Raw genomic sequence first — 71,716 nt, forward strand, 5'->3', positions numbered from 1 at the left:
TGTGCTGTTGATTGCAATGGCATCAATTCATAAGCTACTCCCAATTGAATTGTGTGGCGCTCGTGTTCTTGATTTCACAGACGACGAGATGGGTCAGTCAAACGATTGGGGTACAATCAATGTACTCTTTGTGTGCAATATTTCATGGGTTTTATTTGCTGTTCAATGTTTGTTTCTCAATAGAAAGATTCTCTTCGCTGATTTTTTTGTTGTTGCTCTTTCCAAAGAATAGAAAAATGTTGAAATTCTATCGAGCGAGACTTGAAACGAGTAGTGTAAAGCAAAAAAAAAGAACGTCGGTCGACGAAGCAAGCACACAACAAAAAGACAGAAAAAATCCATTACAGCGGCTTGACCTATTGTAACGAATTGCTTCACGAGATTTATCGCGGTGAAATTTCTCTTGGCAGATACACATATTTCAAGCATATTCTTCTTGAGCAATGAGGCTGTGATGCGTACAACGATTACTTCACATGCAAAGAAATGCCAAGACATTTCAGCGATTTTATGGTTTGGCATTTTGATTTAGTTTTCAGCAGCACAGCACAGACGATGTAACGGTGAAAATTAAATAGCACTTTATGCCAGAACAAAAACACACACACACACAAAATGAATATTTACGGCAGCATTATTAAGTGCTTATCATCAGTCTAGCTGCAAATCATCTTGTGCACGGACACACATCAACAATTGTTGTATCAACATAAATGCTGCGGCTCTTCTAAAAAAAGAATACCAATTAACCCATCAACTGGGTAGACGACGAGCAAGTCTAGCGGCGATTTCGTTATGGTGTCAAGCAGTCACTGGGTATGGAGAATGCATTGGACGATTGTAGAATGCGGCATAACTAAAAGCCAATCTCTCACAGAATACATCTTACCTACGCAAATGACCCAAGTACCGTATCCATCATAAATTCATACATTTCAACAATGAATAAAAAATTTACAATTTTAAATATTTTTTTTAGTTTTTCGCGATTTTTGCTGTTGAATGACTTGATTTGAAAGCTAAAAATATCTCGTTTCTTTGGTATTTTAATGAAAAAATTGTTCACAATATTGACAAAAAGACTGGCCATAAATTCCATTTTATTCGAAGATTTATTCTTTAAGGTGTAGGTCTTTTATAATTGCCATTTGTGTGATCTCGATTTTAAGTGGTGAAATTAAATTTTTCCAATTGACGTGAATTTACTAAATGATTCAATGATAGAGAATATCGAAACAAATCTATTGACAAAGAACAATGAAATCCATCGTTGAATTGAGAAAACAAGAAATCATTACGATCGACATTGTCCAGCACTTTGCTGAAGCCACTTTCCATTCAATTGACATTGAATATTTGTTTTCTCTCTTTTTTGTTCACGGCTAATGTTCAATGTCCAAAATCAATTCATAAAATAATGAATGCGTTACAATTGCGTTGTTCATTGCTTTAGTAAACATTCTGCTGTTGCTGTTGCTGTTGCTACTTCAATTAAGTTCAGAATTTCAATTGGCAATTTAATTACAATGTTATTTGGTTGCCTATTCAGCGCTAGCCACATTGCTTGACTATCTACTCCCATTTGGGTGGTGGTGATTTTTTAAGGTTCAGCTGCTGCTGTGTACTTTTCATTTTCATTGTGTATCTCAAACAATTGACTTTCTTTTGCACTGGCTGTTGATGGTTCGAAAGCAAGAAAAATGGATTAATTAAAAATCGTTCATCTGAAGAAAATCTTTTCATTTTTGAAAAGAAGAATTGACACGTTGAAACACGTTGAAGACGTTTTTGCGACGTACAAAATAGCAGAGTCTTTTTCCTTTTCATTTTATTATAATGAATCTTAAAATTGAAACAAAGTCGAAAGCCAGAAATTGCTTTAGAATGTGCGCTTGCCGAGAGAAAAAAACGCCTTCTGAGTTAATTGCCACTTTCAGCAACTGCCTTGATTAAGTTCAGCCGAGCTGATTGAATGCAATTCGTGCAAAACCGGCAAATCAAGCCAAATCACCGGTTGTTGTTTCTAGCGGCACGGTAGAAAATTGAGAATGATTGTTGCATATTTTGCGACTGTAACAATCATCAAAGCGCTTTGTATTTCATTAAATACAATTAGAAAATTAAAATCGTACGAATTCGTTGGAAGAAAATCGGCTCATTGTTCTTGCTCATTTGATTTTTCGCTGAAGGGAAATACAAGTATGCTTGTATATGCGTTGAAATTCCGACCTGCTATTATATTGAACGAGTGAGAGATCTATGGGGGAAATAGGGGAAACAAAACATTTGCTCTTGACTGACTGACTGCATAAATAGAACAAAATGGTGTCATCATACAGTTCACAATAGGAAATTCCGCTTCTATTTTTAAATGCTAATGCTAGAAATTGCATTTGCATTTTATGCATCGTCAAATGAGTGAAAAATAGAAAAACACGTAAATTATACAAACACACACAGAATGAGAGAGAGAGAAGAAAACACACTGGTGCAGAATACTACAAGGTGATTTTTATCTTTTGTTCTCACATTTCTTCGGATTGTTTGTTTATTTTTCGTTTCGCTAAATCTGCGATTGCAATCGCTTTATTTGCAAATCAAATACTTTCTTTAGAAAAAAAATGAACAAGCTGTTGTTCTGTGCATCATCGCCGCTGCATGCAACGGAGCTAAACATTTTCACCGTTAAGTTGCGGCTGCCTCATTTTTATGGCAGAATGGTCATTTTACGACTTTTGAACCGTCATTCCATTATCACGATGATGATAATGAATAAATAGAAATTTATAGAAAAAAACCAAGAGAATCATTGATGGAAAAAAACTTGATTAGAAAACGTATGCTTTATGCACATATGTGCATTCGTATCTCATTAAATCATGAGCCGGTTCAAGTGCATTAAAAGATGTATGTCAATGGATTATTATTATGTGCATTATTGATGTTATTCACACAAACGAGCATCAATTATTTCCGTTTTATTTCCGTTTGTCTCATTTTTTGTCGATTGCCACACTCAGCTTTCATTCGCATTGAATGTCGACGTCAAACAAACAAACTGGGAACAAACTCTGAGAATTAGGCCGAGGGCGCCCAAATTGCCTACTTCAGCCACTTTTTGGTCTGTTCAAGCCAAGAAAAACCTTCTTGACCAACAGAAGGGTTGTGGTAGCCAAACAACACAAATTTCAATTCAGATCTTGCAATTGAACAGAACTCAATTTCTCTTTGGAACTCGCTCTTCTCAAACACGTTTTTTTCCTCGATTCCATTTGAGCACTTTCAAGTTCTTTTCGGGAAAATGAGAGACATAATTCGAATTCCAAGCACCAAATACGCATGCTTTAACCACTCATGAGTCACAAGGTTGAAAAACTACAACTTCCAACCTTTTTTTTCGCATTCACTTGTTCCTGTTTAGCAAATAAGAATCATCGTCTCAAACGATAGTTGAAAAAAGAGGTGTTAGATAAGTTCATTGTAGCTGTGTGAATGAACGAATTTCACTTGCCCTTTCTACTGTAAGCTATTTAGCACCTTTTTATGACTTACATTTCGCATTAGCATTTAAATTGAAAAGAGAGCGCGCAAAGACACTTTCATTTGGTTGCACACGCACGATTTCCGGTAGAAAGAAACGAAACAATTCATTAAAAACCGGAATAAAAGAAAATGTGTTGAGATTTGGTTGAGTATAATAAATCTATATATGATGGATCGCTATTAATATTAATGCTGCTAAATCATCATTCAAACACAGCGCGGAACAACGAAAAAAGAATCATTTGTATTGAATGCCATAGCCGGCTGATAAAAAGTCAAACAACACAAAATGTGTTAATAAGACAGCCACACGTATTCACCGGCGGCGGCAGCGGTGATGGTAATATGGGAAAAGTTTGGAAGAAAGTAAAACTGAAACAAAAGCGCACCAAGCCATCGAAGACAATCGATTGCATTTGGAGATTATAACGTAGTTTCTCATTGGCAATTAAGAGCGCTGCGAAGAAAAGATGGAGCAAAATACGCGTAAAAGTCGTTTCGCCGGAAGGATTTCCCTTGTTGGATGAATTTTATTACCAACCGAATGTTCCTCATTTCGACGTCGATGGGATACTTAAAATTACTTACCAATCGTGAACGAAAATCAACCATCGAGATATGACCGCTGAGATAAAGTAAAAGTGAACAGCTATAAATTGGCATGGAATCAGCAACATTGTATCAAGAAATGTCGACAACTGATTTGACAGTCTTGAATTTCTTTCAATCGTGAACTCGAGTCTCTGTCTCGCTCATTTGAATTAATTGCAATTTGCGCAAATATTGCCCGCCGCATACACACGCGATCCCGATGAACTTTTGCAATTTTAATGCGATATACCTTGCGAAAACCAACCTGTGTGCAGAAAATTATTTATGGTTGCACCACCGTCGTCGCCCATTGTACCTACACACTGCTCTCGCATTGGGTTTTGCACCAAGGAAATGTGCTGCAGCAAATATTAGTAGAAAGTTAATGAAATTTGTGTCGTTGTTGAGCGTCAATCAAGCGTAATCAACTTCAATCATTTTTGCGGTTGAAAAACCGACAAAAAAATTTCATAAAATTCAAATGAATTATGACCACTTAAATATGTACGGACTGAAAGCGACGGCAAATGGTTAACGTAACGCATTTCGGTTGGCTTCAATTGACCTCTCGCGCAATAAAAGCAAACAGAAAAAAAACCGACATAAAATGCCTCTCACGCACGGAATCGACGAATGCTGAAAAGAGACAGAAGAGTGTATGTGTTTACGTCGGCGATTCAGCAAACAAGATTACGGACGAATGTGAACGACGATTCGAAGTAACAATTTTAGCTTTCGTACGATATTCTTCCGAAAATAACTTTTGAATGGAAAAACATATTTTTTGTCAGTGATTTCCATAAGAAATTGAAAACCAAACCGCAAAAGTGAAACAAAACGGGACCGCAAGCAAGTGCAACGTGAACATTTCTCGCTTGATCACGAAACATTCGTTTGAAATTCTTTCAAGCTGCGCAACACGATCAATCTCACATCAATCTCACATCTGTTTGTTGAAATCGACCAATTCCACAGTCCAGATTCCAGCACGCAATCATTTGGTTTGTGGCCGAGTTTTCAAGGGAAATTGACGTGTTAAAATAAGTTCATTGACGTAAACAAAAACAACATATTCGTCCATTTTTAGAATAAAAATGCGTCATTTTCCAATTTATTTCTTTTCTTCGTTTCAAAAGAATGTCGGTTGGCCGCATGCCTGATTTCAAGCTCTTGCCACTATGTACACTGTACAAAAATTTCCTCATTCTTCTCCGCAAATAGTGTTATTAATTATTTTTTTTAATAGAAAATCTGCATGAAATGAACCAAGCCATTTCTAACGGTAGATCAATGCTCAATAGATTTATTATCCAAAAGAGAAATCAGAAGAACCGTTTCAAACTGTCAGAGTTTGAGTATTCTTTTTATGATACGCTTTGCGTGTTAAAATTCTGCGTACACTATATACAAGCTCTATTAGTTTGAGGTCACACTTGACTTGAGCCAATTTATTCAAAATTGGTTTAAATAAATTGACGAAAAAAATGTGTCCCAAAAATCACCAGAATCCATTAACCGTTGTCGCAATTGTCGATTTCACATTCTGTTTTTTCGTTGAATTCGCGTTCGTTTTAGTTGATACCAGAAGAAAACGGTTTTGTCTCAAAAAAAAAAAATGGTTTCATTGAATTTTTCGTGGAAAAAAGCGAATGTAAATCACTTCAAACATCTGGTCAAAATGTTGGTTCAAAATCGCGAGAAAAACTAAAACTCGCACGAATTATTGCGTTTCAATGATATATTAAAGTGTTTTCGTGCTTATCGCCCCACGCCTCAAAGATGAACACAACGAATTTTATTTTTACACACAAAAATAGCTGATGAATAACCGAGATAAACCAAAACGTGTGGCCGAATGAGAAACGAACCAAAATGAAATCTTCACGCAATGAGAACGAAAAGAAAAAAACAACGTAAAATAAGCAGGTTAATGTTTCACAGCGACAATATTAAATAATGTCTCACTCGGGTCGTTGAAGAAAATTTAAAAAAAAGTGACCACGGTTCCACTTTGTCAGAATTGAGATTGCCCATATATTTTTCTTTCTTGAAAATGGTAAAAGTGACAGAAACCATACCGTAAATAATCGAATTGGTACTGCTGGCACACTTCTGTGTTGTTTTCTTGAGATTGACCGACAAAATGTACGATACGTTTTCGAATTGTGTACTTTATTTTATTGCACACGATCTTAAATTTGCGAGTAAAAAAAACGTCGCAATATTTTGATGTATATCAATATAAGTGTACAAAACACAAGCCAGACATGTGTTGGAATGATTGAAAAGAGAGAAAGAGACATGCAAAAAAAAATTAAAAGCTCAAAAAACACACACACATTGAAAATACAATATTTTGTGAGACAAAATACTCTCTGTGAGCTTGATTGTTGTGGTAATGCACTTGTGCATGCGCTCAAACTACTATTTACACAAGGTGTCTGTGTGCATTGATCGCATATGTTTGGATTGCATTCATTGCTTTGTCGATCTTCTAGAAACATTCCGCGAGACCAGTCTATGAGCAATGAGCGTAGTATCGTATCATACGATTCGTATGTCGTTCTATCATCGTCGATCCGATGCGATGCAATGGCAAATACGAAAAAAAATTAATTGTCACCTGAACATGTTCTCTCGATTTGATCTCTTTATTTCTCACTGCTCATGTCAATTAAACTATCTTCGTAGCTTTGAACCTGTCGCCAAGTGAAATATTGGGACAATGAATATCTCGAGTGTGCGATACAAGCTCATGTACAGTGGCTATAGATAAAATACATGCAAACGAAACGAAAATAGAGTTTGGAAACTTTTTGGTATCGAATTTCAATATCATACCACAATTCCAACACTGGATTGACCACACGGCACACACTCATGTCAATTTTGTCATTTATTTATCGAAAGTAAACAGTGTATGAAGCAGCACTTACAACACACCATTTACTTGCCTGAACATTTCTGCTACGCATGTGTTATTACGTTCATTCCGTCTCTTTCGCTGTGTCGTTTTACTTATTTATTTATTTTTTTTCTTCTTTTCTTATTTGAGTAGAGTTGTTGATTGTTAAGTCGTAAGTGGTGCGTGTGCGCAGTACTCAGTCTTGTTGGAAAATCGTTAACGAAATTGGCGTGCTCTGCAGTTATGTTTCATTCGTTGAATCGGTCTCTACCGCACAGTTTCAGTTGCTTACAATTTTATTATTATTATTATTATTGTTTTTTTTCCTCGGTTTTTCCATTTCATTTTTGATATCACTGGTTCATTATTCCAAGAGCTTAATCAATTTAATGCAGTGAAGAAAAAAAAGTACATCCAATTTTCTTCAGCTTAGTTTGTTGGTAAAAGTGTTGATTGTGAAATGAAGCCAACATTGGCCAAAGTGGTGGATGCTCTTCATTGTGCACCAGCACACACTGACAATTGATTGTACATATTTGATCGAAGGCGATTGTGTAGTAGGGGGAGGGAACGATCAACTCTATCTTTCTTTTCTTCATTTCATTTTTACCAATTTATTAAAATGAGAAAATTATCCCGAAAAACCAGTTGAAGTGAGTTATTACGGCGAATTATTTGAAAGTTGACACCATCTGAAGCACAACTCGTTTGTTTGCTGGTCAATTTGCTTTGTGCACAGAGAAAATTTGCGTTGCTCACCACTGTAATCAATCATACTTGGTTCGAAACGTTTTGATTGATTGTCACCAGCCCGCTTCAAATCAGCTCCAACAAGCAAGGTAAGCCTTTTAGCCTCGTAATAAACCATTTTCAGCATTGTATGCCTAAATTTGGATTCGGTTGCAATCGATTGGCATTATTCATAGAAACACTTGTTCAACAAAATATTCGGAAAAAAAGACAATGCTTTTGGCTGGAAGCTGAGTGTCACTATTCGTTGTTTGACTTCATTGTATTGCTAATGCAATACAAATCATCTTTCCATGTTGTTTTTTGCATATTTGCACAGAAAACGTTGTGAATGCGAAATAATTTGACGATGGGCGATATGACAGAATCGAAGTATTTTGAGAGTGTACAAGTGTACATAGCAATAGTATGCAAGCAACGCAACTCAAGTATGTGAAACGAATTGTTAAGCACAGCGTACACACCGTACAAAGAGTACAAACAACAGTCCACTTAGAAAGCACACGACAACAAAACCAGCTCACAATGCTTGTGCCAATATCGTCAATTGACAAACGCTCTAGCAACAAGCAAAACAACATCGGCGGCGGCGACAGCAGCAGCAGCAGCAGCACCAACGACGAATGCTCAAAACAAAGGCAATTGTGAATTGTGTTGCGTCGTCATTGTCGTTGCTTCGGGGCGGTTCGTCGCCTCTTTGAGTTTTTCATTGTCGAGTGCAAGTTATAATTGTCGCTTGCGTCGAATCGGAATTTGTTTTATGTTTATTTTTATGATAAATCGTTGAGCACCGCAAACCACAGCACAAAGTGCATCGGTGAATCGAGCTGTGCAGTGCAAGTATTACAAGGTAAAACATTGTCACACAATGTTCAAGTTGAATTTTTATCTGAAGATGATCACAACACCCGACATGCTAAAGATCAAAGCTTATATTGTGTGCATCCATGACTTTTCTGATCTGAAATATTGCATTCATTCTCAGTCTCATACATCATTCATTTCTCTTTGCGAGGCGTTTTTTTTCTGCTGCTGTTGCTGCTGTTGTTGTTGTTGTTACTGAATTCAGTGGCACGTGAATGTTAAACATTTTTCGATGGCAAAGATGATAATGTTTCAGCTGAATGTTGGATGGCTTTTTTTTTACTTTAAGCTTGACAATACACCGTCACAAAACCATGTGAAAATTAAGTCTTTATTTTTGGTGCATTTTAACCTTGTCAACGCATAAAAATACTGTCGCTGTCACCTTATCGAATTCATCAAGTGTGCAAATTCACATTGGACCCACGAATATAATGTGTCGCCGTAATCAATCACGAATATTTATACGTATTTTTATCGTATACCGTTTATTTTATATCATTTCAAAGCCCTTGAACAACGTATTCAACGAACGGCAGCAGCACGATTCAGAACTTATTCAACGAATTACAAATTAATTATGTTGTTATCTGTCGGTCGTTTCACCTTCTTAAGGTCTATGAATTTTGTCGTAGGTTTTATGTCGTCGTAGTCGTCATTTTGGGCTTATGATCGCTCATTCGAGAAATCGCTGACGAAAAGAAATCAAATGGCACTCGAATTAACATGGAAATTAATTTGGCAGCGCTTCGTCGCACAGGAGAAACTCGAACGCTTTTGTTTGCAATATATTCAAATGGTTTTTTTTACATATTTAATATTCTAACGCAAATTTATTAAGTGGCTTAACTAATGAATCGAAATGACTTGCATGATTTCGCTTAAGCTTAGCCATTCTATTGCTATATTTGTGTTGCTTCTTTTAATTGAAAATATCCGCTGAATTAAGGTCAAGAATTACTTTCGACGATTTGCATTGAAATTATGTGATGACACCACCATCAAAGCAGCATTTTTTGTGTTGGTCCCATTCTTGGTGTTGGTCCATTGAATATTCTTCGTTTTTGGATGTAATCTTCAATAACCGACTTTAAATGCTGATATTTTGCCACATTTATTTCGCTATCAGAGAATTCGTTTCAGCCTGAAATTCCCACTCAAATAGAAGCATTGTGTGAAAAGTGCCGAACAGAAAAAGCCCCGATGAATAGTATCTGGTGTATTTAGCAAATTCACACAAAACAATTTTAACCAAAAAGGCTAATTGTTGTCATTTCAACAATTTTGATCTGTTTTTCGTTGTTGCTGCTGTTATTGTTGTAGTCGCTGTTGTTGTTGCTGTTGGCATTCGCAAAATAATGAGACAATCATCGCAATCTATCATAAAGAAGAATAACAAGAAGAAGGTCAGATGAATTTAATAAGTTAATTGCTATGCGGAAATCTGAATAAATGTGTGCAATTGTATGCGTGTTGTGTGTTTAGCCAGGTGATCACTTATGTAATTTTGCACAAATATTTTGTGAGTTTCACCCGGAAAGTCATTAAAAAACAAATAATACACTCATATATCTTGATGTAGCTGCTGCTGCTCATTCGCATGCTAAATTCAATCGCATAAGCTCCAGTCGTTGAAGCAAAATGTCGTTGTTTTCGCAGCGGCAGAGGCAAACAGCCGTAATCACGTCCCAAAAAAGAACAATGAGACTAACGTAATCAGGCAACAATTTTTTTTAGAACAATAACACACTTAACATGGAATGAAGACAGCAACAGCAACAAACAACATCAACAACAGAGCCGAAGGAATTTCTTCTCTTTCGACTTGGGTTCGAGTGCAACAACGACGGATCGGCATGAAAAACGTTCAGCTTCACAGTTACCTAATTCTAATTGCACGTATCCAGCGAAGCAAATCACCATAATCGCTGGCTGCTTGCAAATGTGTGTGTAGCAAACATATTTTTTCTATGCACACACACACACATCGATCATTTGGCCACCATTCACAAAGTGCGAGCGAATGAGTGCGCATTCGCGAGCGTGCAACCACTGCTGACGAGATTCGCGCGCACACATATCGACTGATGAATGAAAAAGTGAACGCTTCTTGAGTAGCATGCGCACCTCGTTCCGTTGTATTATTACTATTATTATTGAGATTGATTTGTGTTTTCCATAGCGGCTGTTATAATTTTTGTTTTTGTTTTTTTTTTTGAATTTCCTTCTGCACCTTCTAGAAGAAGTCGATTTCATAACGTGCTCGCGCGTGAATGGCAGCGAAAAATTGGTGTAGCATTCTTTGATTAAACATTTTTTTTGCTAGAAGTTATAAAACCTACTCATAATGACCGAGTCAAGGTACTTGGTTGACGTCGTTGGTATGCTTAGTTGAATGTTGATGTGCATGATAAGACGATTTTTTTTATGTCAGAATGAGAGCGATTCAAAAAAAAACGTAATTAAAATAAATGCATCGCACATATGTTGAGTTTGTCATCGTATGCCAAAAGTTCCGTCATTCACCATCGTTTGGTGTGACGTCGTCGTCAGGCACGTCATCCAACCGTTATACTATACACTATACTATACTTGAATTGCTATTACCGCAATAATCAATTACGTGCGTTCGCTGTATGTCTGTGATTGGCTTGCAGCTGCATTTCAGCCACGAGAGAAACAAGATTTATTTGTGTTGGCTACTGTTATAAAGCACGTGTATAAGAAGGACAGCCGCTTCTCAACAACAACAACAACAACTTGTTAGACACTCTATGTGCTCCACATGCCAACATATGCTCATGCCCATACTAAAACATACACATATCAAATCGAACTTGAAAGAGAACTCTGTGTAGGCTTTATCATTCCATCAATTAAAAGATTACTCCATTGGAAAATATCACATGTTTCAAAGTGAAGAGAAAAAAAATGGTCAATGAAAGAAAATATTCGGCCGTATCATAATTGCTTGACCATTGAAATTCAAGGTCGATGAAAAACGACGATGATGATGACGAGCAAAAAAGTGAGCGCTTTGCATTCATTTATTGTACACAATTTTATTAGGATGTGAAATCGAATTTTCGGCAGATTATCACTTTTGAATTTGGAATCAATGAACATAAGCTGTTGAACAGCAGTGTAAACAATAAACAATAGTGAAAAAAATTCCACAAATGGCCATCACCACAGCACGAATTAGAAAACAAAACGAACATAAGTTAACCAAAACTTGTGCCAAAAGCAATTATTAGGTGAAAAAAATACCCTCGGTAGAAGGAGGAGGAGGAACAAAGGCAAATCGCATCGCTGTGTTTTTGATTCAAAATTTTGGCTCATGTTAACCCGAAAACTATTATATTTATAGATCATTGTTTGGATCGTCGTCGTCGTTATTGTTGTCGTCGTCGTTGTCGTTATTGTTGGTGGTAATGTTTTCGTCTTCGTTGCGGTTGGAGAATGTTGACATATTTTTTTCCATATTGTCACCTTAAACTTGAAATACATTCCCGAACGGTGGATTCAACTCCAATTTATTCCAATTAAAACTTAGCGTTGAATACATTTCACAATTCATCGATTACGGCTGGCGTCACCAATAAATTGGTGAAATGTTAACGAATTGAAAAAAAACGACAACGAATTGCTGTTATTAAGCATTCAAGCCGATCAAGCGCGGTTGATGCAATTCACTACGTCGCCGTTTACTGTTGGTTTTCGATTGGTAAGCGCTCGCCATTTATCATAGGTCAATTGGTACTGGTCGCTTGGCTGGGTCGAAAAATAAATGCCGTTATTTTTGGCAAAAAATATTTCCAACCAAATGTATTACAAAATATTTTTAATTTTGGCAGCAGCAGTTGCGGCGGCGACGACGATGACGATCACAATGACTTAATTATTGCCTGAAAATTTCAACCGAAAAAAACCTACACAATGAAGAGGCTCTTACCGTTTCAATAGAGAGAACAGTTCACGAGCTGCACGATTTCAGGGTAGAAATTATATCGCGCTTCCACATTGATCCGTTTCATCGTTGTGCCATCAGTTTTTCTTTCACTGAGTCCACAAGTTGTCGACGATCCCCACAAAGAAGATTCGATCAATCGATCTCTATAACAAAGATTCGATCGCACAATGCACCGTTCGAATGAGATTAAATTGACTTGACTGGTGTTGTTTTTGTTTGGCGCGCGAATACAAATCGCAAAAAAAAATCGTATCGATGAGAAAAAGTCAAGGTAATCGGGCTACTGATGAAAGTTTTTGTTTCGTTCCATTTGTGAACGTATCTAATATCAAAGTACGTCCAATGATCGACATAGTATGTGTGTGTATGTGTTCGTGTGTGCTATTTCTCTATTTCAATATTGTGATAAAAATAATTGATGTGTTTTTCATTAACAATCAACAGCATCCCAGTGGCCATTATTCTACACAATGTGCTATTTATATTCGTTTTGATTCGTTTTGATTCTTTTTTTCATGCTATTGTTGTTTTGCAAATGAAAAACGCACAAAGTATATTCAAAGCCACGAGAATCACACTCTTCCCTAGGTCGATTGTTGGATATCAATGGAATTTGATTGGTCACGTGTATGTTATGTGCGGCACAAGAACAACGGCTAAAAAATCGTTTATTTTGACCGAAACACCGCAGGTGATATGACTTTCATATATATTCGGCCACTGTGTGTGTGTGTGAACCATCAACTCTTGACAAGCCATTTGCATATATCATATTTTAGAAATTTGCCCATGTTTTTTCATGGCGAAAAGTGAACGCCGCCGTGTTTAGTAGATAGTATTCAACTTTCGTTTGTTCCGACAAAGTTATTGAGTTTCCGAATTCTGTATTCATATTAAACACAACAATTTTGTACACGTTTAAAATCGCATCGCGTGTGTTCGGCATATTACACATAGAACGAGGAAGTTTTGCGCCACCCTGAAACGGAACAAAGCATTTAGAGTCGCTTTGCAAAATATCCGAAAATAATTAACCAACGCTTTTATCGTGGACGATAAAACCATTAGCTGATTGAAATCTGGATATCGTGCTAAATGTATTTTTTAGCAATTCGAAATAGCAAAAATTGTGGAAACTGGAAATTTAAAAATTGTACAAATTTTTTACTAAACAACCGCAAAAATTGTTTGGTTTGTTTGCTTTGCGCTTGCAAGCAACGAGAAATTGCACATTGCATACAATTAAAGCATACTTTTCATTCATTGCAACGCAACAAACCGGCAACAATCAATTCCAAAATTCGGAAGTTAGCGTTTTGTTCGCATAAATTGACCGTTTGTGCAATTGAAACACCGAAAAGACGATTTCGAAACAGAAAAACCCAAAATAAAAGCCGAAAAAAAGAAGGAGAAAAATTGAATCATATTATGATTAAAGCTATAGCTTTGAAAACCGCAACGATTTCAATATATGTATAATCGAGTTTAATTCACCAATCGAAAGACTGTTTATGCGAGATCCGTTTGGTCGATGGCCCACATTGGATCACGTCCAAATTCGCAGAAGGCTCGCATTCTGTCATGTGTTTATAGAGTTTACGGTACATTGTGCGGCCGTATCAGCTCTCCATCCCAACCAACCGCCACAACACATAATTTTTCCACATTTGAAATTTCCATCCGCCAACAGCCGCACTGAGTAATATTCCAATGATAATCACAACGGAAGTTTTTGAATTGGCGTTGTAGTTGTTGTTGAGTTGTTTGTTTGTTTTTTTCTTCTTTCGGTTTTGGTTCATGTCGGCACATGATATCGAATGCGTGCATTTTTGCATAAAATTAACAAACGGAAAAAACTAACCAAGACCAGAGATCATTGCGGTTTTTTTTACTGTTTTTCGTTCATATTTGCTTTGAATCGCTTCATTGCATTTCGATTTTTCGCGAAATTTCATTTGCCGCTGTTCGCCGCGTTTCCATTTCGTTTCCACTGCAAATGCAATTTATGCGGTATTGTTGTTCGGTTCGATTGATTTGCGATTCGTGCGAGTCATTACGTTTGTTGTGAAAGATGCAAGAAGAGAATGAAAAAAGTGCATGCGGCAAGGTGAAAATCATTTATGCACAGCGGCAAATAATAATATATACGCATCTGTGCACCGAAATCAGGGGAGCAAAAATCGCATAATCTCTTTCTTTCGTTCGCAACGCTTCATTGAATCGAATCGAAACAAAATACGCAGCCCATTTGAATTTCCTCTGATTTTCGGTTGTTGCTTTTTTTTCACAGATCAATCAAACTTGCGATACATTGTATCAAATTCAATTGCTCTGTTTCAACGCTGTTTATTTAATCATCGACTTCATACTCAAACACACGCACAAAAATCGTGTATATCACATGGATTCCATTGAAACTGGCTTGAACTTTGCTGTGTGAGAATCGTTCAATTGAGAGAGAAAAAAAACAGTGCGAAAATTCGTAATGTATTAAATTGTCTTAAAATCGGTGTGCATCTCGTGTTACTCGGGTAATTGATCGTAAAAACATTGAATTTATCTGCGATTATGAAACAACACCTCGATTGCAATTTCACAGCTTCGATTTCGTGCGCGTTTGTGTTTTTCAATTCAATTTTCACGTTTTCCATGGTGCTAACAGAGAGACAAAGACTGTGTTGCCTATATCATTTCAACATGATGTCGACAGAAGACTGTCAAATGGTGATAATTCACACAGTCATCGACCAACCAGTTTGAAGCATATTTCGACCGTTTTTTCTCCCTTTTCTTTCGTTTTCTCCATATTTTTCGATTTTATTCGATCATAAAATCAATGCAGAATCATCAATTTTAATAGCTTAGTGACAAATCATCGCTAATTATTTTTATATCGAAGAAAACACTGAACCAATCATTCATTTCAACATCGATGCGAGGTTTTTTTTCTTTATTTGTTTCGTTAAGCATTCAAAACGTTTGAACGTGTGTAATATTTGCTTCACGCCAGTCCGTCGCTGTGTTTATTGTTCTCCGAGCGCAATAATCCCATATTAATATTGATTTATTGGTTGGGAAATGTTTGACGAATTCATTGGAAACTCGAAAGCCAAAGACTATTTAAAGTTTGCTTTATAAAGCAAACATTTCGAGCACCGGTGGTCGCACTAATCTAACTGCTAATGCTTCAGAATTCACCGACTGTTGGATTGCACAATCTCTAATGTGTTTGTCAATTGGTTGTGTCAATTTCGATTGGAAATCCACACTGAGCGTTATTAAAGAACGATTTTTATTACTATTTGGCCAATTGGATGGCCTTTCTAGACATTTTTCTACATTTGCGTGTGCAGCACACCGCATATCGTTCGCGATAGCTTTTTTTTGTTAACCAAATGATTGTGTGTGAATGAACGGTTATGATTGTTAAGTGTCGCACCAAGGACATTGCCGCTTATTTTATTTACATGAATGCAAATATGTTAATTTTTATTAAGTCGTCTTTTCATTAGACGATAGCTGAAACCTATCAAAACATGGCAAATTTGGTTTTGTGGTGATTATATGCGAACAATTGAAAGCCGAAAATGAATTCAAACTGACGAATCTGAATTGGAGTTAGTATTCACCGTGTACAAGTTCACACGTTCATGCGACAGCGTTGACGAACGTTTGATTTGAAGCGAGTAATAAAATGTTTGAATCAACGGAATGTTGTTGTCATTTCGCCGCCAGTATTGGCATTGAGATCTTTCGTCAATTCTAGAAGAAGAAAAAAAAAACCAATGTAAACAAACACAAAGACCGCGAACAAAGTTCGTGCTAATGCACACGCAAACCATCATCGACGGACGAAGATGAATTGCCGATATCAGGCAAATCAAAATCAATGAAAGTGGTTCTGTCTGGTTTGACACGAAGTGACATTTTGAAAGTTAATAAAAGCGAAAATAAATGTTCGCCAGTGTTTTATTACAACAACCATAACAAAAACAACCGAAAATATAACCTTTATGTGCAAGGAGACGTATTAAATGCATGCTGTGTGTGCACACGCCATTCAATGCCTTGACATTGAGTACCATCGATGACCAACAAATCCACATGATTTATTGCCATATAAAACGCATCTGATATGCGCGTGCCAATTTCGCGCGCGAGAGCAAAAAAATGCACCACATTCAATATACGTATGGAAAAAAAAGACATGGGTCCAAAATTCAAGAGCGAAAAAAAAAATCAAGTCTATTTCCATTGGATCACGTCCGAAATGAAGACCATGTAATTGTGTGCCACTTAAATGACCAAATTTCTCGCATTTTAAATTGGTTGGCGAACGGAAAACATGAGCTCGAATTAGATAAAAAAGAATGCTATACAATCACCTAGGAACAAACACAACGCATTACAATCATGCACCAGTTTTTCTTCATCTTATACTTGTGCTTGTTTATTTTTTGTGTGTGCAAACAACATACAAAACGAGTCTACTAGCTAATTGACTCACGGCTGTCGCATTATGTGCTGCTTTTGAGTATCTTGATTCGTCTATAATTTTCCTTTAATAAAAAAAAAATTATCCGTGTGGAATTCAATGCAGTAATATCATGTATGCAAGAGTATGACAATGCTACCGTCGCACCGTCGAACTGTAAAAGCAGAAAAAAATGGTTGAGACGACAGAGGCTGTAATAAGAAGAAAAAAAAGCGTCACTGTTGATAAATACGTCAATTTACATTTTTCAATTCATCTCGTTTTGCGCGCGCGCACATTTCATCGTCGCTTGATATGCGCCGCAATTACAATGTCAGATGTCTATTGCGCACAGTTTTTCCTTCTATCTCATACTCTTACTATCATTGTGAGCATTTTGTGCCATGGCATGTGTGTGTATGATTCGGTATGGCGAGGTGAGGCATCGAAATGTTTATGGATACGATCTTGATAACACCGATGTATCGATTTTATGTGTGCTGTAATTGGATTTTACCATTGCATAATTGCATTCTATGTATTACCTATATGTAGTTAACTCGTGAAAATATCTCATTTTTTACCACTTTTCTCTTCGTGTAAAATAACCCGGAAACTGGGCTTAGATGCATATCTCGCGAATTTTCCCGAAACATTTTCACACAAATCTTCCACTTCCGCTGCTGTGTCGTAATCACATTTTTTTTCTTCGCTGCACAAATGAAGAAATCAGCAAGCTATTAAATTACCCGATCACGGTAGCACTGCTTACTATTCGAGTGTGTGATGTTTTTTTCCTCTACGATCACGAGCGCACGCGCACAAAAAAGATAGTTATTGCGCAATTCGATGCAGCAGCAGCAGCTCTATTTTGCGTTGAATCAACGACGACAACCGACGAAGTGGAATGGGGAACTTGTGTGTGTGTGTGTGTCATATTTGGGCGAGTTTGGAATTAGGAAATCGATATATACGAAACGAGAGAAAGAAGGAAGAGCAACCATTCCCCAAACAACAATCGTACTTTAATCTTTTACCGGAATGAAAGTCTCTTTATTTAATTTATTTGTCACTTTAAGGCATTTTATCGCAAGAAAGCCGCCCGGTGTTCTCTTTGCGGTGATGCATTTCCTCATTTCAAACATCGACCGTTAACGACTCGTGCAATGCACCACACATTCTGCATGAATTCGATTTTAATTGCATCGCACGGAATAGTTGATGGAAAAGAACCGTTTAATGCAATCACATATACACACACACTCAAACAATTCGAGAAATGCATCGTTTTATTCTTTTTATCGTCGGTTATGCAATTAAGAGAATCGAGGGCTTCGGAGCATAGAAGCAAATTGAGGAAAAGTGATCCAACAAAGACCAAACTTAATTATACCGCTAACTTCCTAACATTTTGCAACTGGAAGAAAGGCCGAAAGATAAAAAGAAACGAGTTTTTTTTTTTGTTACCATTGTTTGATATATTTGGATGTTTTCGGCCATTAGTAAGCATAAAATCGTTCCGAAATTGGTAATTGAAGCATTTATCGTAAAATGAATCAAAATTGAACTGAATCTCCACTTAAAAAAAACTCTTACAGTTTATTAATGATGAAGAAAATTGGACCAAAAATGGGCTAGAATAAGTAGAAGCTTATAGAAATTGGCAAATTAACCGTAACAAAATGTTCTAACGGTAAATCGTGAAACCAAAAACCAATTAAAAAGCTTTTACTCCAAACAACTTCGAAAATGTACCACAACATGTACAACTTCAACCAATTGTTGCAAGTATTTCGTTTATTCCCTGTGGTGCTTTGTCATTTAAAACAGAAGAAAAAAAAATGGTTTCTACCTGATTTATATAACGTCAATTTTGAACATTTGCGAATTGCAATGTTGCGTTGGATGAATTGCGCGAAAACCCAGAGAAGCAGCAGCACAACATAAAGTAGCACACACACAATCCAAAATTTTCACCCGCTTTTTCGTGATTGAAATTGCAATTATTTCATGTTGCGACCACGTGTGCCATACGAATATAATGAAAATGGCACGGCCTGTAATTAAACAGAATCGAGTTAGCTAATCGGTGTTGTTGTGCACTGCGGCATGCAAATGGATAAATTCGATGAAAATCATCAGTTCGCATTGAATTTCACATTTCTTTGTTGACACACACCGAGAGCGAGCAATACGACGACATGGAACATGATAATGTGTGCCTATGTACGGTACAGCCGAATGGTAATCATTGTGTGATGGCGGCAAAACCAAAAACAGAAGTAATATTACTCATTGGAATTGAATAATGCGAGCGTAAGACACATAATATGATTTTGATTTTGATTGAAATCACAAAGAATACGAAATCGACGATACATATCGAAGTCATTCATTGCAAATTATAAATATTTGGTTGGTAATGTTTTTTCATAGTGCGTCTGCACTAATAGCATTATGTAACGTTCGGAGTGAGTGTATAATAAGAAAGTAAAGATTAAGTACGGTAGAGATATGTTTGGTGTTTGTGATGAAGAAACGACTTTCATCGGTGGGCGACAGCAGTAGCAAATGGAGGAACTCATTACATGGCATTAGTAGCAAAACACAAACGAAAACTCATTCAAGCAAACATGAAGTAAATATGCATCTTTCGATTGAATTTTCCGCTCTGGGAAAATTCAAAATGAATTATTGAAAAGATGTCGATTAACAGAATTTCTAACGAACAATCAATTTATTGCTTACGTCCAACCAAAACTGATATTAATCTGCGAAACGTTGTATTGTGTTGTGCCGCTCATTGCTTGCATATTCTTTTAAAATCTCAAACTATAATCGGTTCCATTTGCGTGTTGTTGAATTGAGATCCGTGCCGCTTGAGAATGCGACCAAAATCGATAGAATATTTCGATCGAAAATTAGGTGAAGCATCTTATCAATTTATTGTAATCGGTTGAATTTATAATTTTTTTTGTTTTCTGTTCGGTTTCAGGTCTTTCAAATCGATGGTGTGCCGTCGTGCGTTCACTGCTTGAATTGGAACGAAAATCGGACCGTTCGGATTGTTGTTTCGATTGTGTGCTGTGTATCGATCGAACATCGATAAGAGTTAAGTCATTATCATATTGAATGTGATGCGAATGGCTAAAACGCCTGATCAACGAAATCGACTCACTGACTGGGGGTACCTCGTTTCTCATTGTTGTTGTTATTGTAATCGAAACCATGTAGCATTCGTTTCAATGCTGTAACCGAAACGAGCCAGCTCCAAAAACGATTCATCGGTTGAATAGAGAAAGCGCATACGCCAACAAAAACCATTCGTAATCGGTCGGTTTTGTTATATTGCACCGAGCGAAGCAGCAGCAGCAGAGTGTTAAGGTAAACCGACTGCGAGTGAAGCGATTGTGCGCCAAGCTTAACGCACATATATATGCATACAGCGTCGATTTGAAGCATTCAAACGCAGGTAAACATTCACGCAGCGGGAACGAGATAGATGAAATAAATCATAAAGCAAAAAAAAAAACAACCAAACTCCACTGCGACAACGCGCGCGCGTTCGCTACACATAAAATTCAAAGCAACACACAGCCCAAGCGATCGTTTCGGCCGATCATAAGGTGTGTGAAAGTAGAAAACATCCAAACAGATTCGCGTTGAACGTCGTACGGTACAGAAGCACCAAATCGTTTTGTCTGCTGTGCTTTTTCCACAAACGAAAAGTCTTTAGAAGAAAACAAACACGGTCTGCAAAGATAAAACACACATACATCGAATTCAGATTCAGCAGCAATCTGTTAACAGCGGCAATAAGAAAAGAAACTCTTCAGATTGTTTCTCTTCAATGGCATTTTATTTGAATGATCAAAGTTGAAATAAAAATTTAACGATAATTTTGTGCAAAAATTTATTTTTGTATGTATAGTGACAGTTGAACCAAAAATAGACTGCATTTTCATTTTCGATTCGTTTAAGTGTATTTTAAATGGTTGTTGATCATCGCAATACGAGAAAGACTACACACAAACGAACATACACATACAAGCGCACGCATTCAGCTATATTCAGTGAGAGAAAATTGTAGACAGAAAAGAAATTGAGAAAAAAAACAAAACAAACAAATTGAAAAAAAGCACAGTAAAAAAAAGGTTGAAAATGAAATCAGACCAAACCAAGTAATTGTGGTTTGAAGAAGGTGTGTTCGATGCTGTGATTAAATACTCATAAGAACTGTTTTGAAGTAAAAAAAAGCAACAACAACTGACAACCGCTATTCATTCCGTTGACACCACAGAAACGTTGGTAAAGACAATAGCCATTGTAAAGTGTGACATACAACTTAGAGAGAATCAACTGACATCTTAATTTGAATTAAAGAAAAAAGAAGAAAAATAAGGCAAATTCAACAATTGACTTTGGAAAACGACGAAGACCACGAAAACGACGACGACGAAAGCGCCGACAACGATCCTTCCAAATAGAGTTAATGTGACCGAAAATGCGACGAATTGGCTGCAAAAAATCCATTTTCGATTCTACAAATGCCTCATATGTGATATTAGCGGTGATCGTTGCGTTGAATGCAATAGCAACAGGTAAGCATTGACAACAATAAATCGAAATGAAGGGAAAAAAAACAAAAAAACATAAATATAGTGTATAAGGTTGTTTTTCCTCGCCAAGCAATAGGAAGCATTCGAAGTTCATTTCACAACTTTTGAAGGAAATTAAAACATGATTTAGTGACTTAATGCCACAGTCGTCTGTCTCTCTGTGAACCTGTTTGATGAAAGAAATGAAAAAAAAAAACAAAAAAAAACCGAAGAAACAAAAGCGATATGTGTGTTTGTGTATGTGTGAACAATTGTACGTCAAAAACGACTTTTTGTCGTTTTGTTCAATGAGATTTTAATTTTAATTGTCGTATGTTAAGCGACGACAACAACAAATGACAACATATGTTCGGCAAAACTTGCGCACTTTCGAAAGGCTTTTTTTCTCCGCTCTTTGTGTACAAAGTGGGTTTTTAAGCAAATACGAAGTCTCGATTCATTTAACGTTCGGCATCTGACTTTCGCTTAATGCGAGTTTGATATTGAACATTTTACCACGTGCAATTAAAAATAATGATCTAAATAAAAAAAACAGCCACACAAAACAGGCACCGTTGCATCCATTTCAAGTAATCATTGATAAGAAGAAGAAGAAAAAATAACGAAAAATTCCGGCACGTTCAGCAGCAGCATCATCATCGTCATGTTCCGGTGAGATTGTCACATAAAGTGTGTTATGGCATATCCGATTGAATGAGCGAGTGAGATTCATGAATGGCCAATGCATGACATGATATTATTACACGAAAATAGATCGTGCATACATAATAATATTTGTGTGTGCTGTCGTTTGTTTCATCGCTTTGGCTGTTGTGTTAGTGCTGTTACTGCTGCTGCTGCTTTTTTTTTCTCTCGTTACTTGCCATTCGGAAATGAGTCGAAAAGTGAAAGACTATTCCACTTTCTGTGAAATGGTCGTTGCGATTGTGCAATCGTGACTGACGCATATCTTGCGGGTTTTTTTTTTCGAGAAGATTTACATCATGCAATAGATGGACACACACGCTTTTCGATATTTCAGATGTAAAATGTTTGTACGTTAAAATAATTTCGTCCGAAAAATCGGATCCATCAAGCTTGATGTTGAGGATGGCAGTACAGCCAAGATTTTAGTCGTAGCTCAGATTCACTCGACTGAAAAGCATCGAGTTGAAGTCAAAGTGAAATTGTTTGAAAGCACACACAGAGAGATATTTTAAAGCCAGATTCATGGAATGTCTGTAAGCATATGCGTCTAATTTTCACAATTGCATTTGCTTCTGGTTTCTTTTCCAAGGCTATGATGTGGTGCATTCCACTCGAAACCATTGCGACATTCGAAAAAAAAACACATAGAAAAACCATCGAATAGATGAAAAAGAGTAGACAAATCCGTAATTCAGCAACGAAGGGAAAAATCCCAATCTATAAACAACAGTAATCACGAGATATGGCTTATGATCCGTAAATAATCTGATCATAACAAAAATAGAAGTCTTAATTAGATCAAATTATTTGATGAAAAAAAATCGATGATGAGTATACTTCGTTCAAGTCTGATGACGTTGTGATGTATACAAAAAATTAGCGGAAATGAACGAATGCGGATGGGTTGTTGGTTCGTTGCTGTTTTTTTCGTAAGCAAAGTCCTCGGATAGTCATAAAATTTCAGATGATGCAAATGAGTTTAATGCCCATTCGAACAGTGGTTTAACGGAAGAACTTCATCACTTTTGCAAATTGGCAAAGAGAAAAGGAAAAAAACCCCATCTAAATGACGATATATGTTTATGTACAAACCGCATATAATTATTTTCGAAAAGATCATGAATAACCATGAACTCAATTCAACTCGATGCAATGCGATAAAACCTGGTGGCCAATTCGAACTTGAATCGTATGCAAAATAAACAATTTGTTTGAATTGATTCGCCCTATGCCTTGCAATCAAATCAGATTTTAATAGCGCAAATTGATTTCCCATCGCAGGCACACACAAACACACGGCCAACGTGATCGCAATTTCAGCAATACCATCGAACGATTACACCACACTCATTTGAACAAATCATACGATGTGTTGTGTGTGTGTGTGTGTGTGTGTGTATTCTTCTTCATTGTTTCTTCAATAAAATAATCGACACACATTTGTGCGATTTGTAAATCATCGACACGATTTTATAAGTTCGAAACGAAGAAGCGAATAGAGAAAAGAAAACAAATACTTTGAAATGACCACATAGTGTGCGCACATTCGAAGATGGATAAATCAGTCATGCAAATCTTGATGCTGAAATGCAATCACACATATATTAAAGCTCAATTGAAATGTGCTGTGTATTATTATACCATGTTGCAGCCGTTGTTTTCGGTCAAGCCGCAATTGTTTTTCTATGCATCTAATTGCATATATAGCCAATTTGACTATCGTTCACACGAGTGCAATCGTCTTGGGTTGTTGTAATCGTGCGCGCGCATATTACACCAATTCTGTCCATTTTTTTGTTTGTTTGTTTTGAGTTTATGCTTTTTCTTTTTAACACACACACACCCACACGAAGTATTCACACAGGGTGTTCAACTGTTCGCCATTCAGTTTCCGCACCATCAAAAAACCTACACTTCATGGTATTGCACATCTTTTTTCTTGAATTGAGATTTTATTGTTTTTTTTCACTCGTGCAATCGGCGAGAGGGAGATAGAGAAAGATTCACATCGAGATTTCAGTAGACTTCATTTACCCTATGAAGATGAACAATGCGCCTCACGCAAAAAGTAAGATGTAACTCAAGGGAAAAATTTGCCGATTTTGCACAATACACGCAATAAGCATGCAAAGCAAAAAAAACATGAACCAGCGATGAATAACAATGCCGTACGATCGTCCCAATAAGCGACGGTGGCACCTCTAATTACCATCATATATATTTGAACAGATCGGTGCTGCGCTTTGGACGCATTTGGCTTTATTCAAATGATGTTTCGATTTATGCAAATTGCAATTATGCGTTTAGCATAAGATGCCCCCTTTTTTCGGAGTTTATGCTTTTGTGGCTCAATAATTCATGTAGTAGTGAGTTTAGTGATTCCGAAAAACAAGACGGTAAAATCGTTTTTTTTTTATTGAAAAAGTGACACATTGAATGAATTTCGAATTGATTTTGAGTCACCATTTCTCACTGGCAGTGTAGTAAAGAGTGGAAATTTCACTTATTTCTCTTTCGCTCTCTCTCTCTCTCTCTCTCTCTCTCTCTATCTCACACAGGCCAAATGCGTAAAGAGAAGGTAAATATTTAATTAGTCTATTTTCATAACGTTTTTCAACGACGGTTTGAATGACATATGTCACCGCACATGAATAGACATCATGGAAAAGAAATGTGTTTTGTTAACGAACATAAAAACCATTTCAACAAACAGCGACAACCACATAAAAAACACAATATCAACCAATCAAGAGTGTATTCCACGAAAAATCTGGGGTGTTTTAAACGCCAATAACAACACAACTCTTTCCACATGAATCATAAATCCAAATTCGGCATAACAAGTGAATTTACATTCACCATAAAGTCAACTCATCGATTTGATGCATTTTAATTGCTCTCAATCTTATTTCCATCGGCAGTGGCACAATAAAGTGAACGCAATTTCAAGAATACCAACCACACCATTACAAAAATTCCTGATAAGAGTGTGTGCCGTTCACCAAAAGTATTTTTTTTAACCTCAAAAATGAAGGCAGGTTTAGCGTATTTCACAACTTTGAATTGGTGCTCATGTTCAAAAAATGAACAAACGAAAAGAAACAAAATAAAAAATGGAAGAAAATCTTGGGAATAAAATGTATGCTCGCATTGCATGTACATTTGACATAAGCCGGTGAAAAAAAATTCAGCATTTTATTCCCTTTAAAATGAATCTTCAACAAATCAGATTTACATGGTTTTCCACTCGGTCGGTTGGCTGCATCGGTGCATTGCACATGGAACTGAACAAGAAAAAAAACACAAGATGGAACAGAAAAAAGTCGAAAAAAGAGCGAACCCACTTTAACAGAGGAAAGAAAAGAGAAACAATTCGAAATTCGAATGCAAATAATGTCGCATTTTGTTGGATCATTTTATGAGATACGTTTTCGTAAAAATGAAACGAGTAAAAGTCTCAGACAAAGAACCAGATAAACAGAAGAAGAAGAAGAAAAAAACGCAAGAAATATTGTAGAAATTGATTGAATCAGGAGAGAGAAGAAAACGTCACTCAGACTCACCGTTTAATTTGCGCTTTTTTTTGCTTCGACAAATGTGTGTGATCAAAGCACGAGTGCATGCGGTTTGAGGTTCGAATACAGATCTCGTTTGTTCGATTGCCATCAACGTCATCATTATATGGATTTGATGTTGTGTTTCTGGTGCGACTTTAAAATCACTTATGTTTTTATGTTAAATTATTTGGATTCACCTACTTATTTACCGAATGAAAGTTTACCATTTTTTTCTTTCTTCCATTTCGCTTTGCGCTTCGTCATCATCGGCATTTGGTGTGTTGTTGGGCGTGCGCGGATGCGTGATCTTTTTTGGTCTTTTGACTTGCCACTCTCTTCGTAGTGGCATCATCATGTCGATACATACTCACACACAAACGCGCGTGCATACACAGCACGATGAGTTGATTCAATTGATAGTTGGCAGTATCATCATTGCAATGATTGAACATCAAATAAAAGCGTTTTAATGACATATCATTTTGTTTTTTTCTTTCAATCATCGTGCTCAATGGTTCAGTTGAGATCCCTTTTAGATTAAAACCGAATGACCAACCGAACGCGCGCATGATCAATTGCGATTCACTCAAATTAACTAAATGGTTCGATTAGTTTAATAACCACTAGGTGACTGCCCGACGAGAAATTTGCGGTAAAATAGGTGTACGTCGACTATCCGTCGCATATCCGTTTTTGAGTGCGGATACTCGCAATGCGAATAGGTATCCACAATAAAAGTTGCCGCAAAATGTTATCGCTGAATACCCTGCGACTATTCGCGCTGCGATAAATGTGAAGTTGTAACTGGATCGAGTGTGACATTTCGACTTGAAACTTCGTACAACCAACGTGAAGTTGGCTGCGTTCGACGGACTTTTTCGTATTGCGACTATACGTAGAATAGTCGCAATGCGATATTCCGCAAATTTCTCGTCGGGCTGGGTGTAATCAAAAGTGGCTAGCGCACATGTGTAAATCCAACTCAATTTAATCCAATGCTAATCTCATCAAGTGAAAATGTGTAGTTTGACCACTTTTGCTTTCTTCTTTGCATTAGAAAATGGCAAACACACCGAAACCATGAGTTGTTATTGAATTGACTCCATCTCAACTTCGGTTCATGCGCAATTATCAGCATCTGCAAAGGAATGTGGGTTAAAATGGTTTGCAAATTTTAATGTGATCATCATTTGGAACTTGAAGAGAGAGAACAAAACAATTGCACACCGCCGCCGCCGCCTGCATTTCCATATGGTTTGGTTTTGCTTTGGTTTATCTTATTTGTTTCTTGTTGTTGTTTCCAATGATAAGCCACTGATTGCTTAAAAAGCGTGATCAATTTCACGCACTGAAAATCCAATGATTTTTAGCTCAATGCAGAGGCGTTTGCGATGCATCTAAGCATCGGGCTCACTCTTTCAATCATTTTGTTTCGTTTCTTCATCGATGTGAAATGATGAAAAAGATCATTGCCATCCATTTTTGAATGCGATGAAAAAGAAGCAAATTGCCGCGCAATGTTTCACTTTTCCCAAATGAAAGCGACAGACAAATAGAGACGTGTACACATACGGCAAGAATCTCCGGAACGCTATATTTTAATTGATATTCGTGTTTTCTGCGACGACGACGTTTTCAATCGTTAATTTCACTTTTCACTGTCTGTGAGGCTGCAGCTCATGTGCTCGCAGTTCGCGGTCTGGCTCTTGTTTTGTGTGTCTGTTAAGCACATTTTTGTCGCTCTTTCCGTTCGATCAATAAAATGGTTTGTTACAACGAACGAACTAAAAAAAATGAATAAACGGGTTTTTTCTGCATGCATCGATAACTGTGGTAATATTCTATGTACGTTTCGAGATCTCGGAAACTATCTCAAATCACCGCCGAACGAACAAAATGTGGTTCGATGGATTTTAATTGCACCTGCTTACAGACGTACTCGACTCATACGCGCGCAATGTGGGTCAGGTTAAATAATTTTTTTCCTTTTCACACATTTGCCGTGGTCGACGATGACAACGACAACGACGTTATCGTTTGTTTATTTTATGTTTAGATGCGATTTTGCGCCGTTGTGTCTAGTCGAGCGGTGTTTCGGTTTGCTTTATTTACTTTTTTTCTTCTTATTATCATGCGTCTAACTAAAAATGACATAAAGAAAGGGAAAACTTTCTTTCGATTTCTTCTTTCACGCCGTGGCGAAATTGAGCGTCGTGTGGCCATTCGTTTTCATTTCATTAATGAGACGTTTAGTGCTTATGTTGGATTTTGATCTGCATTTTATGCGTGAAAAAAATGCTAATCAGGGACTTTGACCGCACGTCACACCGAAAAAGATTGATCTCAACAAATAACGAATAACGCCTAAATTGAAACGAAAAAAAGCTTATAATTGATCTATCTAGCTAGCTATCAGCCTTCAAAAGACTGGCGAAAATGATTCGCTTCAATAAATTCACATGTTTTTTTCCTTCCGGTGGATTCACGTCATGAATTTCGTATCGACTTTAACATAAAGGTGTCAATAGGACAGATTTTGTCCGTCCGTCCTTTTGTGATTTTTTTTCGGACGGACAATTTCATTTTGTCCGTCCGTTTAGCATCTTGGTCGTCCGAAAAACAACCGAAAATTGAATTTTTCAAACATCTGATAAGCTATTATCACTTATTTTTGGACGGAGAATTCATTTCTGATACTGTTTTATACAAAATATTATAAATGAATCAAACGGACATAGACGAAATGTCCGTCGGGACGGACAAAATGAAATTGTCCGTCCTTGAATTCTAAACGGACGGACAAAATGAAATTGTCCGTCCTGGAATTCTAAACGGACGGACAAAATGAAATTGTCCGTCCTTGAATATTAAACGGACGGACAAAACGAAATTGTCCGTCCTTGAATTCGAAACGGACGGACAAAATGAAATGTCCGTCCTTGAACCCCAAAACGGACGGACGGACACGAAATGTCCGTCCGCTGTTCGTCCTTCTGACACCTTTACTTTAACACACAAAAAATACATTCAATAAATTTCATTTGAAATGTTTTGTTTTTTTCCTCTACCAATCACTCACAGATGTAGCAGCGAGATGGCCGACACAACAGCAAGAGCTTCAAGATGAGCTGAACGACATGAAAATTTTGAATGCGGTGCAACAGTCAATGCACGATTATGAAAAATCACATCGTCATCATCGGCAAAAGCGGGCCGAAAAGCGGGTGTGCTACGGTGAATTGGGCTGTTTCGAAGACTCGGGCCCATTCGGTTATTTGGATATGTTACCACAATCGCCTGAAGAAATTGGCACCAAATTTAATTTCTATTCCACGGAAAATCGCAGCGACAAGCCTTTGTTTGAAATTCCATACCTCAACATGAGTCGCATGTTTTACGAGATCAGCCATGATAAAGACAATACCACTGATTCTCGATTCCCAAGCAATTCATCGGATTTAACGCCCGAATTAATGAAAAATATCATCATGTTGAAAGCATTCGATGGCTTCGATCGGATGTCGGTTCGAGTGATTGTGCATGGATTTGGTGCGGCTTGCCATCATGTGTGGATTTATGAAATGCGAACCGCTTTGATGGCAGTTGTAAGTATTCATCAATGTACTTGTGTATTAATACGAACAGTTAATTTAAACCGCATTATTTCCACTTATCGCATTACAGGAAGACTGTATCGTGATTTGCGTCGACTGGGAAGCTGGAGCCAGTTTACCGAATTACGTGCGAGCTGCTGCAAATACCCGTTTGATTGGCAAACAATTGTCATTTTTGATGAAAAACCTTCAAGAGCATAAAAAATTGGATTTGAACCGCGTGCATATTATTGGGTTCAGTTTGGGTGCCCATGTGAGTGGCTTTGCTGGTTCAGAGCTACCCGGTTTGAGAAGGATCACAGGTAAAATCGTCAATGAATTTGTATTTCCTTGTATTGAAACTCGATTGTAAATGTGAATGCACTTTTGATTGTAGGTTTGGATCCAGCTGGCCCATTATTCGAATCGCAGCACATCAAAGCCCGTTTGGATAGTAGCGACGCGAATTTCGTTGACGTCATTCACTCGAATGGCGAAAACTTGATTCTTGGTGGATTAGGTATGTTTTTATTTCCTGAGAGGACTTGTTTTCCATTTAAAATGCATTTTAATCATGAGTTTTTGTTCATTTCTTCCAAATAGGATCATGGCAACCAATGGGCGATGCTGGTGAGTTTACAACTTACAAATAATTCAAATGATCAACTTTATTCTTGAACGAATTCACTAAACTTTTGCATCTTTCAACAGACTTTTATCCGAATGGAGGCCGCGTACAGACTGGATGTTCGAACATTTTCGTGGGTGCTGTTACTGATTTTATTTGGTGTAAGTTTTCATACTTTATTCGCTATCTTATCTCTGCAGCAAAACTCACAATCACTTTTCTTTCGATTTGTAGCGCCGAGTGTTGTTGAAGGTCGATCGCTGTGCAATCATCGACGTGCATACAAATTCTTTATCGATTCAATTGCATCGAAATGCTTGTTTCCTGCCTTCCCATGCGACACTTACGATGATTTCCTGAAAGGAAATTGTTTCCCATGCGATGAATCCAATTACAATGACTCGCGCTGTGGAAACATGGGCTATTACGCGGATAAATCAACGGGACGCGGGCAATTGTATTTGATAACGAGAGAAGAGGAGCCATTCTGCGCGCATCAATTCCACATTGAAATTCATACGTCCGAAAGTGATTTGCCATTGCGAACGATTGGCAAAATCGAGGCAACACTTCACGGTGAACATTCGTTGAACGAAACGTTCAGTATCACGGACAAAGATGATGCTGAATTGTTTGCTGGTGATGTAATATCTCGAATTTTGGTGCCACATCCGGCGCTTGGTTTCCCAAAAAGTGTTTCGTTAACGTACAAAACGTACAGCGGTTGGTTGAGCAAAGGACTGCCCCATTGGAATATCAATAAAATTGTGTTGACCGACTATTACGGCAACAGCTATTCGATGTGTCAAAATTATATGCTTCTGGAATCGGGAAATCCAATAACGATCAAACTGCAGCCGGACATTTGTCAAATCACTGATGAGAACGACGTGACATTCACACCATTCGAAACGGGTAATCCAAAGAATGGCGATGGCGCAACCAATGCAGACGATGTGGACAAACTGAGAGAGAAAAAGAATGTTTTAAATCTAGGTACAAATTATAAAATTACCGATAACAACAAAACATACACCTATTCGAATAATAAGGGAAATTTGCCATGGCAACCGACTTTGGAGAATGGCAATTCGCTGGAACGCAATTCGGCCGAATCAAGCCGTAGTTTGCAATCGTATGCACCGGGTGAAATCTATGAACCGATCCTGAAGGATCGTCCACGCGCAAAAGCCCACACCGGTCGATCGTTTAACATTGACGGCGATAATAAGAAAACGAGTATATTTGCCGAGGAAGAGATTATGGAGCCCATTCTCAAGGCCACAACTGCTCGCAATCGAAAAATGAAACAAGTTCCATTTGAATCGAGCACAACACGTGACAATACCTATTTTAATGTTCAATTGCTGCCATTCCGATTGGGTGAAATATTTCAACGGGCCGAAAAATACGCACGTGAAACCCTGTTGCCACTCATTTCCGAGCAAGCGCCGCGTTTTTTTGGTTTTGGCGTCGATCGCGAGGAACCGAATCAGAGGCGACCGAAATATATACCGAAAATAGGTGATATTAGAAATGAAACAGTCATTCGTGAGCGTCGAATCAATTTACCACCTGTTCTAAACGATACTGTATTCATTGTAGATAGTTCCGATGATGAATTCGACACCGAGTTCAGTGATCCCAACGAAAAAGGGAATGCAACTACCACAACTATCACCACCACCACCATTGCTGCCGCCGCCGCCGCTGATATCAAGCGATCCGATTCAAATGAAGCGCAAAATGTGGTGATCGATTCGCGTGGTTCGAAAAATATTCTAAGCTTATTGCGAGTTAGAGAAAAGCGAACATCATCAGCACCGTTTCTAAACTTTCAGGATACAAACCAAGGTCGATCCATGCCATCACCACAATCACCGTCATCAAATTACTATACAAATGCTGAGGCAATCAAAAACGATGACAATCTGAAAGTAGTTCGTATTAGTTTGCCAACATACAAACCGCCCGCTAAATCCGTACCGTCAGTTGTCGCATCGTTTTCAAAGCCAAAATCACGTCGGTCTTCATTTCCATACCAATTCGAAATTCCCGCCGATCCGCTTTAAACAATATGACATCATCAGCAAACACACAAACAAATCCACGAATTTTCTAGTCGAAAAATGGCGTCGTGTTCAGAAAGCGTGTTTTCATCGAAAATATTACACAGATATATTTTTTTGGCTGCTTGAGCTCATCAGATAATTTCATTTTTTTTAGTTGGAAACTATTCTCTCTGCAAAGCGATACTTCGCACATTTCAATCGAACGATTTCAAGCAAAAAAAAAAAAAAAACAAAACAAAACGATAAGAACAAATACAATTTTTCTGTATTTAAACGATTTTAAACGAGACATTTATGGATAGAATTAATAATTTATTTGAGTTTAAAATGAATGGAACGACATTATTGGTCGCTCGAAACGAACACATATATTTTCTTTTCTCTGGAGAATAGACTTCTTTACATTTCTCATAAATATTAATGAATCTAAAGATTAAACATACTTTGACAAGAAAAGAAGGAGAAGAAGAAGAAGAAGCAGGAAGAAAGAATATTGAGTACAGTTCGTAAGATATTATAGCTCAAACGGTTGGCTCAAAACTATAGCCAGAAGCTACCAGTTTTGGGCTCTTTCTTGTTTTTAAATATGCTCAGATGCTTTACATGATATCGAATTACATTTAAGAAAATGTTGAAATTACCGCTATTTGTAAATTTATCGTTATTTACATTGTTTTTATAAATAAATATTGAAAAATTATTATTGGCTTTTACTTTTGTTCTGATTTCCCGTCTTACTCTTTTCTGAAAGGGTCAAACAAATGAATGAATTAGATATGATTCTGTTCTGTTAGTGAAAAAAAGCAATAAAAGTACAGGGCTTTTTTTACCAATTGCTGAAACAATATGAATTGAACTTGTATAATCTACGATTCATATATGAATGCGTACGACTATAATAAAAATGTACTTGTTGGCAGCAGGCGTTCACTTACAATTTTATTCATTTTTTTTAAAGCTTCAGTTGTATTTTATCAATTAACTCGAGTAATACACTTCTAAACGCTAGGGGTTTCACGCAAACTCGAAGGCCGAAGATTTTACTAAATAGCTGGAAATAAAACCATTTTATGTGTAAACTATAGATATTGCTTCTTTTTATTCATAAACTCGAATTTTTTAGAATTTTTTGAATCTAAAAATTCTAGAAGTGGGTTTTGGTGGATTGTTCAAAACCGCTCCTGGTTCTGGAAGTGGATCCGCAGGATGGACCAGGGCATTGTCAAACCCAGTCTGATCCATCCTGAGGATCCACCAAAACCCACTTCCAGAACATAATTTTCAAGGTGAATGTTGAAATATTTCGAAATAATACGGATTTTGGTGAATCCCAGAGAATTTTAGAGAAAAGAGAGAAATATTGAAATTTTAGATGAATTTTAAGTTGCGTGAAACCCCTAGTCTAAACGTACGTAGGAAATAACTTTGCAAATTATAACATTCACGGAACGTTTCACATGGATTTGTGAAAATCAATGTCAATATGGAATTTCTGTCACTCATCGAACAGGTGTTTCAAATTCAACAGGTGTACAGAAAACTGATAATATTTTCGCACCGATGAGATAAAGAACCAGACGATAGGGGAAAAACGATTAAATTGATTGCTTTTAATAGCACTTATCACTATCAATTTATGAAAAAATAGATAAAGGACTTTGACGCGTTTCAATTTCTAAGAATTCTGTTACTGCGGTTGACTCACTTGATAATTGGAATTGGTCACTTCAAATACGCAAACGTTCAATTCAGGAATATGTATGTAAATACAAATTGAACGTTTTAAATTTCAAAGATACCAAGAAAAAATGTTCAATTTCGAAAAATATTCAGCAGTGGCATTTCGTGTCCTGACGTCTGATTAGCTTTTCAACAAACTAAGATATCGAAAATTTCTATGGACATATTACATTGAAGATTTGAATGCTCAAATATTTTATATGATGTCGAATTTCAGTTAAGAAATCGTTGAAATTACCGCTATTTAGTCAATTTCTCATTATTTACATTGTTTTATGAAGAAGAAAAAATTGAAAAGTTTTTCTTACCTTTTTCGCAAAATTCAAACAAACAAATGAATAAGGTATTGTTTTGAACTTTTATTGCTTTTTTACTGATTGCCGGCACAAAGTCATGTGAAATAGTTTAATATATGATTGGCATGTGAACAATACGTGCACAAATTCTTCTAGCAAAGCAAACACAATGGTTGAAAGTCTTTGGCAATAATCGACAAATGAGAAGTACACTCAAGACATTTTTTATGATACGCTGAAGTGACGCAGTTAAAATTTATCGCTCAAACACATACAGCTTAAGTCCACCTAAAGGAGACAAGAGAAAAGCTCGAGGGTCAAATTTCAACTCTTCATTTTTGAGCCGGTCCTCCAGTTCATATCGGAACTTTTGCAACAGCATGATTACTCCGACTCTAGTTTGCAAGTGACCAAGTCTCGCACCAATGCAATTTCGCGGTCCATCGCCAAAAGCATAATAGGGTCTATTCACTTGATTTTTTCCAACAGAATACTCAGCATTGTAGAATCGTTCCGGGTCGTATTTGCTTGGATTTTCCCAATAGCGTTCGTCATGCTGCAAGGCATAAATTGGAATTAGTACATCAATTCCTTTTTCAATCACAAGTTCAGTTCCTGGGATAGTGTAGTCTTTGACGCAAGTGCGTTCCAGCATCGGTGCTACGGAATATTTCCTAAGTGCCTCTGTAATGAAGTAATTTGTCAATAATTTGATGAATGGTCAATCAATCGATAGAAATCGCTTACCATCAACACAAGCCTCCAAGTACTTCATCTCACACATGGATTCATAAGTAATTTTACCGTCATGTTTCTCTAAGACTCGATCGATTTCTTCGTGCACTCGTGCCTGAATATCAGGATTTTTCGCCAACTCGTACATACAAAACGTAAGAGCTGTTGATGATGTTTCTACGCCAGCTGCGAAAAATACGATCGTTTGCGCTGCAATTTCGTTCAAAGTCATTTTCTTGTCGGCCTTAATCACCGTTTCCCATTCATCATCCAACTGAATTGATCCCGTATTTCGCAACTGAATCAGCAATTGGAAGAAATCCTTTCGGCAGACATTGTTCTGCTCTCGATAGTCTAACGTTTGTTTTGCCATCGATTTAACGAAATCCTCTACACGTTGATCAAGGCACTTGATGCGGAAGAAAGTCATAAGCTTGGGCGCGATAAAATTCATCGCAAACCGAATGGCATTCCAACCCTTTAATTCTAAGACCATACGACCGTATTTGCGAAAATCGTGGCCCGGATCGTTAACACAATCCACATCAATACCGAAGGCAACCGATGCAATCACATTCGTTTGATGACACGCTGTTATCTCACGCACATCAACTTGTTCTTTATTCTTGGCCAATTTCTCTAGATATTTTTGTAAACCAACACCGCAATCGACCAAAGTGCTAAACATTGCTTTGAGCTTCCCTGAAAAAGAAAATTATCGACCACATTGAAAAAAATACATAATTTATTGTTGATCTATCTCTTATCAATTTACCCGACGTAAAGGCGGGTGACTGTTTCGAACGTAGATTACGCCACTTCTGACCAGGTGATCCAACTAAATTCGCCGACATCGGATCAAACTCTTCATTGCAATGAACACCACGATCCGTAAAGTGTGAAAAGTCTTTTATTAAAACCGATTGGATGAGTTCAGTGTCTCGAAGTAGTAACATCGGGCGTAATATACTGTAAACACCGATAAACGATTCATCTGTCGTTTTGTAGAGTCTAGCAAAGAGCTCACCAAAGTACTCTCTTTGCAAAAATGAATTTGTGAAATGTCCGAATATATAGCTCACTTCTGGTAAGGTTTTGAAACCTTTCCTATCCCAGTACGAGTATTGTCGTTTGGCATATAAGTACAGGATTGTAAAGACACCAATGAATAGTGACAATAAATCTATTGTCCAACTATTTGTTAACAGAGCCATTTTTTTTCTCCACTGATCTATGTTGAAATTGGTTCTATGTTTTCACTACGTCCTTCGAAAAATTTCTACAATAACTGCGTTAAGCGCTTCGCTAGCACTGATATTTATACATCAACTGATATACTGAAAGCAACACTTGAACGTTTGAGATTCTGATAACAAATACATTCACTTAAACATATAAATGTACAATACTACTTTTTTTAATGCCAAATTGATATGAGTATAATGAAAGTGTATTTTTAGCACTGATGGTGATATCGTTCAGCAGGCGTTGACTGACAATTTCGATTTTTTTTTTTGATCATTCAAAGCGACAGTTTTCATTTTATCAACTAACATGAACAATCCACTCAGCAATCATGGGTTTCACGGTACTTTTCGTACGGATTTGTAAAAATCAACATCAAAATGTTATGCCAGTCATCAGGACAGGTGTTTCAAATTGAACAGGTGTATAGCAAACACACAGAAGCACCATTTTGATAACACTATCGCACTACTGAAGTAAAGTAACAGACGATAGAAAAAAAAGATTAAATAAATTACTTTTAATAGCACTTATTATTAGGCGTATTACAAAAACGTTTAAGGTAATGAAAAAATTGTCGTTCAAATTCAGAAAAACGTCTATGGCAAACCATAATATATATTATATAATATATCCATCTGAAATTGTGCCAAATTCATGTAAAAAAGACTTTAAAGGTGACAAATCATATGAAAAATGCTCAACAAAATCGGGGTTTTAAACTGGTTTAAACCAGTTTAAACTCGTTTGGCGACAGCTTCTCCTACTTTTTCCGACGATTTTGTCATTTTTTCAGACGAAAATTTATTTAACCGAATCAGTGACAAAAACTTTGACGCCTTCCCAAGCGGAACAGTAAGATGAGATTCTATCGTGATGATGAATTTCATCGTGGACTAGCGGCGAGCGTGTGTGTGCAAAACTTCTCCTTTCTCACTGCTGCTGTGTTAAACATAGTATGCTATGCACGCACACCGATACATGACTGTAGCTCCATAGCGCATGCATACAGCCATATATTGATGTGCGTGAACCGTTTACTTATGTTTAACACAGCAGCAGTGAGAAAGGTGAAGTGTACATTGTACACTGTACATGCGCTAGCCGCTAGTCCACGATGAAATTCATCGTCACGATAGAATCTTATCTTACTGTTTCGCTTGGGTTTCGAAGAATTTATTCTGCTACAGCAATTGACACAATCGATAGTTGCAATTACAATTACAATTAAATGATAACATGACTAGCAACACGACCTTTTATCGATCAATTGAAATAAAAGGAAATGATTTCAATGATTTTTTTTATAATATCGACGATTCGTTTTAAAATCGCTGTATTTCGCATTTATTTCTATATTATTTTGTATTGGCATCATTTCTACTGATGAATCATCACAGAAAAGTGATAAAAATGTTTGTAAACAGTGGGCAGAGCGTAAAATACTGATTGCAGAAAGAAATGTCTGAGATTTTTGCTCATTTATGATGGAATAAAGTGCAAAAATGAGATTTATTTATTCTTTCTTAATTATATAGAAATGCTTTGTGATTTTTCTAAGAATAATATTTACAAACGAAAGATGATAATGTTTCGGAAAACAAGCGAAATATATAAACACTTCACAACCACACATCTAACCACTTAGAGCGATTAAATCATTAAAAATAATTGTATTAATGACAAAATTGTTGATTTGTCTTATACTTCGTGCAACCTTAACAAACGTGTTAATAATCACGCATCAGTCGTACTATGTGGTGTGCGTTTGAAAATTTGCAGATTGATGACATCCAATGGTTTAAGTAAAAGAGATCTTGGGTCAAATTTTAATTCTCGATCCTTAAGTTTTTCATCCAATTCGTATCGAAAATGTTGTAACATCAAAACAAGGCCGACTAATGTTTGTATTTTGCCCAATCTCATGCCTGGAAAAAGAAAAACAATTTATTTTATCATAAAAGAGTCGACGATTTCATTACAGTTAACGATTTTCGTAACCCACCGATGCAATTTCGCGGGCCATCTCCGAACGGGTAGAATGGCCGATTTATTTGATTCTTTCCAGCTGAGTTTGCTGCATTGAAACGCTCGGGCATGAATTTTTCTGGATCCGCGAAGTATCGTTCATCTTGATGGAATCCTATTACGGGAATAATCACTTCAGCTCCTTTCTTGATTACATTATTCGTTCCAGGTATTGGGTAGTCTTTAACACACGATCGTGGCAACCCAGATGCAACAGGGTATTTTCGGAGTGTCTCTGTTAGAAAACGAAATAAATTCAAAAATTGTTTCCAAAACAAAAACGAGCAGGAAAATAATTCCTAACCTTCAATGCACGTTTCCAAGAACTTCATTTCCGACATGCATTCATACGTTATGTTTCCATCATGCTCTTTTAAAACGTTGTCAATATCTTCGTGCACTCTCCGCTGAATGTCGGGATTCTTTGCCAATTCATACAAACAAAATGAGAGTGTGCTCGATGACGTTTCAAATCCCGCAGCGAAGAAGACAAACGTTTGAGCGGCAATTTCGTTCAAGGTCATTTCCTTGTGTTTTTCATCGGTTTTGATCACCGTTTCCCATTGATCGTCCAATTGTACAGTTCCACTGTTCCGCAATTGCACTAACAACTGGAAAAAGTCTTTGCGAACAATATTATTTTGTTCTCGATACATCAAATTCATTTTGACGACGGACATTATGAAGCGTTCAATGCTCGAATCATACGATTTAATGCGCAACAAATCCAGTAGATTTGGCAATACAACGTTGATAAGCTTTCGAATTCCATTCAGAATGGTGCATTCGAAAATTTTTCGGCCACAGACACGAAACTCGTTGTTCGGTTCACTGATCGTGTCCACGTCAATGCCAAATGCAACCGAAGCAATAACATTCGTTGCGTGACTGGCTGATATCTCTCGCACATCAAGCAATTCACTCTTATTTGCCAGGTTTTTTAGATAACTCTGTAGCATTGAACCACAATCGAGCAGTGTGGGGAACATTGCTTTAAGTTTGCCTACGAAAAGACAAAATAAGTGCTGTCAAGAGTATGCCATGGGCTTGAGGATAGAGACAATCACACGTACCTGAAGTAAATGCTGGTGTCAATTTCCCTCGCAATGTTTTCGATTTGGAAAATGGCAAAGCAACTAAATTTCCAGATAGTGGATCATAACTTTCATTGGAATGAATGCCACGATCTGGAAAGTGTAAATAGTCTTTGATGAGGATTGCCTGCGCCAATTTTGGATCACGAATCATCAAAGCTGGGCGAAATAACGTATAAATGCCAATGTAGGGCTCATCGGTTGCCTTGTACAATTTCAACAGAACGTTCGTTATTGATTCTTTTTGTAGGGCGGTTTCTTTTATATGCCCAACAATATAATTAAAACCTGGAAGTGTTTTAAAACCAGTTCGAGCCCAATACGAATATTTCCATTTGAGAAATAAATATAGCAGCGTTAATGCACCCAAAAGAAAAACCACAACAACATCACACTTGAAACAGTCACTTGTTTGGATCATTCCCATTTAATATTGCTTATCTCTTGTACACTGAACTCTGATCACTGCAAAATAAACTCTTCACTGTTTTTGCCTGGATGCTTATATCGCAACTGAGCTACAGCGTTACCGAGCACTATTATTTATACACTAACAATCGTCTATGTTCAGTTCATTCATTTTCATTAGTGTGTTTGTTTCGACGCTTTGGCGATCTTACTCAGAATAGTTAGCTATAGCATTCTAGTATATGTGAACTCATACCCACACAGCTATTTTCAATCAAAATTGATTATACTCAACTTATTGCGATGTTAAGATAATATATGTTATGCTAAATGAGCTCATAGTTTCGGTACATGAGGTTTTTGGGTGATTCGTTCAAATGTAGTTTTACTGATTCCTGTTTCATTGGTGTTATTTGCTTTTCACCAAAATCTTCTATTCTTGGTCGTTTAGTTGCGAATAAAGCTTCTAGCGACCCTGACAATATTCTTATATGAGTCCACAACTCTCGCTTATAGAGATTTGCATTGCCTAGTTTTAGGTGATTTTTTTTTTGCAACAACTCCATAATGTACTTTTATTGTGCTTTTTTGCACAACCCACTCAATGTGATTTGACTGCGGTTTCAATTGCAATCGCATTCCTGAGCTTATGATTGAAAGAGTAGCAAATTTACAGAAAACGAATACATTTTAAACACACACTTGATGATAAAAAGAGCGATTAAAAGTACAGTATTTCCAATGCAGCGTCAAGTCGAAAATTAATCAATACAACTTTGATTGTATCTGAAAGTTTTATGATTTGTATCTATTCATCTTCATCCGCTCTTTACACAAATTGTTTTCATTGAAGAAAAAAAACTTTGGTTGTGTGAACGAAAAAATTCTATGGAGTGGTAAAAGAAACTATGGTATAGATTCAATAAAAAGAATCACTAATACTAAGATTCATAACATTTTTTCTGTGTGTGTATCAAATCTGTGGGTGAGATTGTGAGTAGTGTTTGTTTTTAACGACTTATATTTCGATGAAGTAGAATATGTTTTACTCGGGTTTTTTGCGATTTTCACTTTAAAAACAAGAAATATCGAATTTGCGTTTATGCAAAAATTGCTGGTCTTGTCATATTTTACAGCTTTGCAACACACAATTGAACCGTTGCGACAAACAAATTCCCTCAGAATATTTTAGTTCCAAAGTGCAACATGAATTTTTTTTTCATATAGAGTTTACAACAACAATTCCATATGAAAAAAACTTTATGTTGCACTTTAAAACTAAAATATTCTGAGGGAATTTGTTTGTCGCAATGGCTCAATTGTCGTATATCTCTTGAAAACAAATAAATTATTTCAAGATGTATCCACCGTTTGAAAACATACTCTACTTTTTTCAATCTTAACCATTTATAGATATGTACCATGTTCAGTTTCATTCAAATGTGTTGGAGACATTTAATCGAAAAAAATGCTTTTGTATTATTACAAACGAGCTGATATTTTATGCAGACACATTAGAATGAATAAAGATATTTATAGACATCTTACAAAATTATTTTCGAATTGATAAACTAATAACTTTGATTAATGGTTTGAATAATTTTGAATAAAAACGATTGTCATTATTCTCTATCTCTGTCAGTCTAAAATCGCGCAAGCATTAAGATAATTTTAAATTGTTAAGTGCAGAGCCTGTCCCAGATAGGGCGCAAGTGGTGCGCTGCACCACGGCGCTGGGGCGCCGAAGGCGCGTGAGCGCTGAAATTTCTGCAAACTGGCAGAAAAATTGGAGCGCTTGTGCTTAATTGCTTAAATTTTCCGAAAATACGTAGAAAAATTCAGGCGTCGAGAGCGCCGAATGCACCAAAAGCATTTGATCAGCTTATATATATTTTTGAAATGACAAAAAAAATTTGGCTAGCGCGCCTTCGTTTTGAGACAATTTTGAGTCTATTTCATTTCATCCTAAGAAAAGGGCGCCCTGACAATTTTGCACCAGGACGCAAAGAGCGCACGGACAGGATCTGGTTAAGTGATCTGTTAGGTAGGTAATGTGCACAGATTTTCCTCGCGGAAAACGAGGGCATTATTTTTGCTTTTCAACTTTTAATTTAAAATGAAATTTAATGACAAAATAAGAGAAATACAGCTATAATATAAATATTTTAGGTTTTTCGTTGAATTTGCCGATCCATTTTTTTTTTATTTTGATAAACAATCATCCTATCAAGGAAGCATTTCATCCTGCTGTTTTCAGCAACACTTTAATGAGAATTGCGTTACCAAGCATATTCAATCAGAGTAGTTTTTTTTAAGAGATCTAAATATAGATTAAAATTTTTCAACGAAAATGTTTCGGCTATTTTAATCACCTGACCAAGACTTTATGGAAATAGTTTATTTTTGTTTCTTAGTGTGTGTGCGTACAGCAGAATAAACCAAATGAAAACAGCAACCACTTCGTGTCAAATAAATAATTCTTTTATAGTCGAAAACACTGAAATGTAAATGAGAACTGAGTCAATAATATCAAGTTTAAGAAATCTGATATAAACGAAACAATACGTAATTCAAATTGAGTTATTCATTTTGAAGAATTTTTGAATGTGGACATCATTTGAGGCTGTGAGAATGAAAATGGCAATACAGGAATAAACATTCTGAAGCGCATCAAGAAAAAAAAATTCACAAAAGTGAATCATGAGTTCTGAATACGCAAAAGTGAACCATGAACCTCCTATGCTGCTCATGTAAAGTCATGTTTCACTTTTGCATATTCAGAACTCATTATTCATTTTTGCGTATTTTTTTTCTTGATGCGTTTCAGAATGTTTATTCCTGTATTGCCATTTTCATTCTCACAGCCTCATTTTCCTCTCGTATTTTACCGTTTTTTAAATAAACTTTTGAAATTTTTTCACCCGGCAACAACGAGGACATTTTGATTAAATTCGAAAGTCTTCAAGAATACAAGGACCGCTATCACAAACGAAGACTGCACTCCCAAAACGAGGACGTCTGTAATGTGCACAGAATAGATGAGTAAAAATGAATAAAAGTCATAGGTTTAATTTACAAGCAGCCTTCAAACATCTGAATCTGTGTTGAATTTATTTGTATACTTTGAATGAAATTAACTGATTTGATTTTTTCCCCTACGAATAGGAATTCAATGAATTGCATAGTGACAATATTCAACGTTTGTATATTTTAAGATTAATTTCACCAGTTGGAGTGAGAATAAAAGTTTTTGACGAGAAAGCCAATTCATTGTTCCTCTGCTTATCTTCCGATTCGAATCTGATTTTTTGTAGCATCAATACGAGTCCGACTTTGGTTTGCATCTTTCCCATCCTAATTCCTATGCAATTCCTTGGACCTACACCAAATGGAATGTACGGCCTATTCAATATATTTTTGCCGGCCGAATTTTCTTCATTGAAACGCTCGGGCATGAACTTTTCCGGATCTTCGTAATACTGATTGTCTCTATGAAGTGCGAAAACGGGAATCATCACCTGGGTACCTTTTTCAATGACTTGATTTGTACCAGGTATTTGGTAGTTTTGTCCACAAAGTCTCGGAAGAATCGGAACTGGTGGATATTTTCGTAGCGTTTCTGCGAAATTAGAATGTTTCTTAGAATTGACAAAAAAACAGACGAAATTAGTGTACCTTCAATACAATTTTCCAAAAACTTCATCTCAGATATGGACTCGTAGGAAATCTGACCATCATGCTTCTCTAAAACTTGATCGATTTCCTCATGTACTCGCTGCTGAATTTCGGGCTTTTTTGCCAACTCATACAAACAATATGATAAAGTGGTCTGAAAAAAAAAATAGAAATAGAAAATATGTTGTTTCTATAATATCGCCAGGTTCTGTGTGCTCTATAATTACATTACACTCAAAAATGTCTTACCGATGATGTTTCGAATCCAGCGCCAAAAAATACGAGTGACTGTGCGGCGATTTCGTTGATAGTCATTTGCTTTTGATTCTCATCTGTTTTAATTACCGTTTCCCATTGGTCATCCGAATGGACTGTTCCAGTATTACGCAACTGAATGAGGAGTTGAAAGAAATCCTTGCGAACAATATTATTTTGTTCACGTAGCTCTAGATTTTTTTTCACCAACGAAGTGAAAAAGTTCTGAATATCCGTACTTAATGTTTTGATGCGCAAAACTTCCATTAATTTCGGTGCCACTACGGCCAAAAGGCGTCGAATTGTACTTGAAACGTTTGTCGCAAATATTTTGCGGCCATAGACTCGAAACTGGTTATTTGGATCTCTGATAGCATCAACGTCAATTCCGAATGCAACGGAGGCAATAACATTCGTTGAGTAGCTGGCCGAAGTTTCGCGCACATCAAGTAATTCACCATTGTTTGCCACTTTTTCTAAATGATTTTGTAGACTCTCGCCACAGTCAACAAGTGTCGAAAACATCGCCTTTAATTTGCCTGGAAAACAACACAAGTGACTATTGCCATAATTGTCTGCTTGAGATTATTTGAGAATACAAACAATTTCCATACCAGTGGTGAACGTTGGTGTTAGTTTAGCACGTAAGTTTTTCCATTTCTCACCCGATAAGACCAATAAATGGCCGGACAATGGATCATACTCTTCATTTGAGTGTAAACCACGATCCGTGAAATAGTTAAAATCTTTGATAAAAATCGTTCGAATAAGTTCTGGATCGCGAATTAAAAGCACTGGACGTAGTAGGGTATAAATTCCAATGAATGGTTCATTTGTAGCACTGTAAAGTTTTTTAATCAAACTCGCTATGGAATCTTTCCCTGAAAAAGTGGATTTCATGTGTCCAAACACATAAATGAAACCAGGAAGTGTTTTGAAACCTTTGCGGTCCCAGTACGAATAATTTCGCAGGAGATACAAGTAAAATGAGCTGATTGCAGCTGTAAAAACCAACACTGCATCGCCAATCAAACTGGCAGTAATTAAACTCATTTCCAGAACTCGGGATATTCAAAATATTTTTTCAATTTATAAACTTCACTCCACAACGTCGCACATCTGAATAACTGAACTGCGCACAACAACCATTTATATTCCGTTGGCGATATTTTCATCATATGTTTTACATATCCGATTTCATGCGTGCATCTCAATTACATCAATTTTATTTCGGAGAAGAGAGTTCATTCTCCTTTCAAAGAAAAAGAAGAAACTCACTGCGAAAAATCTCACTCCAAAAAATCCCTCTGTAAAAATGCCAAAAAATTTAATCAAACCGAAAAGCGTTACATCGAAAATTTGTTGATTGAAATTAAATAAAAGTGGATACGCAGTACTGAAGCTGGAACTGATAACAGTAGACGTATTCGAGTGATATGATGACGAGTGTTCATTTCACTTCCAAGTTTTGTTGATGCAATTGACTTCCAAGATCTTAATGCGTGTAAGAAAATCGTTGAAATTGCTATTACTGTTATCTTTCTCCGAAATGTGCATGCGACATTATAATATGAATGAGCAGTGAGCACCACGGAATTACCCGCACAAATCAAACAGAACACTTTCTTTGACCTCAACCTTCGAATAGTTTCAAATGTTATGGACCCGACTGTGAGCCATTTAACGGATATTATTTACCGATACACATTTCCTTTATTTTATCCGTGTCTGTTTGTCATAAAAATGTTCAACAAATAAAAAAACCAATATTTATCACCCATTTAACTATTTCAGTGTAAGATGTCCGCAAATTACTTCTCTGCTTGAAATATAGCGCACGTGGTTATTCTTGTATCTGCGGATATCGGAGTATACCATTGCACTGACCCATATTTTGTTACGTTTACGCTCAATCTGACTACTAGTTTATTTTATTTTATTTTATCCAATCTAATTTATAGCGAAAATTTTCATACTAGTCACTTAGTCAGTTATTGTAGCCATAATTTGGTGTCACGCATCCTTTTCATGATCACGATCCCCATGACTTGATGTCGTGTTGTTGTCGTGCTGACATTCTTACAATCTTTTCCAAAGAATGCTGCTTCGTGATCCAGAACTCATGCATTCGATTTTAGTCGAAGATTTCTCACATGTTACTTGAGCAAAAAAGCCCGTTTAATATTTCCAAGCAAATAATGAACATTCGAAGCTGACTTAAATCCCTTGCGACTCCAACACGAATTGTGGATCCGGTGGACGAACAAAACTAGTAGCAGAGCACCGTTTTAAATGGTCAAAACAATGAAATATTCAACTGTCACTTATTGACACAATATTTTTTTTTACTCTTTAAAGCAAACAGATGGCTTTTTTCTACTCTTTGATTCTATATACTTGTGGGAACACTAATTATGACTGAACTGATTTCTGGGATCGAAAATATTGACAATCATAATGAAGACCATTTTTGATAGCAAGCATTTCGGATTGTTTACGTACTCCTGACATTATTTATATATTTATATTGTTTTTAACTGTACTTTTGGGGGGAAAGATAACAGTTGCATAGATTCAAAAACTTGGAAGTCAATTGCATCGAACAAAATTTGAAAGCGGAACAAACATTCGTTATCATATGACATGTCATGTCATCATATTATGAATACATCTACGGTTGTCAGCTTCAGCTTCAGCTTCAGTCCTGCGTATTCAATTTTATCAACAAATTTTTGATGAAGCACATTTAGATTTGATTAAATTTTTTGGGAATTTTACAGAGGGATTTATTCAAAATGAGTTTTTTCACAGTAAGTTTATTACAGATATGTAAATATACAAGATTCGTTTTTCAAATGTAGAGTAATATAGAGCTTTTCAGAATCCCAATCACAAAAAATATTTGAATGATCAAATTCAAATTGAAATGTAATGTGAACACGTCGCAATGTGGTTGTTTGAAATTTCCAAACAAATAATGAACATCCGAAGCTGACTGAAATCCCTTGCCACTCCAATACGAATATGTCCGGTGGAGAATCAAAATAAGTAGAGCAATTGCACCGGTCACAATATCAAATATCCAACTATCACATTCTTCTTTTTTCTCCGGAAAAAATGATATCAAAATTCAATTATTTTTCCAAAATCTATTTAAAATATTCAAGAAATGTGACCATGTGCATTTATTTTTCGATAATTTTATTGCCATTGTATAATTAGTGTAACGAAAAAAGAATCCAAATGTAATAAATGAGTCAAGGAGAAACACGGACAACGAAAATGTACCGTATTTTTCATCAGCAAATATTCTAGTGGTAACTTAAGACCGGAGTGTGTTTGTGTGTTGGTAATCCTGATTGATCAATGAGTTTGAATAATTTTGAATCATCGACATGCACTGCTATTATCTTCTATGTATTTTAGTTATTGCAATAATTATTATAATAATTAGCGGCTTTTATCGTTTGGAAACTTTGAGCATCAATCCTCCATGTGGTGAAAGCAAGAATGACTTTGGATCGATGACCAATTCACGATTCTTGCGGTTATCTTCCAATTCGAACTTGAATTTCTGCAGCAACATCACCAATCCAACCTTGGTTTGCATTTTGCCCAACCTCATACCAATGCTTTAAAATTCGGAAAGATTTTTTATTTTGAAATAAACAAATTAAATGAGAAAGACGAATTGATAGTATTTTGCGTATAAACAATGCTTACCAATTCCTTGGTCCGTCCCCAAATGGTATATAGGGCTTATTTATTTGATTTTTGCCTTCAGAATTCGTCTCATTGAATCGATCCGGATTGAATTCGAGTGGGGTCTCGTAATATTTTTCATCTCGGTGCAAACTGAACACAGGAACGAATACTTCAACACCTTTCTCAATCACTTGATTTGTACCAGGAATGTGATATTCTTTAACGCATGACCTGGTCAAGAAAGAGGCAACTGCGTACAACCGTAGTGTTTCTGCAAATCAGAAAAAATGAAAATCAAATGATAATTTTTGTCTTTCTTCACTTGAACATAATAAGTCCCATACCATCGATACATTTTTCCAAATATTTCATCTCCGAGACACATTCATACGTGATTTCTCCTCCGTGTCGTTCAATAACGCTGATGATTTCGTCATGCACCTTCTCTTGAATGTCTGGATTTCTCGCTAATTCGTACATACAAAAAGTTAAAGTGGTCGAAGAAGTTTCGAAACCAGCCGCGAAGAAGACAAACGTTTGTGCTGCAATTTCATTGAAAGTCATCGTCTTTTGATTTTCATCTGCTTTAATCACTGTATCCCATTGATCGTCCAATTGAACAGTTCCAGTATTTCGGAGCTGAATGAGAAGTTGAAAGAAATCTTTTCGCGAAACGTTATTTGTCTCTCGATACACCAGAGTTTGCTTTACAACGGAATTAATAAACGACTCAACGTCGGATTGAATGGATTTGATGCGTAGTAATCCTAATAATTTTGGCGCTGTAAATGTCATTAGGGTGCGAATAGCATTTGATAGACTTAATTCGAATATTTTACGGCCGCAAACTCGGAACTCGTTGTTCGGATTATTTATTGAATCAACATCGATACCGAATGCTACCGAAGCTATCACATTTGTTGCGTGGCTGGCCGAAATTTCACGCACATCAAGAAACTCATTTTTATCGGCTAGTTTCGCCAAATAGTTCTGTAGCGTCGCACCACAATTAACTAGTGTCGAAAACATTGCTTTTAGTTTGCCTGCGAAAATAACCATTAGCAACGATACATTATTGCCATAATTGTCTGCTTGAGATAATTCAAGAATAAGAACAATCACCTGAAGTAAATGTTGGCGTAAGCTTTCCACGCATACTTTTCCATCTATGGATTGCAATTGAATATTGAAGTGTAAATAGAAAGAAAAATAAACTACCCGAATGTGTTTCATATGCAAAAACTTTTTAATTGTACCTCTGCCCGGGTAATGCCAGTAAATTCGCCGACAATGGATCGTAATCTTCGTTGCAATGAATGCCGCGATCGGTGAAATGTGAAAAATCTTTAACCAAAACCGAACGTATTAGTTCGGGATCTCTGAGTAGCAACACTGGGCGAAGTATCGTGTAGATGCCAATAAATGGCTCATTTGTACTTCGGTAGAGTGTGTCAATAGTTTCAGCGAAATTTTCTTTCGCCAAAAACGATCGCTTGAAATTGCCAAATATATAATTAATATTTGGAGCTGATTTGAATCCTTTGCGCTCCCAGTACGAATACGTTCGTTTGAAGAATAAATAGAGTAGGGTAGCTGCTCCAACTGAAATCACTAACATATCAAACTTCAGACTATCACTTATTAACGCCATTATTGGTAGAAAAATAGTTTCTCCAAACTTCACAACAATGTTTTTTGCTCGAAATTCTATTTACAACTGAGATGAGGCGCACGTGTAACTCAAATTTATATCAAAAACCAACTGGTAAATACCAATCTCTAAAATTTCAAGTTTTGATAACGAGATAGCAGAAAATATACTTTCGCGTTTGATTATCAAAACATATGCGACGCAGAAGATTTGTTCTACACAGACTTTACACGGTTCACTCCTATGTAGCAAGCTGTGAATACATAAAACATTTGTTAATTTACTATATAAGTGTGTGTGAATGATGTGACTTAGTACTAAAATACAACATAAACCGTCTCTGTGTGTGCTGCATAGGTAAAATAGCTTCATGCTTATCAATATTACAATATAAAACAGCCAAAATTAGCTCCTCATTTAAAACACAACTCACGATTTAAAATGCAAGTCATGCTGAACTGGTTTTTTCTAAAAAGTATCAAATGTTGAATAACTTGTGGGGCTAGGAACAAGTTGTGTCATTCGTATGTTCACTTACTCATTTTAACTCACGATTTAAAATGCAAGTCATGCTGAACTGGTTTTTTCTAAAAAGTATCAAATGTTGAATAACTTGTGTAATTTTTGGCAACGGGTTAGATGAGCAGAGCAGACTGACTTGTTAAAAATAACACATATCAAATGTAGACTACACTGTACATTATTGTCTTTCTTGATCAAAAGTAAAGCCGTTGCTCCATGAAGATTGGATTGGTGATTTTTTTCGTGATAGGTTCGCTACAATTTTCACTATTTGAAATTGATCCAATCGATTTTGCAATATTTATATAAATATTTGAAACTAATGGAGAAATTGTCCAAAAACTATTTTTTCTAAATTTTCTATGATTTAAATCATATGGACGCGGGGCGGGATATATTTTAAATCATTTATATTCAAAGAAACTTGAAATATTGGGGTAATTATAATACTAGTAATTATAGGAACTGCATTCATAGGATATGTATTGCCTTGAGGACAATATCGTTTTGAAAGTCTACAGTAATTATTAATCTTTTATCATCAATTCCTTACTTAGGAAATTACTTAGTTCAATGAATTTCATAAACACAACGATTGATTGACCAATGACCATTCATAAACCAATAAAAATAGAATGAATTTCGTGGAATTTTGTAGATAGGTAATATGATTATGGGTACAAAGGTACATACTACCTTTTGAGTTGTGTTCAAAAAGTCAATTCAATAAAAAAAAATCAAACCATTTCTTGACTCTTTTTTTTTCAAAAACCGAAAACATCCATCATTGTAATCACAGTTGTGTGATTCCCTTTCGCTGAATGTTTGCGTCGAAAATCACATTTTTTCTCAGTATAGTCAAGTCACAGTTGATGATAAATTTTTGACGATCATTGTTTTTGCTTAATACGCGTGGAACCAATCGAATGGCTAAAATAAATACCACTTATTAAAAGTTCACTTATCTGGTACCTGATTTTTTGAATTCACAAGAGATTTGAACGACTTCTGCCAATAGGTACAGGCGGACACAGCATTTTTCACAGATGGTTCTTTGAAGGGTGACTATGGAGGCTACGGTGTGCATTGCGTGCAGCCAGAAGTAAACAATTCGGTCTCGATGGGCAAATACGTCACGGTAAAACAATTAGAAATTACAGCCATCACTGAATGTGGCCGGTTGATATTAGAGAATGGCACGACAGGCAAGATTGCTATCTTCACAGACAGTCAAGGAGCCATTAAAGCTCTAGAGAACTGTGTGATTAGTAGCGATATTGTTCTGCGTTGCCGTATAACTTACAAAGAATAGCTGAAATTTGTGACTATGTACGGCTCGAACCGGTTCGACTACGATTCACGGGTGTGGAAATTGCGATAATGATCATCGCTCGATCCCAAGAACGACTCCATTCTACTGGATTAGGTTTAGGCACGTGCGAATCAAAAATATCGCCACGCAGTTGTTGCACCGAATGCATCATTGGAATTCGATGAAATAGATCGATTTAGAAAGAAAATCAGCTCAATTATCGACTCGCATCGATAAATTAGTGCGATGGACACTCTTCAACTCATGGTGATATCGATATCATAACTTCAGTGAGAAAAAACATTCTGAACACATACGTAATTTTGATGATAGCTTTTTGTCAACTGATTTTTGTGCCATTCTCAGTACTGGTTGAGGCTATTGTGATGATAAATATCGCAATTTGAAGCTAATTGCAATTGTTTTCGATCCCGCCTGACCAATTTTTCATATATGATCTTGTTTTATAGTCACACACCACTGAAAATGACTCCAAAATTTCCTACTCCAAACAGTGAGATTTCCTACCGTTTGTCACCAAAATCTGACAAGAAATGACGCGAACATCTCTAGGGGGTAGGAACACAAGCGCTTGAGACGGATTCGTACGAATATTCGTGAATTCTTGTGATTGTGTATACGAGACATTCGCAGCGCAGTGAGTTTACAACAACAATAACAAAGCCATGAACGCATGAATATATGCGAATACATACGAATGACACAACTTGTTCCTAGCCCCTAGGAACATCCTCATTTCAATCGGTAAAGCAATGCCATTTCTAGTTTTTTTTTTAAACTAACGTACATAGCAAACACCTGTTTTGTATTATTGGAAAGTTTTAATATGAAACCCAGATTGTCCATAGCATTCAATAATAATAAGTTCGAGTTTCCAACAACAAAGATCCCATGTATTTTACTGCTTTTTTATTCAATTAAAAAATATCGAAGTAATATTAAAATTCGAATAAAATGTATCTAAAAACTCTCATCGAAAGTGTTCAGTTTTACGAATCTTTCAGTAGTTATTCATTCATTCAATTCAAGTGTTGCCATATCGATAGCCAAGTGTTTCTATAGAAATGTCAGATCTTCGAATGTGTATTGTTTATAGGCAAAAGTCAAGTGTTGTTCCGTTGAGTGAATGTGTATTTGTGTTTCAATGTTGAATGTTGTCAATGTGTCACTTGCCGACACATCAAATTAAATACGTAATACATTGCGTTTCCCTTCATTCAAGCCAAAAGCCGCTTGTCGCTAAGATAAATCAAAAACAATTCTCAATTTGAACCATGTGGTCCAAATGGTTTTCATCGATCTTCTTCGTTGCAATCTTTGTGATTGCGATTACAACTGCAGCAACTACCTTTGAAACAATCTCGGATGATGATTTGGTTGAGCGAATCAAAGCGAATGAATTTTTGGTCGTGCTATTTTGTAAGTGCCGTACATTTTATATTATATGACCAAGCATTTTTCAATCGATATTCCATTCTAGCGAAAAAGAATTGCGCCGACTGTGACAAGTACGAGAATGAATTGTTCAAGGTTCGCGATGAGTTCAGAGAGACTTTCCCCGCTGAAGTGGTGAAAGTAGTTGACAGCCAATTGGTACGTTTGTACAATCCAAAAAAGGAGCCAGCAGTCATTTTCTTCCGTCATGGTGTCCCGTTGTTGTACGAAGGCAACATTAATGCTGAAGAAATTATCCACAAATTCGATCAAAATCGTATGCCAATCGTTAAAGAGCTCACCGATGACTCATTCGAGCATCTAACTCAAGCGGCAACCGGATCCACAACCGGTGACTGGCTTGTGCTATTGTACGCAATTGAAAATTTATTCACAAAATGTGCAATGTTCCATTTATTCATATCAAATACCATCTTTCAGCTACAACCGTGAGTGCATCGATTGCCAACGCCTTTCGGCGGTGTGGGAAGCTGTGGGTGCAGGTCTTCGGAATCGAGTCAATGTGGCCCGAGTCGAAAAAGATCTGCGTGGTGTAAAAACTGCAAAGCGATTCAATGTTCAAAAGGCACCCGAATTCATTTTGTAAGTTGATGCTGGTGTTTTTCTTCGAAGAGGAATAATGAGCTAATCCAAGTGTGAGACATGACATTTACCATGACATTTTATTTCAGCATTCGCCAAGGAAATTTCTATCGCTATGACATTCCAAAATACGATGTGAAGACATTTGTATCATTCGCTCAGGAATTTTATCGAAACTCACGAGCGGAAAAGATTAAGTCTCCAGCATCTCCATTGTAAGTTGTTCACCACTTGAACTGAATCATCTCTTGCAAAAACTCGAATTAATCACTTTATTCTCATTCTTCTATTTACACAATCTCGTCGAATTAAAGCGATGACTTGGTATCGTCAATTGTGGCCTATCTCAAGAACTTCCAAACGAATGGCATCAACAATCTAATCAACGATAATACTTACCTCATCCCAGCCATAACAATCATTGGATTCATACTCTTTATCATCGTGCTGCGCTGTTGTCTGCGTTTTCGCAAAACCAGCGATGAGAAGAAGGCAAAGGAGAAGAGCAAAAAAGCTAAATAGATCTCTAAATATCGACCTCAATAGTTTTTATACAAAATATTGTGCATTCCGAAAGCTGCGATTTAGTTAAGAGAGTTCATTCGATTGACACGATAAATTAACATTACCTTGTGCTCGACCACAACGACGACGATGATGAAGATGATAAAAAAAACGAAATGATAATTATACGCTCGTGATCAATGCGACATTGAACAAACAGTCCAAGATGCACAATATTGTCTTAAAACGTATGTGTTAGTGAAATGATGTTATTTTGCAATCGCACAAAACTAAAGGTGATGAGTCGAAATAAATGTCTCTGTTCAATTCTTTTTTTATTCAAATATAGTTTTGATTGTTTAATGAAGAAAAAAAACCCAATTCTCTTCTGGTCCAAAGTGTAAACAAAATTCCAATTAATTTCCTTCACTTACGATAGATGGCATTGCTTGGTTCAATAACAATCGTAGGTTTTAAACGTCAAAACACTCGAATACAGCATGACATTCATTCAGTCGAATTGTTTGCGTTGGTTAGTTGCAGAAGCATTCCGATACACAAACATACGGATATTTGGTTGACTTGACGCGCGTTTTCCAGCCGACAAACGACGTTTATCTTGTTGGGTTGGAGAGAGAGAGAGAGAGAGAGAGAGCAAGCGAGTACGGGCACGCACACATCGATCCATTCAACGTTGTGTACGGAATTCCATCGCATCGTATCAACCGTATCCAGAAAAAAATACATGGAGAAAGAAATGAATGTGTTGGGCTCCAGAATATAAGGCAAACCACCAGCAGCAGCAGCAGCTACAATCCTATGTGCGTTTGTATTAGTGTATACGCTGTGTGTATGCGTCGATTTCGTTGATACGTTCATGAATTTTGTATTTTTTCGTTTCAATATGGCGAAAGCAGTGTTTGACGTTGGGTGTGTGTGATTTATTGCGCTGCGTTTTTCATGTAATTAAGTAGAGTGCTAAAACAAAATCATTTCTTTTTGTGTTTTATTCCTTTGCATTTATTGTATTTCGATTTCGTGTTCATTATGTAAATTCGCCCAAATTTACAAAACCAAAACGATTCCAAGTTTTAAATGTTTCAGTTTGGTTTGAGCATTTGATTTTGGAAAAAGACGCAAACCAAATCAAATGAGGAAAGAAGAAGAAAAAAAGTTGAACCAATCCATATATATACACACAGTGAGCAAAAGTGTAGATGCTATCATCGACCCAATTGAATGTGAGACGAGAGAGCGAAAAAAAAACTGGGTGTAAACGGGAATCGTAACGAAGAGTCGAATTAATTGAAAATATGCAATTTTTTGTTATTGCATTCGTTCGTTTTATTTTCTAATCATTTTATTTCGTGCGTGAGTGATATTTTTCAATATAAAAAATTTGTTATACATATATTTATGTGAGAATTGTGTTGTGAGAATCAAAGAAAGCACCGAATTTATTTGTTGCCAAAAAAATCATACCAAGTAAATTATAAAAGAAACACGAAAAAAAAGCGTTAAAAAAGTTCACAGAAAATTTGAAATACATGCAGTACAATGGTAGAGCAGCAGATCGGATCAAAAATATTCATGCAAATAGTTTGAATAAAATCGAGAAAGGCGAAAAAAAGGGCGAGATGGTAGAGTAAGTGACGTTTCTTTCAGTTTTTTGTTCTTCTTCTGTTCTTGTGCTACCCCACAGATAAATCGAAATGAAAAAAAGCAGTGAAGAGAACTCGTTCTCATTTCATTGAATTGCGTTCACTGTGTGTATTCAATTAGCTCAAGTAGCTCGCATTTTTGCTTTGAGCTATTGGCAGAATGAGTTTTTCAATGAATTCCATTCCGAATCATGGGAATTTATGTATACGATAATTAAAGTAGATGCAATTATTTTGACGATAATTAAAGTAGAGTGCGAGAAAAAGAAAAAAAACAGGGTGTAACACGCATACCGTTGCACCACGCATACACATTCCGACGGAGAGGCGCTCGTATGTGTTTTTGCCTGGTCGCTGAACGACGACAACGAAGACAACAACGACTACATTGATGATGACGACAGTGTGTATGTGCGCGCAAGAAGGAAAGTGAATTTAAAATCAACTCGTCGAAATTGTACATATTACCACAGAGACAGAGAGTGAGAGAAAGAGAGAAAGAGAGAAAGAGAGAGAGAGAGAGTCAGTTGAATTGCTACGATTGTATCAAAAGGGCTATGTTTTTGCAAATGGAGCACACACGCATTTCAATGTCGTTATGCGTATATATTTACAATTGCGTATCGAAACAAACACCACTCGCTCTCTTTCGACCTAAACCATTTTCGAGTTGTGCAAATTATATCGCTTCGATTAATTTCACGTGCACACCGCGAAAGAAAGAGACAGAGAAGGAGAAAGAGAGAGAGAGTAACGTATGCAATCGATTGATAAACACCGTTGAATTTTCATTCATTCAAAACGACTACATATTTGTTTATTCATACACATCATCCACGTCATGTGATAAACAAATTCGATTGAATATACACGGTCTTTGTTGAATTTCACAGTTTATTACACCTCATTTGCCCAGTTTGCGAGCTGTAAATAAATATTTGTCGTTTGATTCGATTCGAATGTTAGTTCATTTTTCCGGCTCCTTTATTTTGTTGCCGCGAACAAAGTTCCATTGTTTTCGTCGCAAAACAAACAGGAAAAATCTTTTATGACCGTCCATTGTTTTGTGATGACATTTCCTTTTGTTGTGCCTCGAATTGCATGAAAACTTGTTTTGTTTGCACATAATTGACAGTTGATGACGGCAAAATCAGAGAAAAGTTCATCCTAGTCGAAATTAGAATAGAAGGGCAAAGAAATGTTCACGTCATGAATTTCCATTATCTGAGATTGCCGTCTATATACCATACATATGCGTGCATACGATTGAATGCCAAAATGTGAAAAATGGGAGAGGAGCTCAAACACAGCAAACAACAACAGAAGCAGTGGTGGCAGCAATGACAGCAGCACACCCATTCACAGGCTGAATGATTCCTTTTCGAAATTAGGTCGCTGCGCTCGGTAATAATGTTAAGCCATCAAAGAGCATCCATCCACTTTTCTCGGGTGTATCGACTCGATCCATATAGCAGCTCGCAGCACATAACACATCACATAGCGTACATATCTGGTACAATAAGCAAATCGTTGGTCGGTGAACGGTGTATACGGTGCGCGCCTTTTTTGCCTCCCGCACAGCGTCGTTGCGCCACTCGATTCAAGTGTGTGTGTGTGTGTGTGTGTGTATGTATGTGTGCGGCGGATCTCAATGGAAAATCCATTTTAATGGCATTTCATTTGGTATTTTTGAATGAATTGCCCTGATAGTTAATGGCATTTCAACGTGATAACGACATCTAAAGGCCTGTTTGATTAAAGTCATAATAAAAACGTTGAAGTGTTTGAATATAAGGAGTTGAATTTGCAAGAGTTAAGAGGTTGCGTTCTCAAATCGATTGATCCCATCGATTAGGCTATCAATTTTCTTTTCTTTCTTTTATTTTTTTCGAGTGGAAAACTTCATTGTGAAGGGCATTTTTTATTTGCATATTTTCATCGTCATCATGAAATTGGTAATGCGGAATTTACTTTTAAGGCGCGTCCTCCACAACGGTTTTTTTTTTCATTCACATGGAAAGAAATGGTATCTATTTTCAATTTTTCCATTAAAAAATGCTAATTCGAATTACAGCGTCATGCACATGCAATAGGCTGGATATATAATAGCATAATGACAACAATATATCGGTACATGAGTGTGTTGCGCGGTTCAATGAAGAAAAAGCCAATCTACTGGATAATGAACCAATCGAGTAATTGTGTTGCTATTTTTAACCAAAATAAAAAAAAAATGATAAACCAGCTCTCCTAATTGGCCGTAAAGAAAATTTATCTATTAAATTCTATAAAAAAAAATTATCACGTAAACATGTCCATCAAAATGAGAGTCACACACCTGGGTATTATGAGACATTCGGCTGCGTGTACCGAATCGACACACGGCAACGGAAAATTGTGATTAAGAGTTCCGGTTTTTGTTGAATTACGTTTCGTATTCTATCTTCGTATTATTTCAATACTCCAATGAAACAATATTGAGAACGGCTTTCAACCATTTTGTAAATCGATGAAAATCGATTTGAAACAACACTCTAAATGACTAGGCAAGCGAACGAGTTAAATCATTTCTTTATTTTATTCTATCTTCTTCTCATAAGAGCTTCCCAGTTTGTGATGAATTATGAAATAAAATGACATGAATGTCGCTGAACTCTTATAAATCCACCAGCCGAATATGGATTTAGAGCCCGTCGATACATACATAGAGAAGCATTTGGTTGCACTTGTGTTCCGAAAATGGCAAATCAAATGAGAAATGAACAACACATCAAATAACTAAATATGGATGTGGTTTGAATATGTGGCTTATGCCATTCTGTATTCATAGTTGCCGTTAAATTATAACACGTCAAGTCAAATGCATTGGCCTGTCGATGCAAAGCCAATTCCTCATTCCACTGGCAAACTCAATTTCATTACTCAATTTAATCTCGAGATTGTCGATCATTACGAACATCCAAACGAATGATTCAAATTTCCAACCAGAAAATCCGAGTCTAGTATCACAATCATATGGACACACCGATAACGTCACTTTGTCCAAAGTGTCAAAATTGAATTTTATTCCGAATGCAAGAGTGCTTTCCTATCAGCACCGAGCACAATTTATGTGAACTCTCTTTTTCTCTCTCCCTCTCTCTCTCTCTCTCCGTTCTTCGTGTGCATTGAACAAACGTATGAAAACCGCACAGATCCACAACGAACGAATGCTATTCCGATTTAGTGTAGTTTCAGCTCAATAAGATGACATCATAAAAAACATAAATTTACGTGTATCTCTACTACTATAGTAAAGATTTGCTGCTTTTCTTCAATTTATCTTATCGGCAAAGTCAACGGAAATTTGTTTTATCGCCTGAAACGAAAAAAAACTACGACGACGACGATGACAACACATAATTCAATAAAGAAGTGTTTCGAAATTGTCGTTCGCTCCCTTCGTTGGAAGTATGATCGTCTTTGGCGAAGTGACAAATCCGAAATATCTACTTCGACTTGTCTATCGATTTTGTTTTACAAACTTTTACCAATGCTCAATATTGAGTGGTATTAGTACCGGTTTACCCACTCAACCGCATGCTTTTGATACGTTTGAACAAAAAAAAAAAACCTATTTGTTTTTATAGAAAAAATCGTTTGAATCGTCGACGATTGAGTGAGCGCACGGACGCGCGTATCTGCTGAAGCATTGTCTCTCTTTGTTTCAGGTGTGCGACCTCGAAACACTTCAAATGTCATGTATGTTTGATTTTTATCATAAAATCTTGAAAATTTTAATTGCAACCATTATTCATTGGTTTTGATGGATTGAACAAATTTGAATTTGCAATTTCTTGATTGAATTCAATTAGAAGAGTGAATAAAAGAGAAATGACAACCATCGACATCGTCGACACAACTGAATTAATGCCGGAAATTTCGTTTCAAGCGAAACACAAAGATCTACGTGTTTTGTTTTTGGAACGTAGGCTCAGTAGGCTCACACACACAGCACGATTAATCGCAATCATAATAATGGCAGTTAACGTACACACAGAGTGTATGAGAGAGACAGAGTGAGAGAGCGCACATAAAACCACAGTCAATTTTATGCCGCGTGCAGATGTATTACATATGCGTCAGCATGGAATCTATAGTATATTGTATGCCAAAAATATAATATATTCATATTTTGTTCGTAATATACTCTAAACAGAATGAGCCAGCTGGGCCGCACATTTCTCTGTTTGTGCCGTCAGACTCATATTTATATACCAACAAAAAACAACAAAAAATATAAACGAGTTTTCATAATGAAATCATTTTTGTTCCGTGCTTGATTATCATGGAGCATTTTGTCATCGCGAGAGGCAAATTGTTCACGCGATGAAAATTGAATGAACAACAAACAAGCGCAGCCTCAACCAGCCAGATAGACAGACAAAGAGTGAGGAAGAATGAGAAATGAGTGAACAATATGAAATGCCATAAATTCTTCTAAGTCCCAACCCACGAACGCGTTATGACTTTCTTCGGTGATTCTTCACACTTAAACTGCTCACTGACACACACACTCTCTGTGATGCACGCACATCACACGCGAACCGTTTTTAATTTACTCACAGACCCGGAGTCTATAGACGAATTGAAATAGTGTGCGTTTTTCAAACAAATTCACTGGCATAATGTTTACGTAATTTACATTTTCACAGAACTAAAGCCTATCAAGCAAATCGTTTAATGTTTTAACGGTTTAAGCTGTTTATACTATATATCTTTTTTGGGCGCGTACACACTGTCTTGGGCCAACACTGGAATTTGTTTAACCTTAAAACCACTCTGAACTTTGTTCAATTTATTTTCGACTTTCAAATGGGCCAATTGAGGCTGAACGATCAATTTTTGGAACATTTATTCATGTGATTCCGACAGTTTTTTTTCAGTTGAGTTTATCCTTAAAAGAAGCCGAATATCCGTATCAAATTAGCACTGTCAGAATCTCTGTGTCTCTGTCTATCACACGCACACACAAACCGTCGCATTTGTGTGTTACACACGTGTAAATTATTATTATAGCATTTCATCGTTAATGTTATGCATTCCCCCCCACATGATATGCGTACATTGACATGTGTTTATAGTTAAGAATACATTTAAAAAAAAGATGCAAAGCAACAGAAATTTAAAGTCATTTCCATTTGTTTGTTGTTTTTTTTTCTCTTTTCGTTTTTCCTTTTAAACGATGCTGTTAACTCAATTGATGCTCATATCCTTTGCGTTCACCAGATTGATTTTTAATGTGTGTTTATTTATGTCTTTTGCCTTCCATTGAACAGATGACTCCAAAGAATCGGAATGAACTAGTAGTAATTCGACGAAATAGTTGCAATCAACATCGACGAAATCTTGAGGTTCATTTCAATTGAACCGGTGACTGTTTTTTTTTTCTTCTTTCATTTCGTTCTAAATTAACGAAACTCGACCTCGGGCACACGATTTGGCCACATTAAATAGTTCACGATAGACAAACACATTTCGCCAATCAACGAGAGATCCACTCAATACCAACGATACACACGCAATTAAAATCGAAAATGGCACCATCACAAGCATCGGGCAATCGGATGACTCATTCGATCAGTACACCATCTGGTGTGGATGGTTCAGCGTCTGGGACCGGTCGTGGATCGAAAAAAATAGCCATTCGCGTACAAATGCTCGATGATTCAATCACTTTATTTCAAGTGCAGGTAATTTAAATATTTTCTTTCTAACACACACATTTCTCCAGTTGATTTTTTTACGGCCATTGATGTTCATTCCATGTCATTAAACACACCCACTTCCTTTAACTTGATTCATTTAATTGGGTGCAACATACATATATATGAAATTCATGCAATTTAATCAAGCAAAATGCACGTTGCTGTCGTTACTCTTATTTCCAGGCCAAAGCACTGGGCAAAGTGTTATTCGAACAAGTTTGCAGGCAAATCAATTTACTCGAAGCCGATTACTTTGGTTTAGAATATAATGAAACTACTTCAAATGTTAAGGTAAATTAACTTATTCCAAAACTTTTAATGATGAGGAAATGTTTCGGTCGTTTTATGGAATTAATTTCATTTTGTATTCAACTTTCTACAGTATTGGTTAGATCTGGAAAAACCAATAAATCGACAAGTTGGCCTATCCCTCGTCGAACCTATGCTTAAATTTTGTGTCAAATTTTACACCCCGGATCCGGTGCAACTAGAAGAAGAGTTTACACGGTAAATATCTTTTATTTTTTCATGTAAAACCAACCGTACAAATTGATTTAATGAGGAGAAAAAACTTTGTTCAAACTGAAACAACAAACTAACGGCATTATTTTCTCTTTCGAATGTTCGTTGCAGATTTTTGTTTTGCCTACAAATCAAACGAGACTTAGCTGATAATACACTACAATGTAACGATAATACGGCTGCCTTAATGGCCAGCTACATAGTTCAAGGTGAGCTCTTGTTTTTAATCTCTCTCATTTAAATTGTTTTCTGCTTCTGAGTTGGATTTTCATTGGAATTTCTATTTTTATGCACTCACTCACACACATAGCATCATGTGGCGATTATGTGGCTGAAGACTATCCCGATCACACGTATTTGTCATCGTATCGTTTTGTGCCACATCAAGATGCCGCGATGCAACGAAGAATTATGGAAAATCACAAAAAACACGTGTAAGTAAATGGGTCGAAAGCAGAAATTCATTTCGATTGATGGAATTCATTTATCACATTTATTTTCGGTTTTTTTTTGCAGAGGACAAACGCCAGCTGAAGCGGATTTAAATTTGCTGGAAACAGCACGACGTTGCGAATTGTATGGCATGAGAATGCATCCAGCCAAAGACATTGAGGGTGTTCCGCTCAATTTGGCCGTAGCCCATATGGGGATTGCGGTATTTCAAGGCATCACACGAATCAACACATTCTCTTGGGCAAAAATACGAAAGATTTCATTCAAACGAAAACGTTTTCTCGTTAAACTACATCCCGAAGGCTATGTACGTCATTCGCTCGTTACTTTTTGTTCATTCTATTTATAGCGTTATGCTGCATAGATTATGTATTAACTTAACCACCAAAATTCAACCGCCATTGAGGCAATTTCGCATTTAACTGACATCCATGTTCTGCATTTCAGGGCTATTACAAGGACACGGTGGAGTTTTTCTTCGAAACGCGAAACGAATGTAAAAATTTCTGGAAAAAATGTGTAGAAAATCATGGTTTCTTTCGTTGCACAACGGTTCAATCAACACCCCGGCGAAAAGCACGAGTCTTATCGCGTGGCAGCTCATTTCGGTAAGAGATGAAAAGAGACATGTTTTCATTTTTATGATTTGGAAAATTATTTCATGCAATTTCTCTGTGACTTCATTCGTTCCATGTCAAAATGAACAGATACAGTGGAAAAACCCAAAAACAAATTGTGGAATTCGTGCGTGAAAATTATGTCAAGCGACAAGCATTTCAAAGGTGAGTATCCAATTGCATTGGATTTTTTTTGTTCAGAAATGACGAGCTACATTTTGCACGAGTTCGCATTTCATTTCGATTTGTTTAGTTTTTTTGTTAATCGATGTCTATTTGCATTTTTCTAAAGATTCTTTGACAATCGTTTTTTTTTAATTTTCCGTTCAAATATTGGTTCCTCGGTTCTGAGTTTAATTTCTCCGTTTGTTTTGCTGCTTCAATTTTCCTATACAATTTCGTTTCGTTTTAACTTTCACTATTTTTATTTCGGTTTTTTTTTCCATTCGATTTCTACGTGTCATTTATATGTTAAACAAAAAATGTTCATGATATTAGATTTACGGATGTTTTCATGCATAGTCATATTTCATCTCAAGATCAAGAGCACAGTCAATTGTTATTGTTTCTCCACTGGATCGATACCAAAAAAAAGAAGAACAAAAAAAAAACATGATTTACTAATTGTTTTAGTTTAGCCATTTTTCCAATTCAATTGGACTTTTCGATCGCATGTCAAACATATAGTTTCATTTAGCAACAACAACACATTTAATTGCCATGATAGTTGTTTTTATTAACAAACAGAACATTCTGTGTGTGTGTGTGCTCATGCTTTTATTCATTGAATTTTCGAATGTTTCTCTCACATTTTTGACAAGAGAAAACAACAAAAGAATCGCTTAGAATAAGCGACAAATTCGAAAAATGAAGAAAATATGACGACAGCAGACGTTAAATTGAGATAATTTTATTTGCTTGCATTTAACTCAATTGAAGTTTTGCTTGAACTTACTTGAGTGATTTACCTCACGCAATGGAAATTAGTCTTACACTTTGCTCTGTTGCCGTCATATATACCGTTTGAACATAGCCATTTCAAACTTCGAACAACACGAATATGAACGCTTCTAATGGTGTGCTTTCATCTATCTGATTCAATTGAGTTTTTAGTTTTCAAATTCGTCCTACACTTTGTAAATAACATTTCTGAAGCACTGCGCCTCATTCGCATCCCTCGCATTCATCTTAAAATTGCACAATCTATCCAATTCATGTGCAACCAAATCTATGAATGTGACTCAATTTTAAAGCCACATTTCATTTTAATCTCCATGAATTTTATCGTTTCATTTTTTTCTACTCCTGTGTTTTTCTCTCTACATCTATTTTTCCTTTCTTTCAATGTCATTCTTTCATCTAAAACTAAATCGAACGAAAAAAAAACAAACAAACGAAACAAGAACGAATAATTTGTTTCTTTTTAAAGCTTGATAACATCTCCGTGTTTTAACGTAACCAATTAACAAATGCACAATAGAATTTGCAATTTTCTCAAAGTTTGTGGCTGATTTGGAATTCGGCCGAGAAAACTGAAGAAAATCAATTGAAGAAAGTACAATGACAATTAAGATGATGAGGCAGTTTAAAAATTGATTTGATTGTATTTTTCGAATTTGATATGTGTGTTCAACTGTGGAAAAATTAAAATGTTGTGTCGTTTGGGCAGGTCTCAATCATTCCGACAGGGACCACTTCAAGCTAGTAGTCGAAGTCTGTCGCACAATTCGTGCAATGTGAATTCCAGCATTTCAGCACATCCTTTGCTCCCGATTGAGACTGGTTTGTACATTTTTATTTCAACATTTTTTGTTTTTGTTTTTTTCTTTCAACATTTAATTTCATTTAGTTTTGTTCTTTTTTCATTTTCTCCTGATTTCCATTCCCCGAGGGTTTTTCATTTCCATTATTTTAGCGAAATATTGTTTGATATTATTGTTTCGTAGCTAAAAATAACAGAAGTGAAAAAAAACCATTGGCAAATTGATTGTTTGTGTGTGATTAATATATTCGATGTGTTTTTGTTTGTTTCATATGAATAGCGGAATGGGACTATCGCAATCCGAACAAAAATTCGATGACGCCTTCTCAGACGAAGAGGCAAGTGAGTACACCGAGTCACCAACTCGACAGTCATACCGAACACACGCGGTCTCAAGTGAGTGCCTCCATTCGATAGAAAATATCAATGCAATTTTCTATGATTGAAACAATGAATTGATGCAACCACATAATTAAATTTGCTAATTTTTGACATGTAGGTCACAGCAGCCCAGGTGGAGATTTATCCGACGAAGACTTCTGCAGCAACAACGGAACACATGGATTCGAGTCACTCTGCATCTCCGGCAACCACATGGAATTCGCGCAAGCAAACCAGCAACAACAATATGCGAGAAATCGATCCGGCTCATGGACGTTCCGAAGGTAAGCATTCATGTCAATTTTCATCATCTCTTTCAACCTTGCCTCATTCATTTCATTTAATCATTTCATTTAACCATATCATTTCGTTCAATTAATCTTCTTCGTTTTTGTTGACATTTTGACATTTGAGTTCAAATTATGATTTCTACATTTCGAGTGACCATATGATTTATTGTTCGGGCAACAGCCAAACCATTTTTATGATTTGCTTCGGTTTAATCTGTTTATGCAATGACTTGTTCTGTTTAAGTTGTGTGGGCAACGATATTAATGTCTTTCTTTTTTTGGGTAACTTGTGTTTTCTGGTTTGTTTGGTTTTTGAGTTGATATACCGTTGCAAGAAAGAAAAAAAAAAGAGACTCAAAATATCAAAACTCATTTTCAAAACTATTTTACATTCCGTCTCCAAAACTCATTTTGCATCATCAACATTCAACTTCGTTCGGTGTCGTCGTGAAGATCCGAACCGGCACCGTTTTGCTCATGTGGTGTCGCGCGACACCTTGCCTCATCCCAACCGCAAATTCACCTCGCCTCCGCATATGAGCCAAGCTGTCGGAACGGATTCGGGTATCAGCCATCCGGTGCACAGTGCAACTGCTGTGCCCTCCGATCAATTGGATCGGAAGCACATTTATACCCAGCAGCGGCATGCGGCGGAGAATTCGCTAACAACACAATCGTCGCAAACAACAACCGCTTCGGTGGACATCCATACTACGGATCATACCATGGTTCAGCCGCAAATCTCACATTGGCCACAAATCAACGACGCCCACACCACCAGCAATGCTTGCAAACAAATCCATTATAGCAATACGTTTTTGATGTCTAAGTCCGTGAGCACTGAAGAAACGCAATCGGATCAGGACATCAGTAGCGGTCCCGATAACATAATCTATCAAGACATCAATGATTTGTACCGAAATCGTGGTAGCAATACTAAACTCAATCAAACCACCATTAGCAATTATAGTAATTGTAATTATAACCAATTAAATCCGAACAATAACACTAATAATGCAACCGTTATGGCCGATCTGTATGCGACCATTGATCGCACGGCCAAAATGAAATCGCGCGAAAATATGCAACATACGATAAACAACGACGACACACGGCAACAATATAGCAACGAATATATTGATAAATCAAATCGAAACTATCAAAATTACCCAGACCATCGTATCTATTCGTCGGCGGTGGCAGCCGCAACGGCTTATCCAAACGATACGATTCCTTGTCGCGATCCAATGCCAGCACCACCATTGTATGCTCGTCACAGTAGTGCCGGTCTAATGGGTGACGGTAGTAATAAAATCACACGAAACTACGATCTATCCGCAATCAATTCGATTGAATCGTATGACAGCCACCAATATGCAACTAAGCATCATCGTTCGTTGAATAATTTAAATAATCAAAATAATGGTAAAGTGGTGGTGGTGACGACGACGGGCACTTTGGAAAGTAATCCAAGCTATTCGTCACTGAAGAAGAACTCGTCGGAAAAACTGGAATATGAACTTTCACAATCGAATATTTATTCGTCGGTACAGTATAAATCGAACGGTGGCCAATCGACCACGTTGCCCAGACACTTTCAGTACAGCGATGAGCGTGATGATAATGATAACGAAAATGAGCTGGTCGACGATCGACTAGTGGACAAAGACACTTGGCTTCGCAGTAGCTCTTGCAAAGACCTTTACGATGTGGTTGAATACAAGGGAACGCGTAATGTTGCCATTAACACCGGTCAACCAGACAGTTTTGACCGTGAATTTTTGGCTTTTAATCGCATCGACTCGCCGATTACTCGATACGATGACTCGCGTCACACTACATACACGCCGAAAAAACAATCGATTGACAAAGAAGATTTTAATTCATTTTCCAAGGTATATTCGTCAAGCTATCCAGGCACCACATACAATGCTTTGGATCAAACTCATCGACGCAACAGTGACTGTCAGATACAGCATTCTGATGATGAACTGTCGCATGACAGTTATGAATTGTTGGAAAAATCCGATATTGATGATGAAGACGAACGTTTGTACAATGAAATGGTATACAATGCCCAGAAACGTCATTCGTATCAATGTGAAACGGCTTTAGCCTACAAAAAATCGCAATCCATGAAAAAACCGTTGAATTTCTATCATCAACGCTCTTGTTCACTTGATTCGGGCAACTATATTCCGACCGACGACGAAAGCATTGGTTCGGATGTGGCCAATCAAATTCAACAAGACGGCGCCTATGCACTGTTCCAGCATTATGCTCAATCGCATTACAGTGGCTCGTATGCGCCAAGCAAATATCGCACGCATGTTTTTGTCGATGAGAAATCAAAAAGTGCCGCCGATTTAATGAACGATAATGAATTCTTTTTGCTTGAGGACGCGCGCTATTTGCCACGTGAAAAAATGTGTGTCAAATCGGATGGTAATTTTTATAAGCAAATCAAAGAGGCGATGCGAGCGTCTAGTCAAGACTCCAAAATCGATTATTATTACGATGACGAAAACGAAGATTATAACAAGCATTCGTTGAAGAGTAGTGATTCGAGTAAAAAATCCAGAGATAGTGTTTATCATACTGATAGCAAAAAATCACGTGAAACCACATCGAAGAGTAAGACGTCGTTGATTGGTTCGGGTTCGGGTGGTTTTAATTCATCGTCACGTGCATCCAGTCAAGATTCAAAAGAATCACTCGACGATGGTAATATAATTGATTTAACGTGTGGCATGGTCAGTTCAAAAAATTACGAAATGCCCAAAACGACCAGCAAAAAGATTCAACAGTTTACAAATCGACACATGAGCAGCGAACGCACTTCGAGTGTTGAATCGAAAAGTGAATATTATATTGCGGTCGATGAAGAGTTACACGATGAAATCCAACATATGTCGCATGAAAATTTACTCAAAGAACTTGCATCGTCCAAGCATTCGTATTACGACAACGAAGTCACCTATTCATCGACATTTCCCAGTAGCAATAAGTGCCAATATAATGTAAATGGCAAACGATGTGCAACCACAAGTGCATCAACACCAACGTCTCATGTTCATTCAATTAGTTTACAAAATGTTGAGACTGATCCAAATGCACGCACGAATGCATCGTACGCCAATACACCGACCAGCGCATCGAAAAGCGCAAACGACAAACCAATTTCACTGATTATCGCCGAGCATCAGCAAAAGTTGTCGAAGGAATTGAGTGAAGAGTATCGACGCAGTTCGGCTGATAATATTTTTAGCTTTGACAAAGATAAAATTCAATCGTTGACCGGAAGTGTGGAATCACCACCACCACCGATGACACCCGGTGTTACACCGGCCACAGCAATTTACACGGAAAAATCGAAGAAAAGTCCCGAATACCCGTTAACGCCCGAACTGATGTCACAGTTTGATAAACAAGTTATCGAATCACCACATTTGATATGTAGCACTAAAAGTAATCGCCTAGAAGAATTGATAGCCAAGACACACTTTGAAGAATATAATCCACGTGTTGATAGTAACATTGCAAAGACAAGCACTTCACTTTATCATCCACATGCCACGGTTGAACGCACCAAAAGTGACCCAAATTCATTGGCAAATCGGTCACGCCTAATGTCAAACTCACGTCGACACGTACTCATGCATCAGAAATCCATTGATTTAACACCAGCCGATACAAGTGACGAAGAATACTTTTATAAGCAAATTCCGAGCGCACCGCCCGTTGTGTGCAAAGCCAATTTCAAAGGGATGTACAATCCGAACAATCAAAACTATGAAGTGCATCACACGGATTTTACGAAAAATTTCCTCAAAAATTATGAGCAAAAGCATTTGCCACTTTTAAAAGATGACATTCCGTACATTTTGCATAAGAGGCAGGTAATGAATGGCACAGCGCCATCGCCAAAGCAAAAAGTTAAATCTCCTAAATCACCAAAGTCACCGAAATCCCCGAAATCACCGAAAAACAAAGATAAAAAGGGAGATGGGGATAAGAAATCGGGCGGCGAATTAAAGCCTAGCTCCGATATTTTGCCCGATTTGCTTGACAATTTAGCAAAAACCGATAAGAGTTCAGGCTTTTTGTTCACACAAAATATTGACCTTTCGGCTGTTGATCCTGTCACTTTGGAAATCGACAAAAATCTATCGCCAACGGTGGCTCCAATGAGCCCGAAGAGTCGTGATATCACGAAGCGAATGGATCCGAAAATGATGGAAACGCTCAATCATAAATTGAGCCAAATCGAAAGTGACACCAGCTCAAAAACAGACAGTTTGCAACGAATGCGCGGCTCTGGCGGTGCTGTTTCCAAAATGAAAATCGATACGCAAAAGAATGATGCTTCCGATATTAAATTGATTGGCGTGAAGAAGGAAATCAACCAAATGACGACCATAAAACGTATAATAAAATCTCGTGTTTCAAAGGGCAAAGGTCCATCTCGCACTGGACCGAGAAAAAATAAAATTCGAATCACCTCATTTTCATCCGATGATGAAAGTATTGATTCGGATGAAGTGTTTGGTTCGGCTGAAGCGGTTCCATCACGTTTGGAGTTTTCTCCGCCACAATCACGAAGGGAAATTGAACCGATTCTGAAAATTGAACACAGTAAAATAATGTCGGCTGCTTGGGGCCGTGGTCAAACCATGAGTTCGACCGAGGTAGAAGGTTCGCCACCGCAAACCAGACGATTAGCTGAGCTGGAAAGTCGTTATCATGCGCATCCAAAAGATCCCGCTTATGTGAGTCAAAAGGAATTGCGTCGCATTTCCGAGCGATCAATATCAATCCCAAGCTCTGAGGACGATGCAATGCCACAGCCCAAAAATTTGGATGAAATCACCAGTCAAGGCTATCATTTCACCGAGACGATACCGTCACCAATTTTGGAAAGTTGTGAATTTCTCAGAACCGATGATGATGCCTACGAAACATGCCAAGAGACAAAAGTCACATCGGATGTTGAATACACTCTGATCACATCGAAAGAAGTGCGCGAAACCAAGACAAAGAAATCACGCACCAAATTAATCGAAGAGTTCATTGATTCATCGATTGTGGTGCGATCCAAAGGACATGCACCGATATTATTTGCACATGCTCGTTTGAATTTGTCCGAAGGATCGGCATTTGCTTCGTTGCAACGCCAAATTGCCACACAAGATTCACCAACGGCCGGTCGTCGTGCCAAGAGTCTTGACACACCGATTATTTCACTGAATAAATTGCCACCGATGAATGCATTCTCCACGAAAGACGACACAGTCGATGAAGAGGGTGAAATTTTGGAAGAAAAACCATTAACTCCAAAACGCAACACTGTAACATCGAAAATTGGTGTGAACTCGAAGAAAATTGTAACCAAAAATGATGTGATCATTGACACAGAGGAACAGGAATTGTTGAACAGTTTGCGTTTCATTGAAAAGATCACATTGCAAGGTGTTAAAATCAAAGAAAAGAAAAAATCCAAAATGAAACTTCGCAGTGGTGATCATTTGATTCTGGATATTCCACGGTATAAATTCGATCAATCGCCGTACAGTTCGGGTAATAGTTCGAACCGTACATCGCCGGGTGTGAGTCGAGCCAGTAGTATCGATAGCACTGGTCGTGGTGGATTGAAAAAGCATGTTTCCAAAAAATCTAAGGAAAAATTGCTTCTTCCACAAGATCCACGCAAATTAAAAGATGATTCGAAACGAAGCGATTCAAAAGAAAGGCCTCGATCATTCGATAAAGATTTGACACCACGGCGATTGAGCAAAGAGAAGAGTCGTTCGCAAGAAGAGTCCGAATTGGATGCAGCCAAACGCAAAGAGCGTCAACAAAAACTGTATGAATCGGCTGTAAAACAAACGATACCCACACTTTTGAGCCCCGACAAAACCATTCTGCCGGCATTTCCCCAGCCACCTGAAGACAAAATCTCCGTAACGACTGACGGTGATAACATTATCATTGACACTGAAATTCGGAGTAAGGCCAAAGATCATGTGCTAATCACAAAATCACCGAAGAAGCTCGATTGTTCGTTGGTAAAATTTAGTCGAAGTTTTGATGAAAATCGAAGCCAAGAGAAAATCGAAAAGGCAAACCGTAGCTTCGAAGATCGTAATAAATCAATGGATGAATCGGATCGCTCAGATAACGCCGAAGATAAGGATAAAGAAAAAGCACTTGCCAAGCAGAAGATCGAAGGAACAGTCGTTCACAAACGAATTGACGAAAAATCGCTGTCTTTGGAAAAGGGTAAAATGGCTCATCCACCGCCTCAATTCCTCGATATTGAAATTAAAACTAGAAGCCTCGATCGTACATTTGACTTGATCGATTCAGTCACATCAACGCCAGCTACGGAGAAAAAACTGACACTTCCACCGAAGAAAACTGTTACTAAACCGCCAGTAAGACCAGAGCCAATTCCGATCGAAGAAATGGATATGCAAGCGGTGATAACCGAAAGACGAAAATTAGAATTATTGAAACGGCAATCGTTGCCATCGGAAGATAAAACCAATAAAGAAACGCAAATGGTCGTAGAGAAATTGGAGCATGCAAACAGTGAGGAAGAGTCGTTGACTTGGGTGAGTGAAATAAAACCAGACGAAGGTTTGGAAGATGATGCGGTCGTGCCACAGTGGCAACATCGTATTCCAACCATTGAATGCGAAGAGCCATCGATCGAAGAAGAACCAGACTATGCTGAGGTAGCTGGGGATGAGCATCCAATTCCACCGGTTCGCATTCAATCGAAATTGAGCTATGAACG

The 71,716-nt window shown here is 37.1% G+C and overlaps 5 protein-coding genes across 9 annotated transcripts in view; 3 read left to right on the forward strand and 2 right to left on the reverse strand.

Annotated features, from left to right (window-relative positions):
- The first annotated feature begins 7,186 nt into the window (after window positions 1–7,186).
- On the forward strand, window positions 7,187–32,956 carry LOC129566587 (uncharacterized). 2 transcript variants are annotated; one of them, XM_055442668.1, is made up of 9 exons: window positions 7,380–7,878; window positions 20,096–21,701; window positions 29,045–29,568; window positions 29,648–29,879; window positions 29,954–30,076; window positions 30,160–30,186; window positions 30,268–30,345; window positions 30,419–31,708; window positions 31,790–32,956. In XM_055442668.1, exons 2-9 carry the CDS (start codon window positions 21,605–21,607, stop codon window positions 32,254–32,256), a joined length of 2,838 nt encoding a protein of 945 aa, XP_055298643.1. In that variant the 5' UTR covers window positions 7,380–7,878; window positions 20,096–21,604; the 3' UTR covers window positions 32,257–32,956. The 2 variants fall into 2 exon arrangements, with proteins under 2 accessions (XP_055298642.1, XP_055298643.1); XM_055442667.1 differs by having other exon boundaries at window positions 7,187–7,878; window positions 30,419–32,956.
- A 1,379-nt stretch (window positions 32,957–34,335) lies between these two features.
- On the reverse strand, window positions 34,336–39,917 carry LOC129565632 (uncharacterized). Its single transcript, XM_055440722.1, has 7 exons — window positions 39,374–39,917; window positions 38,605–39,303; window positions 38,278–38,535; window positions 38,014–38,200; window positions 35,803–36,284; window positions 35,040–35,729; window positions 34,336–34,976 (listed from the first exon to the last, which is right to left on the reverse strand). The coding sequence occupies exons 1-7, from the start codon at window positions 39,819–39,821 to the stop codon at window positions 34,549–34,551; spliced, it is 3,192 nt and encodes a 1,063-aa protein (XP_055296697.1). The 5' UTR covers window positions 39,822–39,917; the 3' UTR covers window positions 34,336–34,548.
- Window positions 39,918–42,868: 2,951 nt separating this feature from the next.
- On the reverse strand, window positions 42,869–49,851 carry LOC129565633 (uncharacterized). The gene is made up of 9 exons (XM_055440723.1): window positions 48,694–49,851; window positions 48,560–48,603; window positions 47,782–48,480; window positions 47,456–47,708; window positions 47,195–47,364; window positions 44,347–44,793; window positions 43,727–44,271; window positions 43,478–43,631; window positions 42,869–43,421 (listed from the first exon to the last, which is right to left on the reverse strand). Exons 1-9 carry the CDS (start codon window positions 49,086–49,088, stop codon window positions 42,997–42,999), a joined length of 3,132 nt encoding a protein of 1,043 aa, XP_055296698.1. The 5' UTR covers window positions 49,089–49,851; the 3' UTR covers window positions 42,869–42,996.
- Window positions 49,852–52,012: 2,161 nt separating this feature from the next.
- Window positions 52,013–53,828, forward strand: LOC129565755 (thioredoxin domain-containing protein). The gene is made up of 5 exons (XM_055440967.1): window positions 52,013–52,362; window positions 52,424–52,748; window positions 52,819–52,980; window positions 53,070–53,195; window positions 53,295–53,828. Exons 1-5 carry the CDS (start codon window positions 52,218–52,220, stop codon window positions 53,500–53,502), a joined length of 966 nt encoding a protein of 321 aa, XP_055296942.1. The 5' UTR covers window positions 52,013–52,217; the 3' UTR covers window positions 53,503–53,828.
- Window positions 53,829–53,838: 10 nt separating this feature from the next.
- The window catches only part of LOC129565753 (uncharacterized), a 24,556-nt gene continuing 6,678 nt past the window's right edge, over window positions 53,839–71,716 (forward strand). The window contains exons 1-14 of one of the 4 annotated variants that reach the window (XM_055440965.1): window positions 53,839–53,950; window positions 54,022–54,305; window positions 60,464–60,877; window positions 61,076–61,183; window positions 61,275–61,399; window positions 61,526–61,623; window positions 61,725–61,848; window positions 61,931–62,174; window positions 62,315–62,475; window positions 62,575–62,649; window positions 64,154–64,266; window positions 64,527–64,642; window positions 64,746–64,911; window positions 65,371–71,716. The exon at window positions 65,371–71,716 is cut by the window's right edge and continues 6,678 nt beyond it. In XM_055440965.1, the coding sequence (XP_055296940.1) occupies window positions 60,722–60,877; window positions 61,076–61,183; window positions 61,275–61,399; window positions 61,526–61,623; window positions 61,725–61,848; window positions 61,931–62,174; window positions 62,315–62,475; window positions 62,575–62,649; window positions 64,154–64,266; window positions 64,527–64,642; window positions 64,746–64,911; window positions 65,371–71,716 (7,832 nt within the window). In that variant the 5' untranslated portion in view covers window positions 53,839–53,950; window positions 54,022–54,305; window positions 60,464–60,721. Of the gene's footprint in view, window positions 55,130–60,463; window positions 60,878–61,075; window positions 61,184–61,274; window positions 61,400–61,525; window positions 61,624–61,724; window positions 61,849–61,930; window positions 62,175–62,314; window positions 62,476–62,574; window positions 62,650–64,153; window positions 64,267–64,526; window positions 64,643–64,745; window positions 64,912–65,370 lie in introns of those variants that run through there. The other 3 variants (XM_055440963.1, XM_055440964.1, XM_055440966.1) reach the window with 3 other exon arrangements.

Source organism: Sitodiplosis mosellana, unplaced genomic scaffold (assembly GCF_009176505.1).
Source record: "Sitodiplosis mosellana isolate CC-2019 unplaced genomic scaffold, AAFC_SMos_1.0 Smas_scaffold_3, whole genome shotgun sequence".
Lineage (NCBI taxonomy): Eukaryota > Metazoa > Arthropoda > Insecta > Diptera > Cecidomyiidae > Sitodiplosis > Sitodiplosis mosellana.

What these genes read in the sequence shown, in the direction of transcription:
- LOC129566587 (XM_055442667.1), top strand. Translation starts at nt 21,605, where the DNA reads ATGCGACGAATTGGCTGCAAAAAATCCATTTTCGATTCTACAAATGCC. An exon ending in CGGTTTGAGAAGGATCACAG is followed by an intron (nt 29,880 to 29,953) that starts GTAAAATCGTCA and finishes TTTTGATTGTAG; the next exon opens with GTTTGGATCCAGCTGGCCCA. An exon ending in GCAACCAATGGGCGATGCTG is followed by an intron (nt 30,187 to 30,267) that starts GTGAGTTTACAA and finishes ATCTTTCAACAG; the next exon opens with ACTTTTATCCGAATGGAGGC.
- LOC129565632 (XM_055440722.1), bottom strand. Translation starts at nt 39,821, where the DNA reads ATGGGAATGATCCAAACAAGTGACTGTTTCAAGTGTGATGTTGTTGTG. An exon ending in TGGCCCGCGAAATTGCATCG is followed by an intron (nt 38,201 to 38,277) that starts GTGGGTTACGAA and finishes TTCTTTTTCCAG; the next exon opens with GCATGAGATTGGGCAAAATA. An exon ending in GTCACCCGCCTTTACGTCGG is followed by an intron (nt 35,730 to 35,802) that starts GTAAATTGATAA and finishes TTTCTTTTTCAG; the next exon opens with GGAAGCTCAAAGCAATGTTT.
- LOC129565633 (XM_055440723.1), bottom strand. Translation starts at nt 49,088, where the DNA reads ATGGCGTTAATAAGTGATAGTCTGAAGTTTGATATGTTAGTGATTTCA. An exon ending in CTGGCATTACCCGGGCAGAG is followed by an intron (nt 48,604 to 48,693) that starts GTACAATTAAAA and finishes TGCAATCCATAG; the next exon opens with ATGGAAAAGTATGCGTGGAA. An exon ending in AACACCAACGTTCACCACTG is followed by an intron (nt 44,272 to 44,346) that starts GTATGGAAATTG and finishes GTTGTTTTCCAG; the next exon opens with GCAAATTAAAGGCGATGTTT.
- LOC129565755 (XM_055440967.1), top strand. Translation starts at nt 52,218, where the DNA reads ATGTGGTCCAAATGGTTTTCATCGATCTTCTTCGTTGCAATCTTTGTG. An exon ending in GGTGACTGGCTTGTGCTATT is followed by an intron (nt 52,749 to 52,818) that starts GTACGCAATTGA and finishes ACCATCTTTCAG; the next exon opens with CTACAACCGTGAGTGCATCG. An exon ending in AAGTCTCCAGCATCTCCATT is followed by an intron (nt 53,196 to 53,294) that starts GTAAGTTGTTCA and finishes GTCGAATTAAAG; the next exon opens with CGATGACTTGGTATCGTCAA.